We start from the raw sequence: 72,089 nt of genomic DNA on the forward strand, positions 1-72,089 counted from the left end.
GGAATTTTTAGCCTTGAAACCAGTTTCGCAAGAAGCATTAAAGAAGCTTCTTGAAAAATAAGACCAGCTTCTCAGCACTTTGCTATGGAGTATGGCATTTACTCATGATCTCATAATTGTCCTCTGCAAGATAAAAATGTATGTTTATTGTCAGATTGCTAATGGATTTTACTTTTTCAATAATAAATTATGTTTCATTTATAGTGGGAAAAAATAAGGTAACATTGTACACAAGTATGGAAAACTATTGTTTGCCCATCATCCAACTTGGTGAAAGAACTCAAAGACATACTTGATTAAACAATAGCTCTCTTTTTAAATTGGAGATCTTCGCAAATCTTATGACCAGAATATAAAGCTATATTTGTAATGCAATTGTGAAAAATATCTAATATTACCTAAGACTGCATTAACAAAGTAGTATTGTTTGTAGAAAGGTAGGCCCTTGTTTTGCTGGTCAGACAACTTCTGGAATGTTGTTTGAATATAATATTTTAAGAGGAATTCTAATCTACTAGTGTATTTCAGGAAAATGATATTTTTTTCATAAGAAGGAAGAACAAATTTACGTCCATGCTCTGTGAGAAACCATTAATCTTAAACTTGATGAATACTTTCTTGACTGGGAAGAGACAAATAGCAAAAACATGTCACATGACAGAACATACATTCTTTTTATACTTATTCTTGTTATAAAAGAAAGAACCAATGAGATGGTGTTTTGGTGCATTTTACCATAAGGAAAAATGTCTACCAAAATTTTCTCTAAAATCGTATTTTGCAAAACAGTTATCTTGTTAAAATTAAACAAAGCATCTACTGTCTTGATTGCAGAATTTCTCAGACTCATAATATAAGCAAAATATATTAAATATGAAATATAAAAAGGATATAGCATTCCTATTTTTAAAAATTTACCTGTCACTAGAACACTTTGTTCACAAATCACTGTAGACTTCTCTTGAAATAAGACAAAGAAAGAGGGAAAGACACAGAATGGTGTCTCTCCTATGTAGGATTTTAACAGGGTGATAGCAAATTTGCAAAGGCAACAGAATCTGAAATCTTGTCTTTAGTAAGAAACTGAACACAGGAAAGGGAGGTAGGTGAAGGATTCTGGGGCAATGGTGAAGGGAAGCAGTCACCTGATTGAGGGATGTTATACTAGAATAGCTCTTGCATGAAACCCTGGTAATAAAACCAGGTGTCCAGAATAAAAATAAATAAGTAAAATTAAACCTTAAATTAAACTTAATAAGAGAAATTCTATTTATTTCCAAGAAATAGCTAAAAAAGGGAACAGAATGTCCTGAAGGATTGCCATCAGGGTCACATCAAGATATTTGAGAAAAGTGAGTGATGTTGTTTTCACATACTGAAAAATACTGGTAATTAAAACTAAATAATACTTGGAAACTAGAGAAACTTTGGTTATTTGTAAGATTTACAATGTGAGACTCACCACAATTCTAAATAATAATAATAACAATGATGATGATAATAAACCCAACACAGTAACAAGAAGTCTCACGATGGAGACGCTACTGGGCTCGCTCGAACAAATCGATGAACAACGGGAGGACAGTAACAGTGACAGTGATGATAATAATACAGTAAAAACAATATAAATGAGGTTCACTAGCACAGTAGTTCTCTTTTTTCCTAGCAAGGCACTGCAATGTGTTTTCCTACAGTTAACGCTATCTGTGATGTAATGTTTTTCAATTTTTCTTTTATCAACACAGAAAGAAACAAAAACTCTTCTTCCTGTAACTCCAAGATTTTAGTAAGACCCTCATAAGAAACCATGCCCTCTATTGCATATCACCGTTTTAAATGCTAAATTTGAGATTATTTTTAAATAAGTGGAAATTTCTCAGGCCAAAGTGAAGGTATGTTATGTTTTAATTATGGAAAAAGCCATACGTGAAAACAATCATCAAAACAGAGGTACTTATTTTGAGGCTGAAGAGAGTAATAAAAAGGAAACTGGATTCATAAAAATACTCTTGTTATTAAATAGTTGTTTCTATTAAGACACGATATAGTTCAAAACAAAGTTGGCTAACAACATTGAAAAGACAAAATTTGAACATTATAAGTAGTGTTTATATAATTATCCAGGGGAGGGTATAATCCAGAGCTGGAATACTGTATGTAGTGCTTAAGAATGTGCAGAGTAGAAAGACAGCACTCTGGATTTTTACAATCTATACCTGTTCTGTTTTTTCAGAACCATGTTAACCAATGTTTACCCTACTTAATTTGGTTTCTGAAAATGTATCAGTGCTAAAAATAAGTGATTTGGGCTTACAGATTCACTACTAAAATCATCAATAAGATATATATTCTCCTGTGTGTTAAAAATGTTATTCTGTGTCCTATTATCAAAGGGATAAAATTTCTGAACAGCTAAAAAGCTTGTACCTGGACCAAATCACAAGAAACATATGAATTCTTTATCTTTGTGAACAGAATATAATCACTATTTTTCTGCTATCTTGCAATTTTCCTCTTAAAATCATAGCTCAAAAGGTGGGATTATCAGATTGAAGGCATTAAAAGGAATTTGCGCCTTACCTGTGTCCATATACAGAGAAACATATCAATTATATGCCTTTGCTTTTCATGGTCATTTGTTGACATAAGACCATTTCAGCAACAGTAAACAAGTTTGCTGAGTTCGCAGAGATATGGGAAGACATAGAATCTCTAGATGGGAATAGATGGGGAGATATAAAGAATAAGAGAGTCCACTCTTTAATGTACTGAAAAACCAAGTCCTAGAACTGCTTTTTTAACTAGAAAAGAGGTGAAGGGGATCAGGTAGACCAGAGCCAGGAATTGGAGTCATGGAAGAGTCCATGAATGGGATCAGGCAGACCAGAGTCAGGAATTGGAGGCATGGAAGAGTCCATGAAGTGATTAGAGCTTCGTCTTCTTAGTTTCCAAGTTGATCATGTTGCCTTGGATATGAGAATTCTGATTATCTGCTGCTTCCTGAATATCCTTTGACTTCACAGGAACGTAGTAGTATCCCATGATGGAGAAGATCAGGCAGACCACCAGCAGGAGGCAGGAAAACAAAATGAATTCTGCCCACTGTAGGAACAAATACACAAAAAATATAGAAAACCTGAAATTAAAAGGATCTTCATAAGATGAGTACTGGGAGGAGACAATCTCAAGGTTGTTGATTAGAAAAGTTTGGTTAGAAAATTGTATCTCCTGTATTATTGTTCACAGTGCCCAGCATTGCCATGTATATGTATTTTTAGTGGTAAAGTCTGTACACATCTAACACATGTCACATTATGGAGCTGAGTGGTAGGCTTAGAGCTAGGGGGAGCAGAAGAGGTAGTTGGAAGGGAAATCCTAGGTAGACACTATCCATACTTTCCTCAGATCCATACCTGCACCAGGCCACTGAACTGTGCCACAACAAGAACGATGATATTCCCAACTGCAACCGTCAATAACCAGGCTGCCTGGAGAACAGACTTCATGCTAGTAGGAGCCTAGAGAGCACATATGTTTGTGAGTAAAAAAAATGCCCTGCAACATCCATACGAACCAAGTATCCATTCAGAAAACTTTTTCCATAAATTAAGCTTACAGATTCTAACTTGCCCTGCTAAACTTAGCTATGGCATTGACTAAGGTTTAACAGAAATAATAAAATGGAAATCTTAATCATACGCTTTCATTTAGTGTATCATACAATCCCCATTATAATCCTAAGAGATAAGTTCTATTATTGTCCTTATTTTTTTGTATATATAGCATTAAAGAGATAATTACTTTTTGCTTAGTATTTTGCAAGATTGCAACACTTCAAGAGGAATGATTTGATCTTCCAGGTCTGAGGACCATGATGGGTACTCTTAGTAAGGAAAGAAGAAACGGGCTTGTCAGTGATCTGAGCAAATATTTCTGAACTTAAAAATCATAGCCATTTCCTCTTTGTTTTCTATTCATCTTTTTGGATTTTCAGAGTTGGTAATTTTTACACAACTTTTCAGAGTTGGTAATTTTTACACAACTCTTAATCTTGATCTGTTCTTAGATCCCAAACAGATGCACAAGCATGATCAAATGCTGCACAGCCAGGATCCTGGGTATTAAGATAACTCTTTATTCAGAGTCACATAGAAGGAACCCAAGGCCAAAAATATGGTAGTATTGGCTCTGATCACATATCTGCTTAAGACAGTGCCAGAATTAAAACTCTCTGTCCTCTTTGAGTAGTACCTTCACCTTCTTTTTTACTTGCATAAACATACCTGAGAATAAGAAAATTCAAGTCCTGTGACTGAGAACATGACTTCTGCAGCTGTAACCAAGGCATATTGTGGTAGTTGCCATATGATAGACATCTTTTTGGCTGGAATCACTTCCATCTTCCAGGTCTGAGGACCATGATGGGTACTCTTAGTAAGGAAAGAAGAAACGGGCTTGTCAGTGATCTGAGCAAATATTTCTGAACTTAAAAATCATAGCCATTTCCTCTTTGTTTTCTATTCATCTTTTTGGATTTTCAGAGTTGGTAATTTTTACACAACTTAAGTATTTTGAAATTACTTTTGATAACATTGTACTCACTAGCTAAGTTTCTGTCAAATACCATTGTTGACAGAATCCTAAAATGCCAGAAAAGATTAATACTATGGTTTATATTAGCACCATTTAAAACCACTGGGTATTTTGATCCCACATAAAATAGCATCTGAATTATATAATCAGTTTTCAATAACGGTCACTGCCCTCCCGTTGTTCATTGATTTTCTCAAGCGGGCCCAGTAACGTCTCCATCGGAGACTTTGTTGTTACTGTGTTTGGCATATCGAATACATCACGGGTAGCTTGCCAGACTCTGCCGTGCGGGCGAGATACTCTTGGTAGCTTGCTGGGCTCTCTGAGGGGGGCGGAGGAATCGAACTCAGGTCGGCCATGTTAGCTGCATGCAAGGTAAACACCCTACCGCTGTGCTATCGCTCCAGCCCTTTTTCAATAATATTATTCATAAAAATTTGAGTTCTTATAAACTTTCTATGTATACATATAAAAACTAAAAACATTTTCCATTTAAATTTTTACTTTACTAATATTACTTTGAACAAAAATAATTTTTGTAGATCTTTAAAGATTTTGTTGATTAATTTTTAAAATTCTGTAACAAACAATACCTGATATTCTTAATTCTAATTATTGCCACAGTTTTTAAAGATAATTTTAAAATAAATTATTGTTGATTTGCCATTGATTATAGCTTTTCCCCATGGTATGTCTATATTAAACATATCACCAAAGCTTTAGGCCAACTTTTATTATCAAATTGATTTGTCTACCCTTTCTACTATTCCCTTCTCCTTTCCATCTAATATCCACTGCATTTTTCATAGTCTCAAAGATTTTTTATCATGCCTTTTACTAGAGGACCCACACCCAGTGGTGCTCAAGGTGATGCGAGCCTATTACTCAGTCCTGGAGGGCAGTGACCAGGCCATGCAGTGCTGGCTACTGAACATGGGGTCTAGCACATGCCCTGCGTGTGCTTTACTATTTATGTTGTCTCTCTTGCCCTGTTTTCATATTTTGTTTTTTTTGAGGACCATACACAGGAGTACTCAAGGGAATACTCTCAGTTTGTTGCTCAGCATTGTTCCTGGTGGTTCCTGTGGGGTTGTACAGTGTCAGAAATCATACCCAGGCATACTGCATGAGCACTAATCTTTGAGCTATACCCCTACCTGGTTTCAATTTTTACTTATTTTGCTTTGCATAATCACTTCAAGTTTCCTTCATCATGATACAAATGCCTTCATGGCAAGGCAGTTCCTTCCTTCCTTCCTTCCTTCCTTCCTTCCTTCCTTCAAGGGGCGGGGGACTGAGGATGTGACTCAGCAGTAGAGCATTTGTCTTGCATATGTAAGGTCCTGCTTCAATCACCAGCACCACAAAACAACATTCATTTTCATTGTTTTTAATAGTTGCATGTCATTCTCATGAGTCCATATATTACATCTTTTTTTTTATCCAATCATCCACCAACAAGGTTGTTTCCATGACTTGACCATAAACGAGTTCGAAAATATACCTCAATAGAATCAGGAAGATAGAAGTAGTATCAACAATCTTTTCAGACCACAATGCGCTCAAGATAGAAGCGAATCACACAAAGATATCGAGAAACAAATCAAACACCTGGAAATTAAACAATTCGATGTTTAACAACGAGTGGGTCAGGAAGGAAGTCAAAGACGAAATTAAAAGATACCTGGAAACAAATGAGAATGAAGACACGAGCTACCAGAACCTATGAGATGCAGCTAAAGCCGTGCTAAGAGGAAAATCTATAGCGTTGCAAGCATTCCTAAGGAAAGAAGAAAGGCCTACATAGATACCCTAACCACACAGTTCAAGATTTTAGAAAAAGACCAACAATAGGAACCCAAAATTGGCCGAAGGAAAGAAATAATAAAACTTGGAGCAGAAATTAATAACATGGAAACCAAAGAAATAATCCGAAAGGTCAATGAAACAAAGAGCTGGTTCTTTGAGAAAATAAATAAGATTGATAAACCACTAGCAAGACTCACAAAGAAAGAGAGAGAACCTTAATAAACTGAATCAGAAATGAAAAAGGGGACATTACAACAGAAACCACTGAAATCCAAAGATCATCAGAGACTACTTTGAGAGTCTGTGTGCCACGAAACAAGAGAACCTAGAAGAAATGGATAAATTCCTGGATTCCTATAATCTCCCAAGACTGAACCAGGAAGACTTGGGTTACCTGAATAGACCCATTCATATCAAGGAAATTGAAGCAGTAATCAAAAGTCTTCCCCAAAACAAAAGCCCAGGCCCAGACGGGTCCACTAGTAAATTTTTCCAAACATCCAAAGAAGACATTTTGCCAGTTCTGCTCAAGCTTTTCCAGGAAATTGAAAAAACAGGAATCCTCCCAAACAGCTTCTATGAGGCACATATCTCCCTAATACCTAAATCAAACAAAGACACCACCAACAAAGAAAACTATAGGCCAATATCCCTGATGAACACAGATGCAAAGATACTTAACAAAATATTAGCAAATAGAATCCAACAACTCACCAAAAAGATCATACACCACGACCAAGAGGGATTCATCCCGGGGATGCAAGGATGGTTTAACATTCGGAAATCAATCAACATAATGCATCATATCAACAAAAGTAAAGATAAAAACCATATGATCATATCAGTAGATGCAGAGAAAGCTTTTGACAAGACATAGCACTCGTTTATGTTGAAAACTCTCACCAAAATGGGTTTTGAAGGAACTTTCCTCAAGATAGTGAAAGTTATCTACAACAAACCCAGGGCAAGCATTATCCTCAATGGGGAAAAAGTAAGGGCTTCTCCTCTAAGATCAGGGACAAGATAAGGATGCCCACTATCACCACTTCTATTTAACATAGTACTGGAAGCACTTGCAATAGCGATTAGGCAAGAAAAAAAGACATTAAAGGTATCCAGATAGGAAAGGAAGAAATCAAGCTCTCACTGTTCGCAGATGATATGATACACTATCTCGAGAATTCTAAGTCCTCTACCAAGAAACTCCTAGAAACAATAGCCTTGTACAGTAAAGTCACAGGCTATAAAATCAACGCCCAAAAATCCATGGCCTTCCTATATGCAAATAATGAGAGAGAGGAAAGTGACATGAAAAAAACAATCCCGTTCACAATTGTACCCCAGAAAATCAAATACCTCAGAATCAGAAAATCAAATACCTCGGATCTTTTAACTAAAGAGGTAAAGGATCTCTACAATGAAAACTACAAAAAGCTACTCCATGAAATAAAAGAGGACACGAGGAAATGGAAACACATCCCCTGCTCATGGATAGGAAGAATCAACATCGTCAAAATGGCAATACTTCCAAAATCATTATACAGATTCAATGCGATCCCTATAAGGATACCTATGAAATTCATCAAAGAAATAGATAAAGCACTCCTGAAATTCATATGGAACAACAAACGCCCACGAATAGCTAAAGCAATTCTTGGGAAAAAGACATGGGGAGGCATTACCCTCCCCAACCTCAAACTCTACTACAAAGCGGTAATAATTAAAACAGCATGGTACTGGAACAAAATCAGGGCCGCAGACAAATGGAACAGGTTGGAATATTCGTACATACAACCCCAAATGTATGAACATCTAATCTTTGATAAGGGAGCAATAAATGTGAAGTGGAACAAGGAAAGCCTCTTCAACAAATAGTGCTGGAATAACTGGACAACCACATGCAGAAAAATGGGCTTAGACCTAGACTTAACACCATGCACAAAAGTGAGAACAAAATGGATTAAAGATCTCAACAACAGGCCAAAGTCCATAAGATACATCAAAGACAAGGTCGGCAAAAACCTCCAGATACTGAGGTTAATGGTATCTTCAAAGATGTCATGCCACTGGCCGGGCAAGTGAAAACAGAGATAGATGAATGGGACTATCTTAAACTAAGAAACTTCTGCACCTCAAAACAAACAGTAACCAAAATACAAAGACAGTCTACAGAATGGGAAAGAATATTCAACACATCCAAAAAGGGGTTGATATCAAGGATATACAAAGTACTGGTTGAACTCCACAAGAAGAAAACGTCCAACCCCATAAAAAAATGGGGCTATGCAGGTATGAGCCGGCAGTGACGGGGCAACTGCAGTCTCATGGGAAGAGGGGCGGTACCTGCTCATCCTTCACACCCTACCGAGGTCACGAGTTGTCCCCCACAAGCGGCTCTCCGGCACGGCCATGACTCCAGAGGCAAAAGGACTTAATCCAGAGCCCTGCAGCTTGAGGCAGAAAAGTGAATGGACCATGTGTTAAACTATGGCACCATGACTCCCCGGGAGGGAAAGGGTGTTGCTCTCCCTTCCACCTTTTCTCCCCCCTGCTCCCTGGCAGCAAGGTGGCCACTGCCTCAGAGCTTATAGGAAATCTAGGTATAAGCTGCAGTGACAGGGCAACTGCAGTCTCATGGGAAGAGGGGTGGGTACTGGCTAGTCTTTCACGCCCTACCGAGGTCCTGAGTTGCCCCCCATGAGCGACTCTCTGGCACAGCCATAACACCAGACACACAGAAACCAATCTCTAAATTATCTGGCTCTTTGCAGAAATCCAAAATTGCGTGGCAACAATAGCAGCTGTGCAACATTATATGGTTCTCATAACCAGCTATAGAATATAGAAAACAGAGTATTTCACAATGCCTTTTCAGCAATTCTGATTGTTGGGGGGGGATTCTAAATAATAATGGTGCATCTTTTGTCGAAATTATGAATATAATCAATGTAGAGAATAGTTAAGTAGAAATCATCTGCCTCACAGGCATTGAGTGGGGTGGGAGGGGGGTATATTGGAGTTAATAAATAAAACTATGGAAAAAAAAATAAGGTGGAGTTCATGCCCAATTCAATCAGCTAATCAGTGGCTGAATAAATAGCAGTACTCCTACATTTAAAAAAATGGGGCTACGAAATGAACAGAAACTTTCTCAAAGAAGAAATCCAAATGGCTAAAAGGCACATGAGAAAATGCTCTCCATCATTAATCATGAGGGAGATGAAGATCAAAACAACAATGGATATCATTTCACACCACGGAGACTGGCCCGCATCCAAAAGAACAAAAGCAACCAGTGTTGTGGTGAGAAAGGGACCCTCTTTCATTGCTGGTTGGAATGCTGACTGGTTCTGCCCTTTTGGAAAACGGTATGGACGATTCTCAAAAAATTAGAAATTGAGCTCCCGTTTGACCCAGCAATACCACTCGTGGCAATACATCCTGGCGAGGCAAAAAAGTACCGTCGAAATGACATCTGCACTTCTATGTTCATTGCTGCACTATTCACAATAGCCAAAATCTGGAAAAAACCCGAGTGCCCGAGAAGAATCTTTGGTACATCTACACAATGGAGTACTATGCAGCTGTTAGAAAAGATGAAGTCATGAAATTTATATACAAGTGGTACTACATGGAAAGTATCATGATAAGCGAAATGAGTCAGAAAGAAAGGGACAGACATAGAAAGATTGCATCATCTGGGGAATATAAAGTAACAAATGGGAGACTAACACCCAAGAATAGCCAAGATAAGTACCAGGAGTTTCACTCCATGGCTTGGAGGCCAGTCACATATGCTGAGGGATATGGCAGTTCATATAGAGAGGGGAGCACCAAGTAAAGGGTGTTGGGAGGATCCTTCCAGTATGAGAGATGCGTGCTGAAATTAGACTATAGACCAAACATGATAGCCACTCAATGCCTCTTTTGCAAACCACAACACCCCAAAGGAGAGAGAGAACAAAAGGGAATGCCCTGCCACAGGGGTGGGGTGGTATGGAGGGATGGGGGTTGAGAGGAATCCTGGGACCATTGGAGGTGGGGAATGGGCACCGGTGGAGGAATGGGTACTCAATCATTATATAACTGAAACCCAAGCACAAAAATTTGTAAGTCTACAACTGTACCTCATGGTGTTTCACTAATAAAATATTTAAAAAAAAAAACTAATACATTAAGTGCTTGCTTTGCAAGCAACCAACCATAGTCAGTAACCCCAGCAACTCACATGGTAAAAAAAAAAAATGGAAAAATAAAAAAATGGAAAACACAAATAAAAACCAGAGAAACAGTAAAAGGTGTATATGTTGAACTCTGCCATCTTAAAGCTCATGCACTAAATTTCTAATATCTGAAAATGTGAACATGATTAGATCATAAATAGGATTGTGTAGATATAATCCTTCAAATTAAAATGAAAACCCAATTGTGATTTGATGGTACCTTCATATAAAAGAAAATATTGAATACAGATAACATTTAGGTATAAGTCCATGTGAATATTAGGTAAAGATTGAGGCTGACCAAGTGCCCAAGAATAGACTACTGGTTAAAGAAACTTTGGTACATCTATACAATGGAATACTATGTAGCTGTTAGCAGTGATGAAGTCATAAAATTTTCTTAAACGTGGATGGACATGAAGAGTATCATACTAAGTGAAGTGAGTCAGAAAGAGAGGGACAGACATAGAAGGACTGCATTCATTTGTGGAATATAAAATAACAATACAAGATGGACACCCAAGGAGAGTAGACACAAGGGCCAGGAATATTGCCCCATAGTTGGAATCCTGCCTCATAAGCTGAGGGAGTAAGCAGCTGGAATAAAGAAGGGATCACTAAGTCAATGATGGTTGGAGGAATCATTCAGGATGGAGATGTGTGCTGAAAATAGATAAAGAAGCAAACATGATAACTTCTCAGTATTTGTATTGCAGATCATAATGCCCCAAAGTAGACAGAGAGTATGGTGGAAATTTCTGCCACAAAGGCAGGGAGAGGGTTGGAAAGGGGGTGTATACTGGGACATTGGTGGTGGAGAATGTGCACTGGTGGAGGGATGTGTGTTTGATCATTGCATGACTGAAACTCAGACATGAAAGCTTGTAACTGTATCTCACAGTGATTCAATAATACAAAATAAAATAATAAAAAATACTTTATAAAAAGATTGAGGTTGATTGGGTTAAGGTTAGGACCAGGGTCCATAATCTTCTACATAGCAAGGAACACAAATATTACCAGAAAATTACTAGGAAGGCACAGAAAACTCTTCCTCATAATCCTTCTAAGCAACCAACCCTACCAATATTTTAATCACTTGCTTCTGAACTTTGTGACTGAGAAAATAAGTTTCTGTTCTTTAAGTGATTCAGCCTGTGCTATGTTGTCACACCACTCCTGAAAACGTATACACTAGACTGGTTTAGTATCTGAAAACCAACAATGTACTATAACATATTAATAGGATAAAGGACACAACCATAACAATAGTCAGAAAAAGCAATTGAAAAAGTTTAATACCAACAAATGACTTTATAAAAAAAACCCTTAGCTAATATAGTGAAAAAGACAGAATGGTTTCTCCAAGATGATGTCTATTCTCATTATGTCTATGCAACACCATATTGCTGGCTCTAATGGGGGGTGGGGAGACAACTGTATTACAAAGAAAGACTACAATCAAAGAAATAACTCAAATGATAGAGCACATTTCTAGCATGTGCAAAGCCCTACATTAGATCTCTGGCACCACCTGGTCATCAGAGCACCACTTGGTGGATCCCAAGTACCACCAAGAATTTCTCTGATCCACCAATGCTGGTAGGTGTGGAGAAGAGAAGGAGGAAAGGAAAGGAAGGGTGGAGGGGAGAGGAGATGAGAGAAGGCAAGGGAAATGGATGGGCGTGGACCAGAGAAGTAAAATTACCTCTATGTATATATGATTTTATATGTAGAAAATCCTAATTTTATTAGTAGTATTCAAATCCTAATGTTATTAATAGTATCCAAAGTAATAAAGTAATGAAGATAAATTTAATGAAATAACTTAAAAACCTTTACTCCGATACAGCCGAAGAGAAGGGCCACATGGAGGGCGGGATCCACAGCTCCCGGAGGAAAAAAAAAACAGGTTCCAAAAAGAGCCGAGATCATCGGGAAGTCCCAGATGGGGTAGGTACCGCATCCCGCCTCCCCCAGATGGAACCCCGGTGACCAGAAGCCTCTACAAGCACAGCTCGAGTATGCGGGAACTAGCACTTTTCCTCAAAACCGCGCGGCCGCTTCTCTCTATATACAAAGTGATCAATGGGAAGTAAACCACCCAACGTTTCTCCCTGAAAATCAGAGTTAAGTTTGGAGCACGGCCACAGCCCCAGAAACACAAGGACTTAATGCAGAACCCAGCAGCTTGGAGCAGAAAAGTGAAAGGACTATGCGTTAATCCAGGCCATCAAGTCTGCCCGGAGGGGAAAGGGTGTTGCCCCATTCGCCCTCTCTTCTCTGGAAAGAAGGATGGCAGCCGCATGGGAGCCTTGTGGACAGCAGGCATGAGCCGGGGGTGTGGGGGCGACTAAAACCTCATGGGAAGGGGGGCGTTCTGGTCCGTCCTTCACGCCCTACTGAGGCCACCGGTTGCCCCCCACGAGCGGCTCTCCAGCACGGCCACAGCCCCAGAAGCACAAGGACTTAATGCAGAACCCAGCAGCTTGGAGCAGAAAAGTGAAAGGACTATGCGTTAATCCAGGCCATCATGTCTGCCCGGAGGGGAAAGGGTGTTGCCCCATTCGCCCTTTCCTCTCTGGAAAGAAAGATGGCGGCTGCATGGGAGCCTTGTGGACAGCAGGCATGAGCCAGGGGTGTGGGGGCGACTAAAACCTCATGGGAAGGGGGGCGTTTCGGTCCATCCTTCACGCCCTACCAAGGCCACCAGTTGCCCCCCACGAACGGCTCTCCAGCACGGCCATGACTCCAGAGCACAGAAACCAATTTCTTAACTATCTGACATTCAGTAGAAATACTTCCAGGGTCAATAAGTAAAATAGCAGAAATCCAAAACCAACATTTAATTCTTGAACCCAGCTGTAGAAAGCAAATCACTTCACAATGCTTTTTCAGCATGTCTGATTGGGGGGGGGGGGGTAAACTCTAAATAATAGTGGTGAATCTTTTAATGAAACAATGAATCTAATCAAAGCAGATAGAGTGTTAACTAGAATTCATCTGCCTCACAGGGACTGGGAGGGGTTGGGGGTGGGGTTTTATTGGGGTTCTTCATGGTAAAAAATAAGTATTGGTAAAGGGAAATGTGTTTGATATTTGCATGACTGAGACCTAAACCTGAAAGCTTTGTAACCTTTCCCACAGTGATTCAATAAATAAATAAATAAATAAATAAATAAAAACCTTTACTCCAACAATCTATAAAACACGTTGGAAAAATATTTAGGCCTTTAAGAAGACCCTGCGCAGGATGAAGAGAGCGGCTTGGAATGCCTTCAAGAGCATTGAAGAAATAACTAAAAGAACAAAGAACCTCCAGCTACGAGCACATCTCTTTGATTCCACTGTTCTTCCTGCATTAACATATGCCTCAGAGACCTGAACCCTACGAAAACAGGATGAGAACGCTATTCGGGTCTCTCAAAGAGGGATCGAAAGAGCTATGCTTGGAATATCACGATTCACTCAAATGAGAGATAGAATCCGGAGTTCTGATCTTCGTCAACACTCAAGAATCAGGGATGCTGTCTCATTTGCCAAGACATCAAAAATCAGATGGGCTGGACACGTAATGAGGTTTACAGACAACCACTGGACTAGAGCCATTATTGATTGGATTCCTTGGGACATCAAAAGATCATGTGGATGCCCACCTACAAGATGGTCAGACTTCTTCGTCAAGACCCTGAATGATCGGTTTGAGGCTCTGCATGTTCCTAGAACGAACAGATACCATTGGGCTACACTAGCACGCAACCGGGATAAATGGAGACGTTACTGGCACCCGCTCGAGTAAATCGATGAATAACGGGGATTAAGTGATTAAGTGATTTAAGAAGACCCATATGAGTAGAAAGACATTCTATGTTTACTTCGTATTGTTAATATAGCAATAACACTCAAAATACCCTATTGATTTAGTGTAATTCCTATCAATATTCCAACTTATTTCTGTTCCTACAGTGATACAAAAATTAATATAAAATTCAGGAATACCAGAATAGCCAAATCATTCTTGAAAAGGAAGACCTAATTGAAGGATTAATATTTCCTAATTTTTAAATTTACTTCAAAGTTACAGTAATTGAGGTAATATGGTGTCAGCATAAGAGCAGACATGTAAACCAGTGGAATAGAATTGAAAATTCAGAAACAAGACATCACTCACGTTTATGGCCAATTGACTTTTGTAAAAGTGACAAGAACATACTCATGTTCTTGAACATATGAACCCAGGGCTGGAGGCTGGGGAAGGTGCACTGTGGACATATATGTGTTTTTGTTGACCGATCTCTTTTTACTTCTCTTGAGCAAATTATTAATTACCTCAGAGTATAATTGATGGATCACATGACAGCTACATATGTTGGCACTGGTGCTGCAATTTGTGATTCTTAACCTCTTGTGAAATCATTAATAGTTTTCTGCTTTATCTGGCTACCAAAATCAAGCATAATTTGAAATTTTTACAATGACCATTTCTGTCATTGCTTTTGCTGTCAATTAGAATCTAATGCTTGAGTTATTTCCAAGTATGAAGCTCTGATAAGCTGACATTTTTGTTTTGCTAGGAGATCAGATTTTAGGAAGGTAAGAAACTCTTATATGGAGTAAATTAATGTTATGAATTATCTTTGTTTTCTTGAGGCCTTATAGCTATTTATAGACATAAATAAATCATGTCTCCCATGCCCCAGGACCGCCAATTTAATTTACAGAAGGCATAAAATCACCTTCTTTTGACTTCATATCCTATTTCTTTTAATAATCTTGATGGAGATCTTAGTAGGCACTCATATCACTGCAGACCAAATTATACCAGAAATTAGTATACGATTCTAAGTACAGTCTTTCCAGGGAAAATATAGCTGTAATTATATGTATATCTGTATATATATATAGACATAGATATGCATAGACAGACAAAGATATGCATTTATTGAAGTCCAGAAGCTACTTACATTAGTAATAATAAACAGATATGCTGTGCCAAAGTCTATTAGACCCAAATCCAATGAAAATTCCTTATCTTCTGTTCTACAGTGTACTACAGGGGATCTGAAATAGGAAAAGTTTAATTCAGAACAAATACCACAACTTAGAATAGTGCCCCTATCTCCAAGATAAAAGTTTATGTCTTCTCTATTCATGCTAGGTCTAAACTTGTAGCTACTATATTTTCAGAAGAGAAGAATTCTGGAGGTTCAGCACAGGTTTTCCTGCTACTAATGTGAGCTCTTCATTGCTTGTTGGCTTTTTAAAACTTTTAATTTACACAAGGCACAAAATCACCTTCTTTTGACTTCATATCCTGTCCTCTCATCTAAGTCTTATAGATCTTTCTCTTCTAAGCTTTATGAATTTGTGCAACAGTGCAAATGGTGACCCTAGAAAGAAAGTATGAAATAGAAGAAGTATAAAATACGAGGCACCAGAGGGTAGGACTGAGACCTAATAGAAAAATTTTCTAACTTCTGAGAAATGGCCTCATTAACTGCACATTTGGGAATTACAGCATTTGTAATCACAGTATGTTTGTACTTAAAAAAAAATAGAGAGAGTCTGAGGGAAGGACACAAGAGTCAGAAAAGATCAGAAGTCTGTGTGTAGTCTAAATTAGTTGGGACATACCTATTCCATCCACGTACATGCAAAGAAAGAACTTAAAATATCGTTTGACTCAAAAAAGAAAGTGCCCACAAGAATAATGCTCTTACTCTCCTCCCTTCATGTATCTGTAAGCAGATACACCATAGTCTTCGCCAACATGAAGGGAAGTATCTGCATCCAGGGAGATGTTGACTTCTTTATGCAACGTGTTTAAAAACCTAAGGGCAAAGACATTATTACAAATGAGACACACTCTTCCAAAAGATTACATCTTATAAAAGGTTAAGGGTTTTTATCTGTTTTGTTTTACCACTATATCCCAGTTTCCCAATGATTACTGGCACATGAAAGGTACGTGATGAATGTTTTAAACTGAATGACCTCACATGTAAGTATTAATCAATGGTCTTAGCTCTCAAAACTTCCTCCTTTCTGTGGTATTAGTTTTCTATCAGTTCTACTTTTATCTCACCCATTGCTGTGATGGACATATCATCTTTGTAATCCTAGATTACTAAGGCAGTCTGACTTACCTCACTAATACACTTTAGCTGTACCCACTTCTTTTCTTTCTAAGATTCTACTAATAAAACTAGTATTTATATATACAGTATTTACATAAAACTGATAAAACTGAGTATCTCCTTATGAATGAAGTCTGATCTGATTTAGGCAAAAATCAGACCCCTAGCCCTAACAAGTTATCATTGTTCAGGGTCTGTAAATTGTTCTGGAATCACCTTTATAAGTCTGAACCTGGGCACCTTTTGTCTTCCTTACACTCCTATAGGAATTTTTGGCACAGCCCAGCAAGCTACCGAGAGTATCTTGCCCGCACAGCAAAGACTGGCAAGCTACCCATGACATATTTGATATGCCAAAAACAGTAACAAGTCCAACAATTTGTTGTGAGATGTTACTGGTGCCCGCTCAAGCAAATCGATGAACAACAGGAGGACAGTGCTGCTACAGTGCTACTATTTTGATAGGATTTTTTGGCACATTACTATTTTGATACGTTTTTCCTTAGTCGGTGATCCATTTCTGTTGTAATTCTTATTAATTTATGAACTTTAAATCACTGTTGTCTGACCTAGAAATTGCCCCAGTTTACCTCTTCTGGAGGTTACTACTGCTCTCTGACCTAGGAAAATCCTATCTTCAGGACTGTATTACTTATTTTGAGCTATTTACTTGTTCTAAGGCATATTAAAAAGAAAATTAATATCACTATTACTTCAGTAAAATTCACCCTTTTCAATAACTGTCCTAGTTCCAGATTGTCTGACAAGACCTTCCAACTTATCTGGGTTCAAAGCAAGATTTTTAACTCCAAATGTGTCACTTGTACTATGCCATGATTACTCTAAAGCTTATAATAAGATTTGTATTCTAAAACATTGACAGTAAAATATATTCATTTACCAACAATAATGAGAAAATCTGCTCATTTCTAGATTTCCCACTGGTTATAGAGATAAAATTACTCTTGATAATAAGTAGATAACCAGAAGAAATATGTGAGTCAGAGCAGAGGGGCACACACATAAACACTGGGTTATTTTTTAATGCTACAAGGGAGAAAATCCTATCTGACTTTCAGTATTCTGGAAAATATCTTCTGATAACTATGTCACTGACATTCTAGGAGAGAAAGTCCAAGTATAAAATAAGAACATGGAGCCTCTTCATCTGAAGCTCCACTGATAAAGAAGAGACGCAAGATTCAAAAAATGGCCTAAGATCTCTTTGACATCCAAACCTCACAGCTGTTATCCCATTCATTGTTTCATTTTCTGCATTCTTCACCTATAATAAAAAATAAAAATCAGTTACAACTCACAACAAGAATCCAATACTCAGAAAATTTGGTCATCAGGAATATCCTTCCTGAGAGAAGCTAGTCATTATACTCAAATACATTACAACAGTTTGAAAACTATAAGTTTCTACAACTTACCATCATGCTAGAAATATTTTTCCCATCTTCTCGAATAATCAGACTGTACCAGTTTTTCTCTTCCACAGGATGCTCAGTATACACAGACAAATTATGGTACTTCAGATGGAAGTGGAAAGCCTGGTGTTTTTTTTCTAGGTGGAGTTTGGAATAGTGTGGCATTTTCTGTGGAAATAATTCGTCATACTCACTTTCTACCCCACCTTGAACAACATAACTTCATATTATTCATAATGGGAAGAAAGCAAAAACATTCCTGCTGAGTCAGGCACAAGATAAGGATGTCCATGGTCTACACTCTAATTAAACACTGTGCTGGAAGTCCTAGGCACAACAATCAGGCAAGAAAAGAAAATCAAAGGGATCCAAACTGGAAAGGAGATGTCACATTGTCCCTATTTACAGATGGCATGATGATATACATTGAATACCTTAAATAGTCCACGCAAAATCTTCTAGAAATAATAAATCAATACAGCAAAGTGGCCAGCTACAAAGTCAAATACACAAAAATCAATTGCATTCCCCACATGCAAATAATGAGTCTGACTAGAAAGAGATCAAAAAGTCTATCCCATTAAAATAGTGTCAACAGGTCTGTTCCCACTTGGCATACCTCCCCACCCAAACTCGGGACCCTGAAAGCCAGTCGTGGCTCGGAACCCGGCCTGGGGTACCTGCCTCCACTTCCACAGCCAGCGCCAGCCCAACTAGTCGCCGCCCCTCCCCAACAGGTTGTGGACTGACTGGGGGAGTGGCCTCCTCAAAAGTGGCCTGGGCTTCTCCCAGGCCCGCAGCCTCTCACGCAGGTGCAGTTACATTTCCCACTCCCACCACGCTTGACTTTCATCCCAGCCTTTATCACCTAATTCTGTGAAAAAATTCCTGGCCACCTCAACTACAATTAATCACTGGCCTACTCCAATTTTAACAAGAGACCAGTACGCAAGAACCTGTACAAGCCCAATATTAAAGAGCACCTCCTCCAAAGCTTCACTAGATGCCCATCATAACGCAAAGAATAATGCCTGAGAGGAAGGTCAGACTCTAGAAAGGGAGAAGGGTGACTACCATCAACCGACCCTATCCAGAATCCTTTCCCATGATAAGAGGGAACAGTTCTGGTGAATTCCAGGGTTTTACCACTAGACAACCATTAAAATAGTGATCATAAAAGACACAGAATAGCCAATACCATACCGAAAAATAATAAACTGGGAGGTATCTCACGATCTAACTTGAAGCCATACTATAAAGTCATAGTAATCAAAATAGTGTAGTACTAGAACAAAAAAAGGACTGTGACTAATGGGTTCAAATATAATATACAAGGAATACAAACCCCCATAATTAGCTAATTTTGACAAAGCTAACTTTTCATCAACTAATTTTTGGCACAGATGCTGGGAGTATGAAATGGTATAAAGACAGACTCTTCAGCAAATGGTGTTGGGAGAACTGGATAATCACATGCAAAAAAATTAAAACTGAAGCCATATCTCACACTTTGCACAAAAGTCAACTCAAAGTGGATTAAAAACCTTGAGATTAGATCTGAATCTATAAAGTACTTTGAGGAAAATAAAGGCATAATTCTCTAAGACCTAGACCTCAAAGGAGTCTTCAGTGATATGATGCCATTGGCAAAGGCTACAGAATCAAAACTAAACAATGGGACTACATAAAACTAAGTAGTTTCTGTATGACAAAAGAAACACTGTTTGAAAATAAATGACATCTGAGTGGAAGTAAATATCTTCAGTCAACACATCAAAAAACAAGGTTGATTTCCAGGCTATATAAAATACAGTCCAACAACAACAAAAAATCGAAAACCCTCATAAAAATATGGGGGAGAGGAAATGAATAGACACTTCTCTGAGGAAGACCAATGGATAGCCATCAGCACAAGAAAAAATGCTCATTGTCATTTATTTTATTAGAAATATCTAAATCAAAATGATAAAGAAAAACATCTTACACCAGGGAGAATGGCACATATCAAAAATACTGGAAACAATTCTCTTGGTGGGAAAGTGGTAAAAAAGGAGCCATCATCCACTGCTAGTGAGAATGCTATCTGGTTCAGCCCCAGTGGAAAATACTATGAAGGGTTATTAGTAAATTCAGAATTCAGCTCCCATATGATTTATCTATCTATCATCAAGACAGAAAAATATCCATTCAGAAGATCTACATGTCCAATCACAAGTAAGTGGATCATTAAGATGTGATATGTATATATGTATATATATTTTATATATATATACATAAACACTTAGATACTATACAGATGTTAGGAAAGGTGAAATCATGAAATTCATGACAACAGGGATGAAACTGGAAGACACCATGCAGAAGGAAAAACACAGGATGTGATTTATATGTGGCATTTAGAATAATTGGATGAAGGAATGAAATGTTTTAAAGGAGGATGCCCAGATCAACCTTTGCCGCAGAGTACAGGGAGGAGAAGGAAAGAGTTGGGGGAGAGGGAGAAAAGAGAGATGAGGAGCATTAGAGTCAGGGGAATTAGGGATATGTGTAGTTTTAAGGGATGACAGAGCCAAATATCTAAACCACAGAATCAACAATACTGAAATTATGAGACCCAAATAAAATTTATAATGGTGCCTGTCAAGAATGCAGGCTGAAGGTAGGAATATGAGAGGGAACCTGGGAACAATCGTAGAGGGAAGTTGACATTGGTTGGGGAGGTCTGTGCTGCAATATTGTATGTATAAAACACAAACTAAGTAAGTTTGTAAATCACATTACTTTAATAAAAATTTAAAAAATTAAAGTCTTAAGTGCTTTAAGTAAATATTTAAATAAATATAATATTCACATAACAAAACATAATTTATCCATAAAAAATAAGTTTTCCAAATGTTATCCAAGGCAATGCAATAATTTATTAAGAAAAAGTCAGGATCAATAAAGTACATAAAGTTTGAATACCTATCTGAATTTATTTACATAAAAGGTCAACTATGTTTATCTCTGGGTGAGATGGAGTTGTAGTTATTAATTTTAAGTATTTCTATATACTCTTTAATTTTCAACAAAAACATATTGATTTTATTACGAAAATAAATTTAATATTAAAATGTTTCACAAACTCTATATTAATAGTAGTGAAAATAGGTAAGTGAAATGTTTTCAGAACATTGGGACTGGAAGGTAGTTTAAAAGAATATTGAGAGCTTGCACTGTCCCTGAAAGTATGATAAACACTTTATGTATAAAGTTTAACTTAATACAATCCTGCAAGCAAACAACTCCCTCAAAAAAGCTGGGGTGGCCACATTAGTATCCGACAACATTAATTTCAGATTGAAAAAGATTAGAAGGGACAGCGAAGGGCACTTTCTCTTCATCAAGGGAGACATACAACAGGAAGAAATCACACTCTTAAATGTATATGCACCTAACGAGGGAACAGCTAAATACTTGAAACAACTGCTAACAGACTTTAAGGAGGACATTGCTAGCAGCACAATAGTAGCTAGAGACTTCAACATCGTCCTATCACCTCTGGATAGATCAACAAGAACAAAACTCAGCAAGGAAACATTGGCTCTGAAAGAAGAAATAGAAGAGAAAGGACTTATAGACCTATACAGGGCTTTACACCCCAAAAAGAAAGAATACACATTCTTTTCCAGTGTGCATGGAACATTTTCCAAAATAGACCATGTGCTAGGCCACAAAACATACCTCAGTAGAATCAGGAAGATAGAAATACTACCAACAATCTTTTCAGACCACAATGCTTTGAGAATAGAAATGAATCACACACAGACACGGAGAACCAAATCAAACACCTGGAAACTAAACAACTCAATGCTGAGCAACGAATGGATCAGGAAGGAAGTCAAGGACAAAATCAAAAGATACCTGGAAACAAATGAGAATGAAGACACGAGCTACCAGAACTTATGGGATGCAGCGAAAGCCGTATTAAGGGGAAAAATTATAGCTCTGCAAGCATACCTCAAGATGGAAGAAAGGATGCACATAAACAACTTTACTTCATAGCTCAAGATCCTAGAAAAGGATCAACAGAAGGAGTCCAAAGTAGGCAGAAGGAAAGATATCATAAAACTTAGAGCAGAAATCAACGACATGGAAAACAAAGAAACAACCCAAAAGATCAATGAAACTAAGAGTTGGTTCTTCGAGAAAATAAATAAGATAGATAAACCACTATCAACACTCACAAAGAAACAGAGAGAGAGCCCTAATAAACTGAATAAGAAATGAGAATGGGGATATCACAACAGAAACCAAAGAAATTCAAAAGATCATCAGAGGCTACTTTGAAAGTCTGTATGCCACGAAACAAGAGAACCTAGAAGAAATGGATAAATTCCTGAATTCCTATAATCTCCTGAAGCTGAATCGAGAAGTATATAGAGTATATAGAGTATATAGTATATAGAGTACCTGAATAGACCTAATAACATCAAGGAAATTGAAACTGTAATCAAAAGTCTTCCCAAAAACAAAAGCCCAGGTCCAGATGGATTCACTAGTGAATTTTTCCAAACATTTAAAGAAACCTATTACCAGTTATTCTCAAGCTTTTCCAGGAAATTGAAAAAACAGAAATCCTCCCAAACAGTTTCTATGAAGCCCAAATTTCCCTAATACCAAAAGGAAACAAAGACACCACAAAAAAGAAAACTACAGGCCTCTATCCCTGATGAACACAGATGCAAAGATTCTCAACAAAATACTAGCAGATAGAATTCAACTACTCATCAAAAAGATCATACACCATGACCAAGTGGGATTCATCCCGGGGATGCAAGGGTGGTTTAACATTTGGAAATCTATCAACATAATCCATCATATCAACAAAGAAAAAGATAAAAATCATATGATCATATCAATAGATGCAGAGAAAGCATTTGACAAGATCCAGCACCCGTTTATGATGAAAACCCTCGCCAAATTGGGGATAGAGTGGACTTTCCTCAATATAGTTAAAGCCATCTACCACAAGCATTATCCTCAATGGGGAAAAACTAAGAGCCTTCCCCTTAAGATCAGGGATGAGACAAGGATGCCCACTCTCTTCACTACTGTTCAATATATTACTGGAAGTACTTGCAATAGCGATTAGATAAGGAAAAGATATTAAGGGCATCCAAGTAGGAAAGAAAGAAATCAAGTTCTCACTATTCTCAGATGATCTGATGATACTATACTTGGAGAACCCTAAAACCTCTACCAAGAAACTCCTAGAAACAATAGATCTGTATAGTAAAGTTGCATGCTATAAAATCAATTCCCAAAAGTCCATGGCTTTCCTTTATGCAAATAGTAAGAGAGAAGAAAATGACATGAAGAAAACAATCCCGTTCACAACTGTGCCCTAGAAATTCAACTACCTAGGAATTAGCTTAACTAAACAAGTAAAGGACCTGTACAAAGAAAACTACAAAACGCTGCTTCAGGAAATAAAAAAAGGACACAAGGAAATGGAAAAATATCCTCCGTTCATGGATCGGGAATATTAACATTGTCAAAATTGCCATACTTCCCAAAGCACTGTACAAATTCAACGCGATCCCTATTAGGATACCCATGACATTCTTCAAAGAACTGGAGCAAACACTCCTGAAATTTATATGGAACAATAAGCCCCCACGTATAGCTAAAGCAATTCTTGGGAAAAAGAAAATGGGAGGAATCAACTTCCCTAACTTCAAACTCTACTACAAAGCAGTAATAATTAAAACAGCATGGTACTGGAACAAAGGCAGAGCTGTAGACCAATGGAACAGGGTTGAATATACTGACGTCCCCCCCCCCAAGTATAGGAGCATCTAATCTTCGATAAGGGGGCAAGAAAAGTGAAGTGGAGCAGGGAAAGCCTCTTTAACAAATTATGCTGGCAAAACTGGACAGCTACTTGCAAAAAACTGGGCTTAGATCGCTGCCGAACACCATGTACAAAATTAATATCAAAATGGATAAAAGACCTCAATATCAGACCGGAATCCATAAGGTACATTGAAGACAAAGTTGCCAAAACCTTCCATGACATTGAAGCTAATGGTGTCTTCAAAGATGTCACGCCACTGGCTAAGCAAATGGATAGACAAATGGGACTATCTTAAACTAAGAAGCTTCTGCACCTCAAAAGAAACAGTGACCAAAATAAAAAGACAGCCCACAGAATTGGAAAGGATATTCGCCAAATACACATCCGAAAAGGGGCTGATATCAAGGATATACAAAGTACTGGTTGAACTCCACAAGAAGAAAACACCCAACCCTATCAGAAAATGGGGCGACCAAATGAACAGAAACTTCATCAAAAATGAAATTCGAATGGCTAAAAGACACATGAGAAAATGCTTTACATCATTAATCATCAGGGAGACACAGATCAAAACAACAATGAGATATCATTTCACACCACAGAGACTGGCCCATATCCAAAAGAACAAAAGCAACCGGTGCTGGCGCGGATGTGTCGAGAAAGGGACCCTCCTTCACTGCTGGTGGGAATGCCGACTGGTTCAGCCCTTCTGGAAAATAGTATGGACGATTCTCAAAAAACTAGAAATTGAGCTCCCATTTGACCCAGCAATTCCACTCCTGGGAATATACCCCGGAGAGGCAAAAAATATAGTCAAAGTGACATCTGCAGTTGTCTGTTCATTGCAGCACTGTTTACAATAGCTAGAATCTAGAAAAAAACTGAGTGCCCGAGAACAGATGACTGGTTAAAGAAGCTTTGGTACATCTACACAATGAAATACTATGTAGCTGTCAGAAAGGATTAAGACATGAAATTTACATACAAGTGCTACTACATGGAAAGTATCATGCTAAGTGAAACGAGTCAGAAAAAGAGGGATAGACATAGAAAGATTGCATTCATCTGGGTAACATAAAGTAACAAAATAGGAGACTAACACCCAAGAATAGCCAAGATAAGTACCAGGCGGATTACTCCATGGCTTTGAGGTAAACCGCACATGCTAGGGGAAAAGACAGCTCAGATAGAGAAGGGAGCACCAAATAAAGGGTGTTGGGAGGTTTCTCTCAGGATGGGAAGTGCGTGATGAGAGTAGACTATAGTCCGAACAAGATTGCCACTCAATATCTCTTTTGCAAACCACAGCACTCAAAAGGAGAGAGATAACAAAAGGGAATGCCCTGCCACAGTGGTAGAGTGGGATGGGGGATGGGGGGAAGGGGGGTGGGAGGGATACTGGGACTGGTAGTGGTGGAGAATGGGCACTGGTGGAGGGATGGGTATTCGATCATTGTATAACTGAAACCCAAGCACAAAAATTTGTAAGTCTACTACTGTACCTCATGGTATTTCACTAATAAAAATTTAAGGAGAAAAAAAAAAGAAAGTTAAAAGAAAAAGACATTACACTTATTGCTGAAACTGGGTTTTAGTAATGAAATGACCTTTTAAGATTTATAGAGTTGCATGACCAGGAATCGAACTAGAACAGTTTGATTCCACAGAAACATGTTCTCAACCATTATATTACACTACTGCATTGGTGCATAATCTAAATGTGCTTTGAATTTATGTAAGTTCATATCTCACCTGAAAGGATTTGATGGACTCTGACAAAATAGAATTGTTTTTATCTCCCAGAACTGTCACTTTCACTTCATCATCTGCCAGATTCAAGACTTGTAGGAAAACCTCTTGGGGGCCTGCCTGGGGTAAAGCCATTTCCTTCAAACAAAGAATACATGTGAGAATCACCAACAAATAATCTAGTCAATACAGTAAAAACACATATCTCAACCCTATTTCTGACAACCTATCTCATTGATTCAGGATACATTTTTTCACTAAAGAAACTGGTGGAGGGATGGGCACTCGATCATTGTATAACTGAAACCCACGATCACCATCATGATCATCCTGTTGTTCGTCGATTGCCTTGAGCAGGCCCCAGTAATGTCTCCTTTGTCCTAGCCTGAGATTTTTAAAAAGTGCCATATTCAAGGCTCTTTCAGAGCTAGGAGAATGAGACCCATCATTGTTACTGGTATTTGGTATATTGGGTATGCCACGGGGAGTTTACCAGACTCTGCCGTGTGGGCAGGTTACATTCGGTAGCCTGCCAGTTTGTCCAAAGTAAGAATGAAACCCAAGCACAAAAATGTGTAAGTCTACAACTGTACCTCATCACCATGACTCACAAATTTTTGTGCTTGTATTTCATTCGCTAATAAAAATTTTTAAAAAATTGTAAGTCTACAACTGTACCTCATAGTGTCTCACTAATAAATTTTTTTAAAAAAATTTAAAAAAATGTTTGGCTTAGAAGACTGTAAAGACAGTTTGAAGGGGGAAACTAGTTCAATGGAAGAAGCAATAATGTTCATTATTGACTTTGTATTTGACTGTGGTATCATTTATATAATTTCAAAGCAGCAGCTATTTCATCTACCAAGAGGTATTCGTTTAAGTATCTAGTAACATATGTCTGTATCCTCTAACAAATCACTAGAGATCCTTCTCATTAATTACCAGATAACTCTCATCCACTGCTGGTGGGGATATTGTCTAAATAGTATTAATATTTCTCAGAAGAATAAGAATAGAGCTTTCATTCATTCTGGTAATTCTACTTCTTTATATCTACTTCCAAAAAGCATTCATTTAAAAAGACAAAAACATCTTTGTTCACTACAGCACTAACTACAATAACTAAGATATGGAATCAAGCCAGTTATCTAAAGACAGATGAGTAGATAATGAAGGTGTGGTAAATGTACACAACTCCTATACAAGGAATGATAAAATTATGCAATTTACTGCAACTCAGATGGAACTGGAGAATATAATGTTAAATCAAATAAGTAAGAAGTAGGACAAAACTTGAATGTCCTCATTTATCTGTGGTGTATAGAATACTATGACAAAGGAATGGATAGTATCAACTGTGCTCAAACTCTTGGCTCTAGATTATAAAAATGAAAAGCCAATGGAAGGAGGGAAATAGAGAGGTGAAGTAAGAAGAGATAGGTGCAAGGTAACATGGGCAAGGATTTGGAGCTTTTGACACATCAGCGATGTGAAGGTGTAATAACTGTATATAACTAAACCACAGAACAATACTACTGTATTTCAGTATAAGCATGGGATCCAGTAAACACTGTATGCTCAAAAGTAAATCATAATTACTAACTTTAAAAACTGTATATAAAATTGTAGGAAAAAAATCACTAGATATATTTGATGATAGTGTCTGGGATCCCTTGACATTGTACTCTGAAATTTTTAGGCAGGGAGTGAATCTGATTTTGCACTGTGACTCTTCACCTATACCTACTTACAAATACTTGTTAAGCTTTCAAGAAGACAACCATTATGGTAGATCCTAGGGAATTAAACCTGAACAAATCAGAAAATGAACAAGATAAATGATCCTATCCTCATACAATTTAAGATTTTGAAACTTACATTAATTTTTATCTCTACAGCTGCTGCAACTGCAAATGCCAGGCAAGCTAGTATCATACCAACAGCCATTTTCCTAAGTGAACTATGGAAGAAAGAGAGAAAAATGACACTTAGACTTTATACTTAAAAGGACAAAATATCCCCCAGCCTAGCTTTAAAAATCCTTTTAATTTGGACCCAATTTCTTTTGAGACTGTTATAACTTCCTTTCACAGATCCATCTTTCTTCCTTAATTCAAGTCATATTGAATTGTTCTCGAAAATGCACCACATTTTTCCTACATCTACCTTTGGTATTTATTCTTTTTCTATTAATTATGCCATAATAACCAAAATAGCATAATATAAGCATATCCGTTGAACATTTACCATATATAAGATACCATTTATTATTACTTTCAAGTTTTTCTACTACATCTTTGGTAGCAGGAAGGACTCTTTTACTTCTCCTGCATTTCCCTGACACTTTGTTTCCTTTTGTAGGGTACTTAAAACTGCTCATCTTGCATAACAATCGTCCTTACACAGGTTTTAGTTGCTTAACTAAACAGTAACCTCTTTGGAGGAAAGATTTATGTTTAATATCTTCTCAATAAATAAATGAAGGGAAGTCACAGTAAATTACCAGAAGGAAAATGACTAATAAACAGAAATTAAAGGATGCTTGGAAACTTCCCTGGTTAAACCTACAAGGTTCTCGTCCTGGGTGAGTGGCAGGAGCGATAGCACAGCGGTAGGGCGTTTGCCTTGCATGCAGCCAACATGGCCGACCCGAGTTCGATTCCTCTGCCCCTCTCGGAGAGCCCGGCAAGCTACCGAGAGTATCTCGCCCGCACGGCAGAGCCTGGCAAGCTCCCCGTGATGTATTCGATATGCCAGACACAGTAACAACAAAGTCTCCAATGGAGACGTTACTGGGCCTGCTCGAGCAAATCGACGATCAACGGGAGGGCCTTTACCTTTACCTTTACTAGGTTCTCTATTTGTTCCATTGACACAATAAGAGAGTTTAGGGGATTAGTTGTCATTAAAGATGAGAATTTTTTTTGGAGAGACAAATATCAATATGAAAGCTATGTTTGTTTAGATACCTAAACTCCCAATGCCCTGACTTTCCATGTAAATTAAACATATTTCTGTACCATCACATAGTTTATTTATGGTAATGGCTTGTATTCTGTACAAAAAGTATTAACTATATGTAATTCTCATTCTCCAGTATTAAAGACATTTAGGCTTAAACATGCATTTATAGAAGCAAAAAACTGATAAACCAAAATAGACTATCATTAATCAGAAAAGTACTAATTTTGAATCAATCAAACTGGGCAAAGATTCAGTGAGTTTGGAGAAGCAAAGGCATAGTAAGAACTTACGAGAAGTTAATTCCACACTTGGAAATCAGACGGTAGATGACAAGGTCAAACAATGGGATGAAAATAAGAACCAGAAGGGGATTTAAGACCTATAAAATCAAAGTAAAAGATGTTAAAGTGTTCTTCTATCATGAGTGTGAGCAAGCATTATCTGTTCACATTTTCTCTCACATCTAAACACACTTCTGTCATACTAATTACAGAATGAGTCCACATTTGTTGATCCATTAAGTCTAATTTTCTACTACATTTAGTTTCCAATTTCCCAAATAATTAATTTTATTGAAAACCTGTTTTCTGCCAATCTCTGGAAAGAAAGAATTGAAAATTGATGAACTAAGTGCTTAAAAAAAGAAGACCTAGGATCACCAATAAACAAATACTTCTGACTTCAGTGTTCACACCAACAAGGTCTTACTTTTTTTAACGGCATTTTCATTATACTAGCTTGACATGAGGCGATGGGGTGAGGGTGGCGACAAGCATCCAGTATTTATACTTTTCCTATAAGATCAAACTCCTTCTCCTGGAGTTGGGCAGAAACTATCTACTAAACAGAGGATGCGAGAGAGAAGCATATGCTTATGGAGAATATTGTCATAAATTTTAGTCATCTATTGCATAAAAGGAAGAAAAATCCAAATTATGCTAGGTAGATATAAAGTTACTGGTGGAGATAAAGATAAAGAAATGAGTTCCAATGCCTCTAGAGAAGCTTCGTACCTGCATTTGGTCGGGCTGAAGTACAAAAAGACCCTGAAACATAACAAAAATATCTTTAAAAGGTGGGTAAAAAAAAGAACAAAATTTTAAAGAAAAATAAAAGTCTAGATTAACAGTCTTGTTAATTATCATACAAGAAGCAAAAATTAAAACTTTTCAATGCAGGCCTGATAGACAGTACAGCATATGGGATTCTTGCCTTGTACATTGCCAACCAGAGTTCTGTCCCTAGCACCCCATATGGTCCATGCACTCTTAGGAATGATCCCTGAACACAGAGCCAGGAGCAAGTCCCAAGCACTTCCAGGTGTGGTTTAGAAACCAAAGTCAAACAAAAACAAGACTAAAAATTTCATGCTAACTTAAAAAGCCCACAGGTGGTTGCCAAAGGCACTGTGGAGGGACAGAGAAATGGTGAAAAGGGTCAAAGGCACACATACCTAGCTATAATGTGAGTTAAGTCATGGGAATTTAATGAGCAATATGGAGACTGTAGTTTGTAATACCATGTTCCATGTGTGAAACTGTTGAGAGTAGATATAAAACATCTTGCTCACAGGGGAATAAAATGATAGTACAGCAAGTAGGGAGCTTGGCTTGCAGATGCAAAACCTTGGATTCAATTCTCTGCACCGCAAATGGTCCTCCAGACTCTACCAGAAAAGGTCTCTCAGCACAAACCCAGAAGTAAACCCTGAACACTGCCAGGTGTGACCCAAAATTGAAACAAAAATAACCCTTAAATTCTTTGGTTCAGGGCTATTATCTTGTTTATAAGAGTATTTGAGGGTAAAGGGGAAGGATACTTCAGCAAGGGATAACTTGCTAAAGGCAGATGATTCTAGGTATAGAGTTCCCTTTTTCTGAACTGTGCTATGTTTTTCTTAACATGATAAAGAATAGAGTCAGAATATTTTATTTTTTAAATTAATCTCAGTAGCTTCAGTTTAAGAGATAATAATGTACTCAATGTCTGTTATAAAACAAAGAATAACGCCTGACTGAGAAGAACGTCAAACTCAGAAACGTAGAAGGGTGCCTACCATGGACAAAAACTTATCCATAATCCCTTCCCACTATAAGAGAGAATAGTATAAACTGTGCTGGACGAACCGAGGCCCATTGTTTGGCAACAAAACTGAACGGCTCCTGGCAGTCTCTCCTCATTCAACCAGGTACAGCCTGCTCCACGGCTTGAGACTCCCCCAGGGAATGCGCAGCTAGCTTGATCCCCTAGAATTGCCGGTTTTCTCCCTTGGCCTGCTCAGAACGGGAACTGAGGCAACATCATATCCCGCGGCAACAAAGCTGAAGGGATCTGGGAACTCTCTCCTCACTCAACCAGAATAGTAACAGTGAACGTGAAGGACTAAAGCACACTGGTCACAATGGTAAAGCAACGCAAAAGCCCACCAAACTTTCTTATTGAAGAGGCAAGCCCAGAAGACACCAACAGTACTGTAGTATCAGACAACCTCTCTGACAAGGAATTCAGAAGGGAGCTAGTTAGGATGCTTTGGGAACTAAAAGAAACAATGGAAACCAATGCCAATAAAAGACAAGAGGATTTGAAGGCAGAAATGAGAAAAATGCAATCGGAAATGTCGGACCTGAAAACCCTGGTAGGCGAATTGAAAACCTCAGTGGAAGGCCTCAGAAGCAGAGTAACAGCTGCTGAGAACAGAATCAGTGAGCTTGAAGATGAAGTTCAGAGACTCGCCAGAAAAGAGCAGAAAATGGAAAAGAGACTCACAGTTCGGGAACAGATGGCAAGAGAAGATCATGATGAAGCCAAGAGGGGTAACATAAGAATTATTGGAGTCCCAGAGGGACAGGAAGAAAACCCTGATGAAGAAGAAGCTGTCAAAGACATCATTGCTACAACATTTCCAGAGCTGAAGAAAACTTGTGACCACATTCAGGAGGCCCGGAGGGTACCAGCTAGAAGAAATCCGAACAAAAATACCCCAAGACACATCCTGATCAAAATGACCAAAACTTTAGACAGAGACAAAATTCTGAAAGCAGCAAGATCGAAAAAAGAAATCTCTTACAAAGGAGCATCCTTAAAATTCACAGCTGATTTTTCTGATGAAACCCTCAGGGCCCGAAAACAGTGGTGGGACATAGTGAGAAAACTCAATGAAATAAATGCCTCTCCAAAAATACTTTACCCAGCAAGACTCTCATTCATAATAGAAGGAACAACACACAGTTTCACAGACAAACAACAGCTCAGGAACTTCATAGACTCAAGACCATGGTTACAAGTACAACTAAATGGGCTACTTTAAGACAGGACAGGCCCCTCAAATACACCTAATTTCAACAGAACAATGGGACAAAATCCCATAACAGTAATCTCTCTCAATGTCAATGGGCTAAACGCACCAATTAAAAGACACAGAGTGGCTGGATGGATTAGAAAATTGAACCCAACATTCTGCTGCCTGTAAGAAACACACCTTAATAGTCAAAGCAAACACAGACTCAGAGTCAAAGGCTGGAAAACAATCCTACAGGCAAACAGCTCCCATAAAAAAGCTGGGGTAGCCACCTTAATATCAGACCACATCGATTTCAGAGTGAAGAAGGTCATAAGAGACAGTGAAGGCCATTTCTTAGTGATCAAAGGATCTGTACAACAGGAAGAACTTACAATAATAAATGTATATGCACCTAATGAGAGACCAGCAAAGTACTTAAAACAACTACTCATAGATTTGGAAAAAGACATCAATAGCAACACAATACTAGTGGGAGACTTCAACACCACTTTGTCACCTCTGGATAGATCAACCAGACTCAAACTTAGCAAGGACATACTTAATCTGAGGGAAACAATGGAAGAAAGGGACTTAGTAGATATATACAGGACACTTCATCCTCAAAAGGCTGAATACACATTCTTCTCAAGCGTACATGGAACATTCTCCAAGATAGACCACATGCTGAGCAACAAAACATATCTCCATAAAATTAAGAAGATAGAGATTGTATCAACAATCTTCTCAGACCACAATGCGCTTAAATTAGAAGTAAATCACACACAAAAACAGAAAACTAAATCAAACACCTGGAAATTAAACAGTGCTCTATTGAACAACGAGTGGCTTAGAATGGAAATCAAAGAGGAAATCAAAAGATTCCTAGAAACGAATGAAAATGAGGTCATGAGTTACCAAAACTTATGGGACACAGCAAAAGCTGTCTTAAGAGGAAAGTTTATAGCTCTACAAGCATTCCTCAGAAAGGAGGAGCGAGCCCACATAAATAAACTAACCTCACAGCTTAAGAGCTTGGAGAAGGACCAACAAAAGGAGCACAACCCGAACAGGAGGAAGGAAATAATAAAACTCAGAGCAGAGATTAACGAGATGGAAACCCAAAAAAACAATCCGAAAGATCAATGAAACCAAGAGCTGGTTCTTTGAGAAAATTAACAAGATCGATAAGCCTCTAGCAAAACTCACAAAGAAGGGGAGAGAGAAAACCCTAATAAACCGAATCAGAAATGCAAAGGGGGTCAATCACAACAGAAACTACAGAAATTCAAAGGATCCTCAGGGAGTACTTTGAGAAGCTTTATGCCACGGAACATCAAAACCTCGAGGAAATGGATAAATTCCTAGACTCCTACAGACTCCCAAGGCTGAACCAAGAAGACCTGGAATACCTGAACAGACCTATCACCATCAAGGAAATTGAAATGGTAATAAAAAGTCTCCCCAAGCACAAAAGCCCTGGCCCAGATGGATTCACTAGTGAATTCTTCCAAATCTTTAAAGAAGACTTACTCCCAATCCTCTTTAAGCTTTTCCACGAAATTGAAATATCAAAAACACTTCCGAATAGTTTCTACGAAGCAAATATCACACTGATACCAAAAGCAGACAGAGATACCACAAAGAAAGAGAATTACAGGCCGATATCCCTGATGAACACAGATGCAAAGATCCTGAACAAACTACTAGCAAATAGAATCCAACTACTCATCAAAAAGATCATACACCATGACCAAGTAGGATTCATCCCAGGGATGCAAGGATGGTTCAACATTCGGAAATCAATCAACATAATCAACCATATCAACAAAAGAAAAGATAAAAAGCATATGATCATATCAATAGATGCAGAGAAAGCATTTGACAAGGTCCAGCACCCCTTTATGATGAAAACCCTAGCCAAAATGGGTATAGAGGGGACTTTCCTCAACATAGTTAAAGCCATCTACCACAAGCCTACAGCAAGCATCATCCTCAATGGGGAAAAACTGAGAGCCTTCCCTCTAAGATCAGGGACGAGACAGGGATGCCCACTCTCTCCACTGCTGTTCAATATAGTACTGGAAGTACTTGCAATAGCGATTAGGCAAGAAAAAGATATTAAGGGCATTCAGGTAGGAAAGGAAGAAATCAAGCTCTCACTATTCGCAGATGATATGTTACTATACTTAGAGAACCCAATAACCTCCACCAAAAAACTCCTAGAAACAATAGACTCGTATAGTAAAGTTGCAGGCTATAAAATCAATACCCAAAAGTCCATGGCTTTCCTATACGCAAACAGTGAGAGAGAAGAAAGCAACATGAAAAAAACAATCCCGTTCACAATCGTGCCCCAGAAAATCAAGTACCTAGGAATCAGCTTAACTAAGGAAGTAAAGGACCTGTACAAAGAAAACTACAAAATGCTACTTCAGGAAATAAAAGAGGACATGAGGAAATGGAAAGATATCCCCTGCTCATGGGTCGGGAGACTTAACATTGTCAAAATGGCAATACTACTGAAAGCATTGTATAAATTCAATGCAATCCCTATAAGGATACCCATGTCATTCTTCAAAGAAATGGAGCAAACACTCCTGAAATTTATATGGAACAATAAGCCCCCACGAATAGCTAAAGCAATTCTTGGGAAAAAGAAAATGGGAGGAATCAACCTCCCGAACTTCAAACTCTACTACAAAGCAGTAATAATTAAAACAGCGTGGTACTGGAACAAAAGCAGAACTGCAGACCAATGAAACAGGGTTGAATACACTGACATCTCCCCTCAATCATATGATCATCTAATCTTTGATAAAGGTGCAAGAAATGTGAAGTGGAGTAAGGAAAGCCTCTTTAACAAATTGTGCTGGCATCACTGGACGGCTACATGCAAAAAAATGGGCTCAGAACTCTGCCTAACACCATGTACAAAAATAAGATCAAAATGGATTAACGACCTCAACATCAGACCAGACACCATAAAGTACATTGAAGACAAAGTTGGCAAAACCCTCCATGACATTGAGGCTAATGGTACTTTCAAAGATGCCACGCCACTGGCCGAGCAAGTAAAAACAGAGATAGATAAATGGGACTATCTTAAACTAAGAAGCTTCTGCACCTCCAAAGAAACAGTGACCAAAATACAAAGACAGTCTACAGAATGGGAAAGGATATTCACCGAATACACATCTGACAAGGGGTTGATAACAAGGATATACAAAATACTGGTGGAACTCCACAAGAAGAAAACATCCAACCCCATCAAAAAATGGGGCAATGAAATGAACAGAAACTTTCTCAAAGAAGAAATCCGAATGGCAAAAAAGCACATGAGAAAATGCTCTACATCATTAATCATCAGGGAGATGCAGATCAAAACCACAATGAGATACCATCTCACACCTCAGAGACTGGCCCACATTCAAAAGAACAAAAGCAACCAATGCTGGCGTGGATGTGGCGAGAAAGGGACACTCCTTCACTGTTGGTGGGAATGTCGACTAGTTCAGCCCTTTTGGAAAACAGTATGGACGTTTCTCAAAAAATTAGAAATTGAGCTCCCATTTGACCCAGCAATACCACTCCTGGGAATATACCCCAGAGAGGCAAAAATGTGTAGTCGAAGTGACATCTGCACTTGTTTGTTCATTGCAGCACTGTTTACAATAGCCAGAAACTGGAAGAAACCTGAGATGACCCAAGAACAGATGACTGGTTAAAGAAACTTTGGTACATCTACACAATGGAGTACTACGTAGCTCTTAGAAAAGATGAAGTCATGAAATTTACATACAAGTGGTACAATATGGAAAGTATCATGCTAAGCGAAATGAGTCAGAAAGAGAGGGATATACATAGAAAAATTGCATTCATCTGGGGGATATAAAGCAACAAAATATGAGATCAATACCTAAGAATAGCTGAGATCAACACCAGGAGGATTACTCCATAACTTAGAGGCCAGCCGGATATTCTAGGGGAAAGGGCAGTTCAGATAGAGAAGGGAACACCAAATGAAAGGTGTTTGGAGGATCCTCCCAGGAGGGGAAATGCATGTTGAAAGTAGACTATGGACTGAACATGATTGCCACTCAATGCTTCTTTTGCAGACCACAACACCCAAAAGGAGAGAGAGAACAAAGGCGAATGCCCTGCCACAGAGGCAGGGTGGGAGGGGGGCTGGGGGGAAATGGGCACTGGTGGAGGATGGGTATTTGATCATTGTATGACCGAAACTAAGGCACAAAGATTTGTAAATCTACAACTGTACCTCATGGTGCTTCACTAATAAAATAAATAAATAAATTAATTAAAAAAAAGAGATAATAATGTGAGGGACCAGGTACTATGGTTAATCCTCCCACTTACATAGCGTTTCCAAGGTTATTCTCAAAAAGAGTGAAAAATGCAAACATGGTAAAATGAATTACGGACAACTAGAGAAAGGAAAATTTATTTCTGATAGGACCCAAATAGATGGGCTAATAAGCTACTCTAAAACCAATCTCCCAGAAGAGAACAAGGCAGAGTCTCCTGCCCCTGCACCTGACTGTCCTCACCGGGGCCCCTTGGAGGAGGGCAGATTGAGTTTCCCTCTCTGCTCTGAGCAGGGCCCCGACCGCTGAAGACCTCTGGGACCCAGCCAAAGTCATGCTGAGACCACTATCCACACACTTGGAAGAGGAACTGGCAGAAAAAACCCAGGAGTGTGGGACCCGGGGCTGAGATATTCAAGCCTGCTCCATTTGGGACTGGGCCTTCTCCACCCAGCTCTACTACCTTCCAGTAGCTAGACAGTTACACCCACCAACTGTTGTGTAACCCCATCAATAGCCAGGATCCAGAGACTCTAAAATCAAGCTCCCGGAAGCAACCTCTTATTCTTTAGTTGTCACTCTCAGAGAACCCGGCAGGCTACTGAGAGTATCATACCTGCCTATATGCCTGACTAGGAACACCTGTAAAGGTGATTAGAGGCTGGTCCAAAAGCTTCCATCCCTCTCAGAGAGCCCGGCAAGCTACCTAGAGTATCCCGCCCACATGGCAGAGCCTGACAAGCTAACCATGGTGTACTCGATCTGTCAAAAACAGTAACAATGAATGGTCCTCATTCCCCTGATCCTGAAGGAGCCCCCAATATGTCATCGGGCTACACTAGCACATGACAGGGACAAATGGAGACATTGCTGGGCCTGCTCGAGCGAATCGATGAACAATGGGGTGATAGTGATAGTGATAGTGAATAATATACTGTTATTATTTCATCTTGAACTCCCTCCCCACACTGAGCAGAGCCCCGGCAGCTGAAGACCTCTGGAAACAGCCACAGCCATGTTCAAGACCACTGTCTACATGCTCAGATGAGCCACACACATGAAGGAACTGACAGAGAAACCCCAGTGTGCAAGAACTGGGCCTGAGATCTCCAAGCCTGCTCTGATCAGGACTGGGCCTCCTTCACTCAGATCCCCCATCTTCCAGCAGGTAGGCATTATACCCACCAACTGCCCCCAACACCATGTAATCCCATCAATTTCCAAGACCCAAAGACTATAAAACCAAGCTCCCGGAAGCAGATGGCAGCATTCATGGCCACGCAACCTCTTATTGTCTAGTTCTCACTCTTGGAGAACCAGGCAGGCTACCAAGAGTATCCTGCCCACACGGCAGAGTGTGGCAAGCTCTCCGTTGCGTAATCTATATGACAAAATCCAGTAACAATAATGGGTCTCATTCCCCTGACCCTGAAAGAGCCTCCAATGTGGCACTTGCTAAAATCTCAGGGCTAGGGCGAATGGAGATGCTACTGGTGCTCGAGAAAATCAATGAACAACAGGATGACAGTGACAGTGAACTCTTTGAAATGGACACAATAGAAAAATAATATAATAATCTAGGAAGTAAAACAATTTAAAGCAGAAATAAGGGGTGTTGGGAAGATTCACCCAGGATGGGAGATACATGCTGAAAGTAGACTATAGACCAAACATGATTGCCACTCAATTCCTCTTTTGCAAACCACAGCACCCAAAAGGAGAGAGAGAACAAAAGGGAATGCCCTGACACAGAGGCGGGGGGATGGGGGTATGGGGGTATGGGGGGTGGGAGGAGTACTGGGATTAGTGGTGGTGGAGAATGGGCACTGGTGGAGGGATGGGTACTCGATCATTGTATAATTGAAACCCAAGCACAAAAAACTGTAAGTCTACAGCTGTACCTCATGGTGCTTCACTAATAAAAATTTTAAAAAAAATAATAAAGCAGAAATAAAACTGAGATTTCCCAAGAATAGAGAATAAAAAAAATGTTTAAAACTTTCCAAAGCTTTCCAAGATCCACGTATAAAACATTCCACTCCAACATGGGGTAGGGGCTAGGGGAAAGGGGCAGGAGTATTGATGGTCCAGCCTTTCTGGAAAACTATGCACATTCCTCAAAAGTCTAGGAAAATCTTCTGCATGATTCAGCAATCCCACTTCTTGGAATTTATCCCCATAGACCCAAAAATACAATAGAGAAAAGACATCTACACCCTTATGTTCCTTGCAGCACTATCCACAATAACCAAAATCTGGAAACATCCCAAGTGTCTTAGATCAGATGACTGGAGTAGGAAACCATGGTACACACATACAAAGAAATAATGCTCATCCATAAGAAAAGATAAAAATCATGCAGTTTTCTGCTTTGTGGAGGAATCTGGAGAATATCAGGCTCAGCCAGACTGAGAAAGACCAACACAGAAGGATATTTCTCATGTGGGATATAAAGAAACATAACAGTGGAATAAAAGAGCCCAAAGGCAAATGAAACAAAGAGTCTGATACCCAGTCATCAGCAGGAAGCTTGCTACCTAGGAGGCATGGTGGGGAGATAGGACAGAGAAGGGAACACTACAACAAGTGTAAAGTGTTGTGTATGAAATCCTATCAGCAACATACTACAAACCACAATGCCAAAAGCCATTAAAAAAGCACCTTTCATTGGGTGAAGGGTAAGGGTGGCATAAGCATTGGTGGAGGTAAGTGGACACTGGTATATGCCTGAAACCCAATCATGAATAACTTTGTAATTTACAGTGACTAAATAATTAATCAAAAATTTTTCAATTAGACCTGTCCCTGGACTGCCCTGGGCAGACTTTTATGGGAGAAAATAATAATATCCAAGGCCTATACCACTTTGCCAGCTCAAACCATCCTTATATACATTTGAAACTTTCCCATCCTTTGGTTCCTGATTTCTAAAGATACATTTCTGGCTTTTATTTTTAGACTAGCTTTCTTTACTTCATCTATTCAGCACCTTCATGCTAAAGAAAGCTCTTTACAATGTTGTCAGTCTTCAAGTAAAACCTAACAAATATTTTTACTTAATATTAATTAGAAAAAATAATAGGCTTCTATGAAAAATTCCCTTTTACTCACCAAATTTCCATCCATCCTGGTGGCTTGCAAGGTCCATCGTGAGCCCTGAAGCAAACAGGTGCTATTATAAGAAATCCCTTTGTTTCAAGATAGAGAAAGGATTGGAAGAAGGGATAGCTATCAGAGGAACTATTCATACCTGCTGATCCAAAAGGGCCCAGAACATGGGCAATGGTATATAAAGGAATAGTACCCTGGTAAGTGCCTTTACATCCATAATGAGTTGCTTCTGCAAGAAGGGACAAGAAAAAACAAGTTGAATCATCAGACAGGGTTTTCTTCCTCAGATTAGAAGTGCTCCACAGAACATTAACAGAAGATTTTAAATGAAGTAGGAGGTCAAATACAGTAGGAAGAAATTAATTTTGATATAAAAAATGTCTTATAAGCATAAGTTCTGAAGTTCCAACTTACTGGGTGTTTCTCAGCTGCCCAGTCCAGCCAGTGCTGTCGTTTTGGAATGTTCTTAGAACGGTTCTTAAAACGGTTGGAAATAGCAAACTAAGGCAGAGCATAGCACAGATATCAGAAAAGATGCAAAAAAGAAACCATTTCAACAAATTACTCATTCCATTAAGTAACATACTACCACCCTTTGATTTCATCATTGAATTTCAGAAATTTCAGTTTATAAGTTTATCATGATTTTGTGTTGACAACATATATAACTATTTTTTCAGAAGATTTTTAAACGAAGTTAAAATAATTATTTAACTTAACATTTAATTAGAGATAAGGAATGAACAACCAATTTAAGTTAGCCAAAAAGCATAGAGGTAGAACAGAGATTACTGAAGAAAAGATATTATATCTATATTAGAAACTTTATATGCTCATCTTAGCATCCTGTTCCCTTTGAAATAGTTGGGTAAACAACTAATGAACTTACCCAAATACATTTTATAACTTGAGCCACAATATTTCCTTCAGGAGGTGGTTTTTTGTACAGTTTGTTTCCCATTGCGAACACAACTGTAATTGAGACACAAATAAGATTCTTAGTGTTTCATTTAGCACATTCAATTTATCAATGCTAAGGACAGATTGGTAATGTATAAGCCACTGATAAGTCTCAGAAAGGGATGGAATTGACAAATGCTGAACTTTGGAGTTTTAAGCTTGACTTTGGAGTTATTAATTTGACTCTGGTGTCACAAAAACAATGAGATTCAAGAGAGGAATAGAATGGTCATATATCATGAGAGATCATTGTTGAAATTTTCTGTAATCAAAGAAATGGAAATCATCTTTGAATTAGCACTTTCACCGTCTCCATATCTGATCATTTGATGTATATCCGACTTTCACTGATCTTCCTTTTTTTAGTGTGTGTTTCAACTGCTCTAAATTTTCGTTATTACTGTTAGGAGTTCTTGTCTGAGACCTCACAACACTTCTGTTTATTCATTTTGTTTTGCTTTTGCTTCCGGGAAGGGAGAGGGGGGAGTCTCCCAAGTGGTGCTAAGGAGCAGGAGCGGGGGTTGGGAGGAGGCCCTGTAGATTCTGGGCAAATGTACCAGCATTTCAGTACCAAGACATGAGATGTACAACTCAGGACGTGTGATGCCAAGGATACACAGTCCCAATCACCACTCCAACAGTATTGGGGGTCTCAAAGACTTCAGCCAGTGATGCTCAGAGAAAACCATATGGTGCCAGAAATAAAACCTCTGTGCAATACATTCTAAGTACGCACCCTAATCACTGTACTACCTCCCAGCTGCAATACAGAACTTTTACACTGTATTAACAAAATGTTCACTAAATGTTTTTTTAAGTCTCTCTTCTTCTTCTCTGACACCAAATAGAAAACTTCTTCCTAATAAGTCCAAACTCCTGGCATGAAAGGTCTTCAAGTTCATTATTGATCTGATGGTTATTATCACTAAGTATATATTTAAGGTTTAAATAAAGTGTTAAGAGGTTTACATGTATTAACTAATTTTATCTAATAAAATAAACTTTACTGTCTTCATTTTATACATGAAGAAATTGAAAATTAAATAAGATAAGCAATTTTACAAGATTACATTGCAAGTTTTGCAAGCTTGATAGTGTAAGAAACTGCAATTTCTACCAAAGACTCATAACATTTTTTGGGGAAAAAACCTCTGTATGTTCTTAAATATTATAAAGCATCTCATACACTCATTCTTTCATTAGGCACTGTGCTAGACACTCCCAAGAACAAGTTAACAAGACATAACCCCACACTTCAATGAAACTTACATCAACCTCCTATTTCCTAGCTTATGTTCTATTACTCCATTCTGTCCCATATGATCTAACCAATATTTTATCATTCTTACAAAATTACATTTTGTAGAAATTTTCTATTTCTATTCCTAAATTTATTTTCCCCTTTAATTCACATCTTTAGTCTTTCACTACATAGACACAACTAACCATAGGTGAATTTTATTGTCTTGCTTCTCATTTCATTTTCAAATAACCGGCAATTAAAATTTTTAAATCTCAAACAAGTGGGAAGAATTCTTTCTGCACTTTCTAGATACTTTCCTCCTAAATGGGTTTTCCAGTTCCAGCAAGACGCTCCTCTAGTTCAGCTACCAAAGATCCCAGTGCCTGGGAACACTTTTCAATATCCTTGCATATTAGGTTGCTTAAATCTCTTTAACTTTTTCTACTTTAACTTTTCAATCCTTTTGGGGTTACCTCCCAAGTGGTGCTCAGATGTCACAAGGACTATACTCCATAGTGCACAAGAGGCTATGGTATTGAGGACTGAACTTCAGACTTCATTCATGATAGGCAGTTGTCCTATACTTTTATGCTATTTCCCTGACCCTGTTACCTATAGCACTGTATCACTGTCCTCCCGTTGTTCATCGATTTGCTCGAGCAGGTACCAGTAATGTCTCCATTGTGAGACTTGTTACTGTTTTTGCCATATCCAATACACCACGGGGAGCTTGCCAGACTCTGCCATGTGGCCGGGATACTCTTGGTAGCTTGCTGGGCTCTCCGAGAAGGATGGGGAAATTGAACCCAGGTCGGCTGCATACAAGGCAAATGCCCTACCTGCTGTGCTATCGCTCCAGCCCACCCTGCTACCTATACTTTTTATTTTCCTTTCATTCTCTATCATTCATAATTTATATCTATAACTCTCTAAAATTCACTTCATCATCTTTTCTTTGTGATCCTTTCACTTATCCTACTATTCTTACAAATAGTACCCTGTACCTACCAAAGACTTCACACTGCTGCTAGAAAAATCAATTCAGAAAAAGAATTCTAATCCTGGGGGATAACTGGGTAGTTCAAAAGTCCAGAAAAGTCTTTAGATGGGATATAGACTTCCAAAAATTAAGTTGATTCTCAGAGGAGGCTGAAAATCTCAGGAATTCTCTTATCAATAATTCTATTATCATTAAAGGACAGATGACTAATCAACTCAATGAGCCTACACTTAAATTTCAGAATTCCTTAGTGAAGAAAGTAAGTAGTGACCAGAGTCTCTACTTTCTCCTGTCTCTAGTAGACAGTGTTAGAAAGATAACAGAAAACATAAAATGGAAACTACCTGTTTCCTGTTACCAATTTTATTAATTCCAGCATTTATAATCAGTCCTCTGTTCAAAATCCTTTTGTAGCTCCTCACTGTCTACATAATAAAGTCTTAATTTTTTAATGACTGAAAGGGCCTATATTGTCTGCTTTCTATCAAATTATGCTTATTTTACCCAGACAATGGAAACAAAGAACATGTAAACTAGTACTCAGTAGGAAACATGCCACTTGAGGGGGCCCTCCCATTGTTCATCGATTTGCTTGACCAGGCCCAGTAATGTCTCCATTGGAGATTTTGTTGTTACTGTGTTTGGCATATCAAATACGTCACGAGTGGCTTGCCAGGCTCTGCCGTGTGGGCGAGATACTCTCGGTAGCTTGCCGGGCTCTCCGAGAGGGGCGGAGGAATCGAACTCGGGTCGGCCATGTTGGCCACGTGTAAGGCCGCATGTAAGGCAAACGCCAACATGGCCGACCCGAGTTCGATTCCTCCACCCCTCTCGGAGAGCCCGGCAAGCTACCGAGAGTATCTCGCCCGCACAGCAGAGCCTGGCAAGCCACCCGTGACGTATTAGATATGCCAAACACAGTAACAACAAGTCTCATGATGGAGACGTTACTGGGCCCGCTCAAGCAAATTGATGAACTTGAGGGGGCTGGAATAAAAATAGGACGGGGAGAGAACAATGTTTATAATGTTGGGAGGTATTCAGCTGGGAGGAGGAGAAAAAGTGGACAGTGGTGAAGAGATCAGTTTTGAAATACAGTATGTGTGAAAACCAATAATGAATAACTTTGCAATTTCACCATAACTAAAAATAAAACATCAAAAAACAAAACAAAACACTTCTTCTTATCTTTCTCATTTATTCTCTGGACCATCTGAATTCCTTTAATATCTTCAAATATGTCACAATATTACCACCTAGTCTTTAAGATATGGGTTCTGAATCATTTTCAATTTTAATTTTTTAAGCTTTTGTGATTCTTGATATCTCATCTGAAGGTATGATTTCTCTTTTTTTCTTTTTCTTTTTGGGTCACACCTGGCGATGCGCAGGGGCTACTCCTGGCTCTGCATTCAGGAATTACTCCTGGAAGTGCTCAGGGATGCCAGAGATCAAACCCAGGTCGGCTGCATGCAAGTGAACGCCCTACCTGTTATACTATTGCTCCAGCCCTGAAGATATAATTTCTTTAAGAAAATCTATTGTAATCCTCAAAGTCTTAGATTCTCTTATGTGTTCATATAATGGCATAATTCATGCTATTTACTTGTACATTTTATTTACCTCTCTGTCTCCTTCATAATGAATTAGCTTTTGAAAGCATAACTCTAGTCTAATTTACTTATGTGACCACAGTACTTATTTAGAATATGAAACATAGTATGTTATTAATTTAATGCCTGATAACTTTAGTTAATAAAAATAAATTAATATAATTAAATTACAGTGAAAGCCCAGAGAATTGCATAATATACTAATAGCTATAAAACTAAAGCTCCTCACTAGCACTTGATAAATATTTCATAATTTATAAAAATACACTTAGAGAATTTTTATTTTTATAATTACTCTAATATGTAAATATTATTACTGTGCATTAACCCGAAGAAGAGAACATAGTACTTATTGATCAGTAAATCAGGAAATTTGGGAAGGAAAGATTGGCTTTGAGAGAGAAGGAAACAGGAAATGTATTATCACCGTTGTCTTGAGTAACACGTAAGTTTCCTTGGAATTGAAATTGGAATTTGATTATTACTAGTAACATGCCTTTCACCCCATTGATTGAAAATAAACAAACTGAATGGTGAATCTCAGGGCTCTGTTCCTTCTTGGAGTTCTTTATGTGTTCAGACTGGACGTCTTCCAAGTGGTGTTTCCCAAATGCTCAGAGAGAACAGGTTTCCAGGTCAGTGATTAGAAACAATCATGTCTGTTTTTCTTTAAACCCTGTAAGCTAAGTAACACTCTCACTGCTTACTCCCCCATCCCTTTCATTACTGGGTTCTCATTAGAAAAGAGAAAGCCACTTAAACTAAGTTGCATCACTTTCCACCCACTTATTCAACATCTCTTAAATTTGAGATTTTCTCAAAAGTAAAATCTCAAATACATTAGAGAGCAGGTCAGAAATAGCTAAACACTATGTCATTTGTGTTTTTTTTTAATGCAATAGTTAGGAATCTCATTAATTTTTGTTGTTTAATCAGAAAAATTTAATAAACATTGGCTTAAGACATTGCAGGTGATTTTTAAATACAGGCTTATACCTCTGCAAAAGTATATTATACCAAGACCACCATCCAAACTGCATTAACTATCATCAAGATACAAAAGAGCCCCTCTGCTTAGTGCTCTAATTTCCAGAATCATCCTCAAAAATACAATTCATTAAATAAATAACTCTGAGGTTACATAAATTAGATTGAGGAAAACAATGATTTTCTTCTGCTCTACTGCACTTACCAAGAGCTAGCACCATAAGCAATCCTGGAACACCAAAAGCCAATGCATAGCAATCTTCTCCAAAACACTGAACATCTCCTAAAAATTAAAAAAAAAATTGGAAAAAAGATAACAATGAGTCTTGGTACTCTTGGCTCTAATAGTCTCTGTTGATACATCCTATGGTATTCATGAACTCGGAATTTTTTTTATATCAGAGACAAATGATTCTTCCTCACTTAATCCATTGTCCTTCAGTTGGGTGAGAAAATCCATAATTTAAAAAAATTCTTTCAATTTTCAAACCCTTTAAAAGGAGAGGATAGGCAGTAGGAAGCCTGAAAGAGATTTTCAATGATAACAGTAAAACCTTTAACAGAGTTCCCCAGAATAAATTCTAACCTCTTAGCATGGGTGTGATAAAGGTAGAAATCAAACTTCCTGCGTTGATGGCTAGGTAGAAGACTGAGAAGTACTTAGTCCGTTCTTCTGCCTGTAGCAAATGGAAAAAATTAGTTCAAAGCATCTTCTGTTTGCACCCCGGCTTGTATTTATTCAGCTGGAGATATACAAAGATGGTTTCAAGTATTGCCTCCATAGTTTCTAAATATCAGATTAGATTTGGGAGGAATTAGCCCAGTGGTCTTGGGGTCACTTGGGCTACACCCAACATTGTTCAGAAGGTCTTGTGATTCTGGGAACTGAACCAGGGTCCTCAACAATGCCAGAAATTTTTAATCATCTCCCTGACCCCCATACTAAATATTTTAATACATGCATGACACACCTCAGACTTTTATACATCTTTCAAACCCCAGGCAAGTTTCTTTAACATTCTCTTACCTCTTTATCTGAAAAAAAATTCTATATATTATGCCACCATAGTATCCTATATTTAATATAATTTCATAATACTATATATAGTATTAATTTCATTGCACTATGTGTCTGTTTCAGGACATGTGAATTCTTTTGGAATTTCAGAAATCTGAATTACAGAAATTGTATCTTATTTATTTCTGTAATCCCCACGGCTGACTATAGCGTTGGATATACATTACAGACTCAATGAATGCTTATTGACTGAATTAAGTAAATGGCTGATGAGTTAAATAATAGATTTTGTGAAATATGTAGTAGGAACAGAACTAGAATAAAGGACAATAGAATAAATTGTTGATCAAGCAGGGAAGTCTGCCAGAGAGAATAAAACAAGTCCGTGGGCTTAGAAGTGGCTGGTGGAAACTTGGAGGTGGGTTTTCTATTGCTGAAATATCTTTGTGGAACAGTTACTCAATGCAGCCACTTTCAGATAAAGTTGCTGAGGTTTTCTCATTGTGTACTGCTATACTTCCTTCTGGAACCTCAGATCTTTTCCTGAGACATAAGCACAATCTGTCCTTCCCCATTTTCTATTATCATACATTCTGCTTCCTCTTCAGATTCTCGTTATTTCTTCTGCACTCATTCACCACACACTTAATCCATTCATCTACTTTAGCAGTTAATTGCTTATAAACTTCAATTGCTAGTATTTAGTTATTTTGCTAAATTTAGCTAGCATTTTTGATTTATGAACACTTAAAGAACATAAAATATTAACTCAAATGGTCTGAGAAAAACACAGGAGGGCTGGAGAGATAATACAGCTGGTAGGGCATTTGTCTTGCACGCAGCTGACCCGGGTTCGATTCCCAGCATCCCACAGGGTCTCTCCAAGCACCACCAGGAGTAATTCCTGAGTGCAAAAGCCAGCCAGGAGTTAACCCCTGTGCATTGCTGGGTGTGAACCAAAAAGAAAAGAAAAAAAGAAAGAGAAACACAGGAATGCAGGACACACAGAGAAAAAAGAGAGAGAAAAATCAGAATCATGACAAATAGCTATGAGAAGATGCAAGCCAAGCAGCTAAAATTTATGGACACACTAGTCTCTTGGTTGAAACTTTGAGGCTTCCTCAGGAGGGATCAGGCTGAATCCTTAATCTGCCAAAGCTCAGGTAGCCACAAACACACCACACTGCTGCCTCCACACCTCACGGCTGACGCCACATCAAAGCCCCAAGACTTTACTAAGAATCTCTGCCGCAGCTTATCCCAATTTTACTGATCCTGAAGCTTTTGGATCGTGAGGCAGCATATATTCTACAGTACTGAAATCCGGTAGGAGCACACCAAACTAGATGGGAAAGTAATGGGCAGCCAAATTTAACAAACACAACCAATAACACAGAGGGCTCAACTAGCAATAAGCATCTCAGCAAATCCTCAGACAAAGATTTAACAACCCAGTGGTGAGATCTAATAATTTTCACAAATTTTCTTTCATAAAATGTATTTGATAATTATTTTAGCCATTTAGGTTGTTACAAACAATATAAAACCAATTATAGTGTGCCTGCTGAGGGGGCAGGCTTGGTGAGTGGTTGGGAAAATGGAGACAATGTTGGAGTGAAGGTCACGCAGGTCGTGGGATTGATGTTGGAACATTAAAAGCTCATAACAGTTATATTATGAACAACTTTGCAAATGCCATGGTGTTAAAATAACACCCTCACCACCTCCCCCCACCCCCGCTAATTATACTTAAACTACTACAGTCCCCCATAGTTTTTATACCTGTACCCCCCACCCAAGGGGGCGGTATTGCCTGCTTTGGGAAAGACTGATCTAGATAAAATGATCTAGAGAAGCTAATTTTATTTATTCTGAATGATCAATTTCCCCTTGATAAAGAATCTCAAAAGTGAAAAGGTTGTCATTATTTTGACTCTACTTACCACCTCCCATCCTCACTACTAACCACATTGTGTTTTAAATACCTCAAGTGAGAGGAAACCCACTTTTTAAAGTTTTTTTTAAGTTTTTCCTTTCATCATGCCAAAAGCTAATTTCCAATAGCTGCCACTCATTACTTTACTGATTGATATGCATAGAGAGCTAGAACATTCTTTTTAACTTTTTATCTTAATCTGGGTTAAATATTTACATTTTCTTCTCTTCAAAGTGTGACCTTTTTAGCCCATATACAATCCTGGTCACCTGTATTGAACATATTTCAGTTTTACTTCAGTATTTTGACTGAAACCCAGCACTGAACACAATTGCTTGGTTACAATCTTACCAGTGCATTACTTCAATCTTCGTAAAGGATACTAATTTAGTACCTTACTTGGTATCTCTTTGATTGCCTTCTCTACATTTCTGAAACTACAGAAATAACAGGACTCTTACATGTTCTTCTTCAAACTGGTCTCCACCAAAAGCTGCAACACAGGGTTTGATACCGCCTGTCCCCAAAGCTATGAGACTCAGGCCAACCAACGACAGGACTCTGGAATGGAGAGGAGGGAATGCCAGCCATATTGATACTCAACACAAGTGTACAACAGAATATAGAGAAACAGGATAGGGAAGGCATATAAAATGGCAAAGATCTGCACATATTCTATCTTGTGGGCACACTCTCACTTCCCTTACCCTAAAAAAGACTGGGATGTGGGGTGGACAGAGGGTCACTCATAACTTTTATACTCTTGAGCTTCTGATAGAATGTATTACATGGGAAGATTTTTCCCCTCAGCTCCAAAACTAAAGCACTTTAAAAACCTTGTTTAGCCATGGGGACTGTTCAATTTGAAAAAGAGAAAACTTTATGAACTCTTAATCCTATACACTTTCTCTACCAACAAAATAAAAATTAAAGTTCATCATAATTAACAGACACATCACTGATTTTTATAGGATACCAATAAGAAGGATGGAGGATTCTAATATAATTCACAGGGTATTGGTGCATTCTTTCTTTAAACATATTTGATTTTTTTCTTGAAAAATTATAATTTTCTCTATTGGCTAAACTAATATACATTAATTTAGCCAATAGAGAAAATTATCATTTTAATTATATGTATAATGTATAAAATGTATACATTTCATATGTATAATGTATACATATAATGTATAAAATGTATAAAATACAGCTCCTGGAACTGCGCGGCCGCATTTGCGGCCACACAACATCTTATAAGGACATCTTTTTATGACATCTTATTATCTCATTCCTACTTTGGACAAACTTGCAGCCTATCGAATGTAGCTTGCCCACAAGGCAGAGTCTGGCAAACTCCCCGTGGCGTACCCAATATGCCAAATACCAGTAACAATGATGGGTCTCATTCTCCTAAAGAGCCTTGAATATAATCTCAGGGCTAGGATGAAGGAGACGTTACTGGGGCCTGCTCGAGGCAATCGACGAATAACAGGATGATAAATTGAAATGAAAATGAAAATATACATTAATATCTAATGAATCCCTCTTGTTCCAAAAACATCAATACATTATTAAAAAAGAAATGGAGAAATAAAATACATGTAACTATACATAAATTGAAGTGATCCTAACTTTTATATGACCTCTACAATATTTTATGAGGAAAGAACACAGAAGTTTTATAACTGGTAAAGAACAATTAGTAGGTGGTTGAATAAAAGGATCATTAAATTTTAATAATTTTTAAGCATTTGGAGAGTTTTTATGAAGAGGATCCTAACTATGTATTTTATAGTTCCCAAAATAGTAAAAACAAATAAGCTCATATAAAATAAGAAAATTTGAATTCAACAGATTAGGTTAGGAAATAAAGGTGCATTTCTGGTAAGAAAACAGAAAATCATCTATAATAAATGGGTTAGACATTTACCTGTTTAATGGAAGAAAAGTGGTTCAGTTTATTCCATGATTTTACTCACGTGTGTACCATATGTTCTCCAAGTATTGGTATGGCACCGAAGGACTTGATCACATGGCCAAGTACATATACCAAGGAGAGGTAGATTATTGTTCTGTTGAAAAATTTGAATCAATAGATATATAAATATAATCAGACAGACACTAGAGTAAGACAGACTCAGGGTTCATATTGTTCTTACTACCAGGATAGAGTGGAAGATGAAAGGGGTGGAAATGGAAATAATTACCCCAGATAGGTAAATAACAAAAAATAGTAAATAAAATGTGATAACAAGCCAGAAAAAAGAGCAACTCTTAACCCTGTAGTGTTAAAGATAATAATAATTTGAATTCTTCAAATTCTTTACTAATACCTATCTTCTTTCCCCTTCACTCACCCCACACATAAGCAGAGCATTTATGTTCTTACTCACATATATCAAGACTAGGATGAATTCATTTTTACTAATACTGTTTTCAATTAAGAGAAATAAAATAGGATACCCTAATATAAGTACTTTTTTCTCAAGAAATGTCTTTGGCTTTATAAATTGAGAAGATTGAGGAAAGTAGTTCAAGTAACCATGCCAAGGAAAGTGCTAATAAAAAGAACTTTCTCTAGACCCAAGAACTGGTGTAGTAAAGGGGTCTCAAGTCCAGTCTGGTCGCTTGAACATTTGGATTAATTATAATTTCGCCACAGTTTTCTCAAGAAAAATTTATCCAGAGTAAGAAAATAATCAGGGACTTAGCATATAAACTGTCCAATTATAAAAATCATGCATGTGACCAGTTATCTCACTGAGTTATTTTTCTAAAAAAATTAAATTGTAATAAGGAAAAAAGAAGAGTGAAGAATTCTAAGAGGAACATATATAGAGAAATACAAACTAAAATAGGACCTACAATTTTCACTCCCTAAGTGTATTGCCACACTTTCATTGTTCTGCTATAAGGAGAATGTTACTATAAAAATTACATAGTTTAGGACTGGAATGATAGCACAGTGGGTAGGGCGTTTGCCTTGCATGTGGCAGAACCAGGTTCAATTCCCAGCATCCCATATGGTCCCTTGAGCACCACCAGGAGTAAATCCTGAGTGCAGAGCCAGGAGTAACCCATGTGCATAGCAGGGTGTGACCCAAAAATCAGAAAAAAAATTACATAGTTTACATATGTGATTTTTAGGTGTTATAAGCTAACATGCAGTATAAAAAAAAACAGAATAAATTGCAAAGAGAGACAGGGATTACATAAATCACAGAATGCGAATTTATTCTTTAATATCTGATATTCTTATGTTAATTTTCTATGGATGGGACCTTAGAGTATTAATAATACCAAGTAGGGTATAAGAATTTGGTCTACTAATCCAAACCTAATAAATATAAGTGGGTAGGTTCATGTTTCCCAATAGGATTCACAGTTTATTCTAGGGAAAAAGGCTTCACTTTGTTGAAACCAAATAAATAAATAGGAATGAGAAGTACTGAAAAGAAAACCAACATCATAAACCCAAAAGATATGATCTGTCATTAGTCATCAGAGGAAAAAAGAAAAAAAATTTTTGTGGCAGTGATTGAGTATAAGTAGGTAGATATGAAAAATGTTATAGTTATTTCAAGAAAATTAACTTGGCAGTAATATATAGGCTTAATTGTAAGGAAAGAATGTGGAAAGCAATTAAAACACTTGTCCGTTTGTAAGGTGCATTTAGAGACAAAGATGACCAAAACTTAACTAGTGGCAATAATTAACAGACTCAGTATTGAAGAACAAATGTGTGATACTATAAAAACAAAATTGGTAGATCTGGTAACCAGGGGTATATAGAAGATAAGAAAAAGAGCAGGAATGGAGGGTGAGGATAGAGAAGGTGAAACACATAAATGAAAACTGCCAATGTGTAATTACAATACATGCTGGGGACTGAGTCACAGGTTCAGATTACTGAGTTTGAAAATATATCTTCTGCAGACATAATTGACACCACAGGCTTTGCTAAGACAGATGATGAATTAAAAAGGGTAAAAATATTCCCTGCCTATGTTTAGGGAAGAGTGAAGTAAACAAAAGACAAAAAAGAAGTTAAATGCGGAAGAAACAAAAAAAGTAAGAGGAAGAGGACCAAAAAATTACAAAGAAGTTCAATAAGTTGCAGAACTGGATTCATGATAAACAGACTTGAAATATTAAAATTAGTTAAAAGTAAGAATTTTTTAAAAACCACTGTAATTTGTTATCAAAGGTATCATTATTAGTGATATTAGAAATATCTATTGATCAAATATCTATTGAATTAAATTGATCAGAGTAAATTAAATTTAATTAGATTATTTTGCATTGCATTTTATTACTCTCTTAATAAATAATTGATGAGAAAGGAAGGCAACAAAAAAAGATTCTTTTTAAAAGTGAAAAATAATAGGAATTTTTCAAAGAAGTTAGAAGGAGCGTTATTAATAGTTTTGTGTGCTTAAAGCTCTCAGATTTGTGCCTTGGGGTCTGAGCCATAGTTGCCATGCACACGGCCAACCCGGCTTCGATTCCCAGCATCCTCCATGGTTCCCGAGTACTGGCAGAAGTAGTTCCTGAGTGCAGATGCAGAAGTAGCCCTGAGCATTGCTGGACATGGCCCCAAAATACAAAGAGAGAGAGAGAGAGAGAGAGAGAGAGAGAGAGAGTAATTTGTGCCTACTTGTAGATATAGGAAAAGGCTATTTCTGAAGGAGAATTTTAAGGTAAAAGAAGGAATGATGCATAAACAGAGCTAAGGAGTTTGACAGAGCTACGATTATATAAATGATATACAGTAAAAATTCACCAAGTTTCTATTTTGGAATTTGCCTATTTGTATTTCAATAAAATTTTAAAAAATTTTTTTTGGTTTTGGGGCAATACTCGGTGATGCGCAAGGGTTACTCCTGGAAGGGCTCAGGGGACCATATAGGATGCCAGAAGAACTCAGTTAGCTTCGTGCAAGGCAAGTGCCCTGTCCTCTATACTATCACTCTGGCCCACTATGTTTACTATTTTTATAGGGGCCATATTTAGTGGTTCTTGGAATAAAGCAGGAGAGGCTGAAGTCATCTTCTCTTTTCCAAAAATAGTGATATTTTGCACAGGAAAACAGGTCTTGTGATTTGGAGTCTGGTGTTTGAGGTTCATCAGGCCACTCCAGTGGTACTCAGGGGGCTAAATGGTAAGTTACTGGACACAGGGTCTTGCACAAGCCAGAAATTTTTTTTCCATTTGAATCATCTCACTTGCCCTCAAAGAAATCTCTAAAATAAAAAAGTGCCTTAAAAGAATTAAATTGACAGGATAAGTTTAAGTTCTTAAAGTTCATCTAAAATAGGTAGAAATCTATCATACGTTGAAACATGGATGGTAATTCTCTTATTTTATAGGAAATTATTTTAAAATAAACACTATATTATGTATGTTGGCTTTTATTTTAAAGAATAAAGACCAATTCCTGTGCTTTTTATTATGTACATTGTTCCAACCCTTTATCGCAAATGTCTTAGTGACTACTGCATAAGCAGCAAACATATGTCTCTCCCAAGCTAAGAAAATTGTGTTTATAGAATATTTTAAGTGATTGCTAAATACTTTAGAAAAATTTTCTTCAACTGTTTTACACTTGTAGATTAGCACTTGTTCTTCAAAATGGTTCATGGATCAGCGTTATAACCAAGGTGGTTGACAGTGGTTTTCAACTTTTCTACACCTGCAGACCATCAGTGGATGGTTAACTAGCACTTGAAGACTAATGCTTTAGAGCAACATATATACATATATTAATTGTTATACATCACTGTCACTGTCACTGTCCTCCCGTTGTTCATCGATTTGCTCGAGTGGGCCCAGTAACATCTCCATTGTGACAATTGCTACTGTGTTTGGCATATCGACTATGTCACGGGTAGCTTGCCAGGCTTTGCCGTGTGGGTGAGATACTCTTGGTATCTTGCCAGGTTCTCAAGAGGGGAGGAGGAATCGAACTCGGGTCGGCCATGTTGGACGCTTGCAACGCAAATGCCTTACCTGCTGTGCTATCACTCCAGCCCAATTGTTATACATACATATAATAATTTATATATAAATATATATACCAAGTGAAAAATAAATCAATGTTAATGACTGGAGTGATAGCACAGCAGTAAGGTATTTGCCTTGTGCAAAGCCAGCTAGGCCGAGCTGGGTTTGATTCCTCCGCCCCTCTCAGAGAGTCCGGCAAGCTACTGAGAGTATCTCGCCCGCACGGTCAAGTCTGGCAAGGTACCCGTAATATATTCAATATGCCAAACACAGTAACAACGAGTCTCAAAATGGAGACGTTACTGGGCCCGCTCGAGAAAATCGATGAACAACAGGAAGATAGTGCTACAGTGCTAATAGAAGATGATTCCATGGAAGACTAGGTCTACAAGATATTATGCAAAAAGTTTCCATCATCAAGTCTGAGGAATACTAAGTATTGTAACCTTGTCAGAGACTTTTACAATGCATATAAGCTTGTTAAATACTAGAAGAGGTGATACAGTCAGAAAAACCTTTTCATCCTTGTTCAGCCTAGCATCTTCCAAACTTACTTGATCTTGGAAGCTTTACTTTCCTGTGTAATAATCATTATGTCCTATCCAACTGATTTTCAACTGAATCCTCTCTGAAAAAAATACTAATTTTGATAAATCTGTGTATGAGTAGTCCACAGACAATAACTGAGTAATAGATATCCAAGATCCACCTCAAGCCTTTGAGAATAGTCTTGTAGTGGACAACTATAACTAATTATAGTTGGTTGTAGTTGCCCTCAACAACATTATCTCATAAGTATCTGTTGGTGCTATTTTCAAGAACTTAAAATATACCAAACTATTATTAGACCATTAGTTTAGGTCCTAAAAATAATCATTATATTCTTAAGAAGGTAAGTAAAGAAAGAAGTTCAAAAAGAGAAACAGATGGTAAAGAGGTGAGATGAATTCATAAGAAAATACTAAAGGAATTTGGATGACTCAGTTTGGAGACATTATGGAAAAGTTATCAAATAACTATAGTAAGGTATAGTAAGGTAAGTAAATTAAAAACATTCTAGTGGGTAGCATTGTCCTTGATATTAGATAAAAATCATCTGGGGGGCAGGGGGTAGTTTGGGCCTCACAAGTGATGCTCAGCAATTACTCCTGGTTCTTTGCTCAGGGATCACTTTTAGTTGTGCCCACATGAACACTAAGGATCAGATCAGAGTACACTGCCATGCAAAACTATCATCTTACTATCTCTCTGCTGCCTCCAATTAATCTTAAACTATTAAAGTGGAATATTAAAATTGAATTAAAAATATGTCCCCCCCTGATAGAAAGAATGTAAGAGTATTGGAAAACTAATAATGAAGAGAAATACCCTTCATATGTTATCAGTAGTCTTAGTCTTAACGAAATTGATAACTTCAGTGGCTAACACAAGTCTACTTTTGCTTGGAAGAAAGATGCTACAAGAAAGACCCTCACAAATGATCTATGAAACTTCTGAGGCTGCTACTCCTCTCCCCTTTTCCTTACTTGAATTTCCCCAGCCATGAGTCAGCAATGGCAGCTCCCAGGATAGGAGTGAAATAACAAAGGCTGCTGAAAGCATGGTACACTGCTGTGGCGGTGTCTTCATTCCAGTTCAAGAAATACAGGAAATACAGGGTCAACACAGCTAAGGGGAAAAAAGAAGAATACAAAATAAGTTAGATGCATTAAAGTGGCTATGGAAGAGAATTGCACTTAATTTCAAGTCCTTTAAAGTAATTTTGGTCTTCAACATTCCTATCAGTGAGGTGTTGGGGAGCAGAAGCAAAGTCCAAAGGAGCTGCAAGAAGAACTGGTCTATATTTAGTGTACAAATACAGTGCTTCAAGCATCAGTTCTAATGTACCCATAAACATTTGGGTTAATCACAAAGAGAGTACTGTGCTTTCAATATCCCTTCCTTCCTCTATTCAGCAACAATAGAGTTTATAGACCCGATGATAGGTATGAAGAATGAAACTTTAGATAAAGAGTTGCCCCACTTAGATTCTCATAGGCTGAATTATGCTTCTGTTAAACCTTTCTGTTCTTTGACAATAAGGCTTATTATGTGAAATCCCATGAAGAATTTATTGGAAGTCTTGACCAATGAAAAGGAAAAATTTGGATGAAAAAAAGGCGGACAAGGAAAATCACAATACACAGAAAAATCAGGTTGCTAGCAACATGGGGCTAGGGTTAGGAGAAAAGAATAGAACTCTGAATTCAAAATTACATTACCTTTCATGCCATAGTAGGAAAAACGCTCACAAAATTCATTCACCACAATGAAGGCAATGCTCAGTGGGTAATTGGAGCCAAAGATTTTCTATGAAACAAAAAAATCAATGTTTCAAATATTAACTGCTCTTTCTCTATTTAAATCACTTGATTACTCCATACAGCATAAAAATTATGTCACTACAATAGGTAATGTGAGACAATGGCATCCACTTGTCATGAAATAGTTGCTAGCATACTAAGTGCTTGATTGATGACTTATGAGAAACAGAATACATTCTGAGTATCAGTTTTTTCTTCATTAATTAATTATTATTAATTTTGTTTGGGGGCAGTCCCTAAGGAGTACTAAATGAACACAAGGATCCTTTTGGGCTGGTGATGCTAAAGCACACCAGAATTGGGGTCCACAGTGCCACTAGGGCCTCCATCTTCCAGACATGTGTTTCTAGCCCTTTGAGCTATCTCCCTGATGACTCCTTTCTCACCTTAACATGGTGCCACTCAGCTTTCCCATGATCCTAGACACCAATACCTATTCATGTTTCTATAACTACTAACTGAAAGCCTGAGATTCTGGAAAGGAGAATTATACTTTGTTTTTAGGAACTAAAGAGTTCCTAAAAGGCCTGTGGAGCACTTCATATACAAGCAACTACACCTAAATGTCTCTATCTCCTTTGGCTCTACTCCGAAGACTCTTTTCTCCACCTGTCCTGTTGACTGCGCATGGAGGAATCATGATAATATGATGAATGCCATTCAGCAGCTGCTAGAACGAGGCCAAGAATCCAATATAGTTTACTATCTGTAATCCGATTAATCACCTTAACCCAGGCAAGTGCTTAAATCTTGTAAAAATTAAATGGCCTCTTTTCCTACAGAATTCCTATAACATTTTTATGTATTGCACATTAAAACAACGATGCTAGTTTGTGCATTTTATCTGTAAGACTATAAGTAATGTCATTTTAATTTTAAATTCCTACTCATTACAATGATCCAACTAACACTAGAGGGGGTATTATGATATCTATCCTCCAGACTTAAACAAGAAATCTTACCATAAAATTTATATTACCTCTAATTTCACAAGAAATTACCTCTTACCCCTCTTACCTTTGTGAGCAGTCATTTTTTATGGGGGATAAGGGTGATTTGGGGGGAGGGCACAATTCTGATGATGCTCAGGGCTTACTCCTAGCTCTGTGCTCAAGGATTCCTTCTGGTAAAAGTTAAGAGACCACATGTCATTCTAGGGCCATGTGTAGGCTGCATGAAAGGCAAATGCCTTATTTGCTATACTATCTCTCTAGCTCATGTGAATTGAATTGGTTGGAAAAATAAACAACTAAGGTAATAAATGAATGTATTCATTCTTTTATCCATATGAATAGACACTAACAAATCTACTGAATGTTAATGTATGTTACTATAATAACTTGATTGAAAGACAGTGAACTGGCTCCTTATCTTTTAAGATCATTGCTCAAGTATTATTCAACTTGAAGTTTACTTAACCCACGTTCCCCAACTATGTTATACTTTCATGCATCATTTACATATATTATTAACATACCATCCTAGTCATGTCATCACAACTGTTGTTATGCTTCTATTTGCTTATTTCAAAGAAATGAAAATATTATTGGCTTTTTTCCCATACTAAGAACTAAGTAAATATTTTAAATTATTAATACTATATCCTTTCAACTTCCAATATTTTGGTATGAGGATATAATTTGGAAGTATTTTAATAAATTTATAACATAAAACATTACTATTATGTATTTGTTTCTCTGTGATGTCTCCCATTAGAACAAAGACTATAAAACTTTTTTTGATATACAACGTCAGACTGTGCACACAGAAGAAATAAGGACTGAAGTTTTATATTGGTAAATAAAGAACAATCATACACAGTTCTCTAGACAGAAGTGCTTGCCAAGGTCCCCTGGATGTTGGTTTTATTTCGCTCCAGAAAAATTCAGAATACACAATGTAATACATCCCAGATCCCAGCTGAAGATCTCTGACTACCTCTTCCTGCTGTTTTCTCTTTGAAGTAAAGAAAGCTTCTGTTTAGATTTGATTTTCAGGTAAATTTTAATTCCAGTAAGATTAGTTTTATACTCTAGTATTGTTCAGACTGCAGCACCAGAGGCCAAGGGGGAAAAAAGCAAAAGAGCAAGTCTGTTCCTATCAAAGGCAGACATGAATCTGGAGACTCACCGGAGGTTGCTTCTTCGGAAGACTGGACAGCTGAGGTAGTACCTCTTCAGTGGAGACAGGTGAAAAAAGAGTTTCTTTGGACTCGTTTTTCTGGAAGGAATTCATGGCTAGTTCTTTACTCTCTCTCTTCTCAAGCATTTGGCTTTGGTAGGCAGTTGGGAAAGTGCCCAGCTCCCTGTGAAAAGGGGGACTGGGAGGGGAAGAGGGGGTGGCTTCAGCAACTAGATTTAACCCTGTGGGTGTCTGCTTCAGCAAATGCCTGGCTTTCTGCCAGATGAAGCAGAAAGCAGTAGGGAAAGAAGGGCAACGGGTCTCATAAACAAATTTTAAAGAATTATTTGTATAAGAAAGAGCCTGGATAGAAATGTGAACAATTCACCACACGATGTGACAAGATGATGTATAAGAATTGCAAATGGCTATAAAACAATAACACAATGCCTCAAACATAAATGAAAAACTTGAGGGGTGAAAAAAGGGGTGAATAAACTTCTGGTTATAAAATAAAGAAATCAAAGGGACATACTATACATAAGGACAAAAATCACTTCAATATTTGAAAATTGCCTTCATTCTTTGCCTCTAGAGCTGAAAACTTTTTTTTCAAAAAGAAATTGTAACTATGTATCATAACAGATATTAACAAGGCTTATTGTGGTGATAATTTCACAATAAATACAAATGTCTAGTCATTATATTGAAAACTTGAAAACACTATAATGTTATGTGCCAATCAAGCCACAATAAAAACTGATTTTAGGGTAACAACAGCTGCCCTTTATTGTAGCTTATTAGAGATAATATTCATACACAAGAAAATTACGTTTGTATTTTACCTGTATATATTCTGACTTTTATCCCTCTTTTACAGGAAATAGTGTTTCAGGAGGTAAAATAATCTGTCACAGCACCTGTCATGGTAAATGGCAAGATCTGGAATTTTCACTATGGTGTGATAGGCAGAAGAGATCAGGATAAATAAAGCCTATGGTCATTACACAAGCATAGAGTCTACAGAAATGGACATGAAGACATGTAGGAAAATTTAAATTCATTGAAGAGAAGTTATCACAAAACTGAATTTGGAGAGATAGAATGTTGATTTTTGTTTAAGAAAATTAAATTCAACTAGAAATATCCTATTTAGTGTACTAAAGAAGACAAAAATAGGGTTTGGTGATAGATAATTGAAAACATCTCCTTTGTAAATTGTACTCCTTTGTTAATTCCTTTGTTAATCTTTGTTAATTCCATCTCCTTTGTTAATTCCACTCCCCTGTTTCAATATTTTCACTTTAAGACAAGGCCATCATTTCATTGATAAAATATTTGAGTATAAATTATGAATCAGTCACTTTCTGGGTACTATGGCAACTATCATTTTACTTAATTTTCAGTAGAGATACTCCCAAAGGAACCCATTATATAATATTTAGTCTTTATAAGAAGAAGAACAAAAACTGACTTGATTTTGACAAATACATTTTATATAGTATCGTTTTTGTTCAGTAGAGATAAGAACAAAAGCATATGTGAGGGAAGGAGCTATACAGAAAATTAATGAGAAAGTCAAACAATAGAAGGCTGAAATGTGTTATAGTGAGTAAGCACTTGCCTTGGCCGTGTCTGACCCGAGTTCAATCCTGGGCACTTCATATGGCTCCCAGAGCTATCAGGAGTGATTCCTGAGCACTACCTGGATCTGGCCCATTAACCGAAAATGAAAAAAAAGTTTTTTTCCTTTCCACTCAAAGTAATTTATTGACAAATAAGTTGAGGATAAACTACTCCTTCGTCCAACCTTAGACTTTGACCATGACTTCTCGGTTTCTATTACTTGCATTACTCCTCTCTCCCACTAACCTTTACCCAAAGAATCCAAATTTGTTTCTGACTATAGCATTGATAATTAAGCTGTAGTTTTCTAAGAAAATATTTCACTTTCTGACAGTTTTACCCACTATTCAGCTAAAAAATATATGGACAGTCAGAAGTTCTACCAGGGGCTCAAATAATTCCATTTATGTAATTAAAATACATTTATGTCATAAAATACATTTATAGCAGTATCTCTCTCTTCTTTGGCCTTCACCTCTAAAATAGCATTTGATCTGGAAGAGCAGATGAATAATGCCTGCATGAAAAGCCCCAATTCACTGTTTGCTTAGGTGTCCAAAATACTAAACTTTATACATTGTTGGCAATGATTATCTTATATTCAGTCCTTTCTCTAGACAAAATTTTCTTCATTATGACAAAATAAAGCTAGCTTTCAGAGAACCAAATAATATCAAAGATGAAAGAAATATCATTTTGTTATATGTAAATAAATTAGTAAGATTGTTTAGGATGATATATTAAAATGTACACTATAATATACAAGGTCTACTATGGGCAATGTATATAAATTTTTCTTCCAATATTTATTTTGGCATCGTGATTTATAATACTGTTAATAGTAATGTTTAAGGCTTACAATGCTCCAACACCACACCATCTCTTAGAGTGTCATTTCTCCACTGACACCCCCAAGTCCTCACCCATTTTTCCCACCTCCCCACCCCCTGGCAAACTAAGTACTGCAGGTCTAGTCTAGGGGCTATTACCATTTACCATTTTTAATTTTCTTACCTACCATGTTTCTTTAATTTCCACATATGTCCCTTCCCTTTCAACTGATTATGCTCAGCATAATACTCTCTAATTCCATCTATATAGCAATTAGCTTCATGAACTAATCTTTTCTTATAGCTAAGTCGTACTGCATTGTGTGTAATGGTTTTTTATTCACTCATCTGTCTTTGGCCATTTGATTTATTTCCAGACCTTGACCATTGTAAATAGTGCTTCAGTGAACATAGGTATGCAAATGTCTTTTCAATATGTTTCTTTGGGGCTCTTGGCATAGATGCCAAGAAATGGAGTCACTGGATCATATGGAAACTCAATTCTTAATTTTTTGAGAGGAGTCTATACTGTTTTCCATAAAGGTTGAACCAGACAATTTCCCACTGATACTGAATGATATTTCCTTTTCTTCGTTTCCTCCTCCAGCAGTGGGTGTTCCCATTATTTTTCATTGCATTGATCTCACTGGTGTGAAGTGATATATACATATATATGAACATATATATTCATAAAAAAAACTTTAATGTAAGAATCTAAGTCCACTAGTGAAGGGATGGGTGTTAGAACATTGTATGACCGAAACCCAATCACGAACAACATTGTAACTGTGTACCTCGTGGTGATTCAATTAAAAAGAATATTTTTTAAAAGACTCTGTTGTTCAAAGCCCCAAGGGATCCAGCCCCAGCAGTCTAAAACCTCCAGAACCCAACTGCTGCCATGCTCAAGGCCACCCCCCATACGCTTGGGCCAGCCTCACACACAAGTGAAGTTCAACAAAACTTAGGTAATGCGGAACTTTGTGACCTTGTACTCTGGGTTCAATGCGACCAGGAGCGGAGATCCTCTGCCCATTTCCCCCATCTCTGGCGACCCAGGGGTCATGCCTATAAGCCACCTCCTACCGGCGCTAGATAAATTCATCATCAGCCACCATCCAGATCGCATGGCTTTTTCCCCAGAAGAAAGTAACATGATGCCCAGCATAGCCATGCCACCAGACCCCACACCAGGTTGTTTCACTTGGGGGGCACCCTAGAGGATGAGAGCCCTCCCTGCTCCAAGAGACCCAGCCCTTACAGCCGAAAACCTCCAGAATCCAACTGCCACCATGCTTAAGGCCGCTCCCCACAAGCTCAGGCCAAGCCTCAAGCATGAGTAAATGTATTTCTGGCTGGACACATCATAAGACACTCCCTACCCATTCTCCAAGAGTACCACACCACATTTGATGGGGTTCAAATAGTAGGCAACCAATCATAGAGGGAAATATATATATGCATATATACATATTTTCAGATATATATAAGAAAGCTCGCATCAATCAACCTTTAACAACATGATAGTGAATGTCTAAATGGCTCCTGCCAAAATAGAACAGTCTTCACACTGTTTCCCCTATGGATACATTTTAGTAGCATTTTCAGTGGTTTTTCATAACAGACAATAAAAAATATATTATTTCGCTTGTGTTTTGGTACAGGGATTGGGGCTTGGGATGGAAACATCCCAAATATGGTGGTGGGAAGGTATAATGGTGGTGGGATTGGTGTTTGAATATTGTCACTGTCACTGTCCTCCCGTTGTTCATCAATTTGCTTGAGCGGGCCCAGTAACATCTCCATCTTGAGACTTTGTTGTTACTGTGTTTGGCATATCCAATACGTCACGGGGAGCTTGCCAGGCTTTGCCGTGCAGGCAAGATACTCTCTGTAGTTTGCCGGGCTCTTCGAGAGGGGCAGAGGAATCGAACTCGGGTCAGCCATGTTGGCTGCATGCAAGGCAAATGGCAAACGCCCTACCCGCTGTGCTATCACTCCAGCCCGTTTGAATATTAAATGTAATCAAATATTGTGAACTACCTTAGAAAATAAAAAAATTGAAAAAGAAATCTGTTGTTCAAAGTTAAAACAATGAAAAGCACCCTACTTAAGGCTATTTTGCTCTTCTTTTTTTGAAACAGATGGTCAGGTCACCTGCCTCTCCATAGGGAGGAGGGCTCAGATATCAATAAGTAAGAAATTTTCCGTGCCATTTTCTCTGTCATAATTTTACCTCCAAAAGTATTGATTCACGATTTCCCCATAATAATTATCTTATACTTTTAACTGACTGGAGGATAGCACAGAGAGCAGGACGTTTGCCTTACACGCTGCTGACCAGGCCGACCTGGGTTTGATTTCTCTGCCCCTCTTGGAGAGCCTGGCAAGCTACCGAGAGTATCTCACCCTCACAGTAAAGCCTGGCAAGCTACCCGTGACATGTTCGATATGCCAAAACACAGTAACAACAAGTCTCACAATGGAGATGTTACTGGGCCCACTCGAGCAAATCGATGAACAATGGGAGGACAGTGCTACAGTGCTATTTTTAACTGGAAAAAATATAGCTTATACTTTTAACTGAAAACTGAAGAACCTCTTGCCCCCGTGCCAGGCTGTCTTCACTGGGGCCCCTCAGAAGGGGGAGGCTTGAGTTTCCCTCCCCGCCCCAAGCAGAACCCCGGCAGCCAAAAACCTCCAGAACCCAGTCACAGCCACTCTCCACATGCTCGGACAAGCCTCACGCATAAAGGAACTGGCAGAGGAAGCCAGGTATGCAGGACCCAGGGCTGAGATCTCCAAGTCTGCTCAGATCAGGACTGGGCCTCCTCCACCCAGATCCCCCACTTTCCAATAGCTTGGCAGTCACACCCACAAACTGCCCTTGGCACCATGTAATCCCATCAACGGCCAAGATCCAGAGACTATAAAACAAAGCTCCCGCAAGCAGGCGGCCTCAAACCTCTTTATAGTCTAGCTCACTGATGTACCTAAAGCAGCACACATGTGTGTTTGGTTTTAACATACTTGCTTGTATTCTCTTTTATACACTCTCTGTCCCTCTCAGAGAGCCTGTCAAGTTACCGAGTATCCCACCCGCACAGCAGAGCCTGTCAAGCTCCCTGTGTTATATTTGATATGCCAAAAACAGTAACAATAATGGTCTCATTCCCCGAGCTTGAAAGAGCCTCCAATACGGCACCATTGGGAAGGACGAATAAGGAGAGGCTGTTAAAATCTCTTTTAACACTACTTCCACTACCCAGCCGTCGCCACACTCCAGGACGCTTTCCGGAACCGTGCGGCAGCTCCGGCCGAGACCCACGCACAACTGAAGACCCACAGAACAAGGTAAGCGGAACTCTCTGAGACCTTGGACTCCAGGCTCGGCGGACCCAGGGACAGAGCTTCTCTGCTTGCTCCCACCACCACAGGTGACAAAGGGATTCTAATCAGGAGCCCCACCCTACCTTGCCCTGTCTGCTTCCATCAACCACCCAGGGATCGAATTGTGCACAGGAGACCCACCCTACCCAGATAAATACCCCACTGGCAGACTTCCACTCTCGACACTACTTCCACTACCCAGCCGTCGCCACACTCCAGGACGCTTTCCGGAACCGTGCGGCAGCTCCGGCCGAGACCCACGCACAACTGAAGACCCACAGAACAAGGTAAGCGGAACTCTCTGAGACCTTGGACTCCAGGCTCGGCGGACCCAGGGACAGAGCTTCTCTGCTTGCTCCCACCACCACAGGTGACAAAGGGATTCTAATCAGGAGCCCCACCCTACCTTGCCCTGTCTGCTTCCATCAACCACCCAGGGATCGAATTGTGCACAGGAGACCCACCCTACCCAGATAAATACCCCACTGGCAGACTTCCACTCTCGACACTACTTCCACTACCCAGCCGTCGCCACACTCCAGGACGCTTTCCGGAACCGTGCGGCAGCTCCGGCCGAGACCCACGCACAACTGAAGACCCACAGAACAAGGTAAGCGGAACTCTCTGAGACCTTGGACTCCAGGCTCGGCGGACCCAGGGACAGAGCTTCTCTGCTTGCTCCCACCACCACAGGTGACAAAGGGATTCTAATCAGGAGCCCCACCCTACCTTGCCCTGTCTGCTTCCATCAACCACCCAGGGATCGAATTGTGCACAGGAGACCCACCCTACCCAGATAAATACCCCACTGGCAGACTTCCACTCTCGACACTACTTCCACTACCCAGCCGTCGCCACACTCCAGGACGCTTTCCGGAACCGTGCGGCAGCTCCGGCCGAGACCCACGCACAACTGAAGACCCACAGAACAAGGTAAGCGGAACTCTCTGAGACCTTGGACTCCAGGCTCGGCGGACCCAGGGACAGAGCTTCTCTGCTTGCTCCCACCACCACAGGTGACAAAGGGATTCTAATCAGGAGCCCCACCCTACCCTGCCCTGTCTGCTTCCATCAACCACCCAGGGATCGAATTGTGCACAGGAGACCCACCCTACCCAGATAAATACCCCACTGGCAGACTTCCACTCTCGACACTACTTCCACTACCCAGCCGTCGCCACACTCCAGGACGCTTTCCGGAACCGTGCGGCAGCTCCGGCCGAGACCCACGCACAACTGAAGACCCACAGAACAAGGTAAGCGGAACTCTCTGAGACCTTGGACTCCAGGCTCGGCGGACCCAGGGACAGAGCTTCTCTGCTTGCTCCCACCACCACAGGTGACAAAGGGATTCTAATCAGGAGCCCCACCCTACCTTGCCCTGTCTGCTTCCATCAACCACCCAGGGATCGAATTGTGCACAGGAGACCCACCCTACCCAGATAAATACCCCACTGGCAGACTTCCACTCTCGACACTACTTCCACTACCCAGCCGTCGCCACACTCCAGGACGCTTTCCGGAACCGTGCGGCAGCTCCGGCCGAGACCCACGCACAACTGAAGACCCACAGAACAAGGTAAGCGGAACTCTCTGAGACCTTGGACTCCAGGCTCGGCGGACCCAGGGACAGAGCTTCTCTGCTTGCTCCCACCACCACAGGTGACAAAGGGATTCTAATCAGGAGCCCCACCCTACCCTGCCCTGTCTGCTTCCATCAACCACCCAGGGATCGAATTGTGCACAGGAGACCCACCCTACCCAGATAAATACCCCACTGGCAGACTTCCACTCTCGACACTACTTCCACTACCCAGCCGTCGCCACACTCCAGGACGCTTTCCGGAACCGCGCGGCCGCAAGCGGCCGCGCGACACATCATAAGACACTAGATACCCGTCTTCTGAATTGTCGTACCATATTTGATAGGGTTCAAATATGGTAACACCTACAAGGGTGATTAGAGGTCACCCCAAAAGCCTCTATACCTCTCGGAAAGACTGGCAAGCTACCGAGAGTGTTCCGCCCGCACGGAAGAGCCTGGCAAGCTATCCGCTGTGTATTCGATATGCCAAAACCAGTAACTACAACTGGTCTCATTCACCTGACCCTGAAGGCTTCACCGACATGGCAGCACTGAGAAGGATGAGAAAGGAGAGGCCGACAAAATCTCAAGGCCGACCTAGGCTGCCACAACGAAGGAAGACAAAAATGATCGTCTGTACTTTCAATGCACGTACGCTAGCATCAGATGCATCCATCGAGGACCTGATGGTACAAGCGCGAATGATCAAGTACGACATCATTGGTCTGACCGAGACAAGAAGACACGAATCTCACCATGCTGTTTTCGACACTGGAGAAGAATTGTTCCTCGGAACATGCGATAAAAGAGGTGTTGGAGGCGTCGGTGTCCTTATCAACACAAACTTGGCCAAGAGCATTGATTCATTCGAATGCCTAACAACCCGAATTGGACGTTTACATTTGAATAGATGTGGCTCACTGCCTGCAGTTTCTATCTTCGTTGTCTACGCACCAACATCTCATTATGATGAAAGAGAAATCGAGAAGTTCTACATGGAGCTAGAGAAATTCTATAAAGAAGACCACACCTTCTACAAGATCATTGTGGGTGATTTTAATGCCAAGATAGGACCGAGAAGATCAGCTGAAGAACTTCACATCGGAACCCATGGCCTAGAATGGAACGAACAGGGTGAGAGACTGTCTGAGTTCATCATGTCGACCAAGACCATTCATGGTAACTCACAGTTCCAGAAGGCAGAATCTAAACGATGGACATGGGAGTCTCCCGGTGGACGATTCCACAATGAAATAGACCACATCATATTCAATCGACGGTTTTGCCTGACTGATGTCGCTGTTGTCCCAAAATTTCGAACGGGATCGGACCACCGTCTCCTTCGTGCAAAATTCTACTTCACAGAGCGGGGAGAAAGGGCTGCAAAGTTCAAAAAGAGAACTCCCAGAACGACCACCAACTGGGAACTCTTTGGTACTATTGCGGCAACATGGGAAGATGCCATTGTTGACAACATTGACGAGGAATACGATCGACTGGTTCAGCACCTCCATGAATGTGCGAGGAACGCCAAGAGAGAGATAGCCACAAAAAGTCGCCTATCTTCGAAAACTCTTGAGCTAATTCGCCAGCGTGGTTTGGCGCATGCCTCAGGCAACCGCAAGCTAACGTCCGAGCTTGCAAAGCAGTGCAGAGATGCGATCAAGGAAGACCTCAAAGAGAGAAGAGCAGAAGTACTGGTAGATGCGGCAGAAGCCGGGAAAAGTATTCGTAACGCCCGCCTGTCCTTCGCCAACTATAAGACCAAGATGACTGCCCTCCGACGTCCTGATGGATCCATCACATCCTCCAGAACGGCAATGGAGAAGATTATCCATGACTTCTACTCAAATCTCTTCGATAGCCATGTCCACTTGCCGACATACCAAATTCCACAGGATGGGTATGTCGTTCCCAACGTTCTCCCTTCCGAAATCCGACACGCCATTTCGTCAGTAAAGAAGCAAACAGCACCCGGCCCAGACAAGGTCAGACCTGAACACCTGAAGAACCTGCCGTCAGTACTCATCAATACACTGGCTCGGCTCTTCACTCGCTACCTGTCTGAATGCAAGGTTCCATCTCAATGGAAAACCAGCAGGACCGTACTACTGTTCAAGAAGGGAGACATCCATGACATTGGCAACTATCGCCCAATCTGCCTATTGTCTGTCATCTACAAGTTGTTCACTCGAGTCATCCTGAATAGGATTGGCAGAACACTAGATGAAGGACAACCATGTGAGCAAGCAGGGTTCCGCAAAGGATTCAGCACCATCGACCATATCCACACGATAACCAAACTCATTGAGGTTTCTCGGGAGTTCAAGATGCCGCTCTGCTTAACGTTCATTGATTTAAAGAAGGCCTTTGATTCTGTTGAGACGGAAGCGGTCATTGAAGCCCTAGCCAATCAGGGCATACAAGCCCAATACATCAGGATCCTCCGTGAGCTGTATTGCGGATTCACTACCAGGATCTCACCATTCTACAAAGAAGTGATCGTTGATGTCAAGAGAGGGGTGCGGCAGGGTGATACCATTTCACCAAAACTCTTCAGTGCCACCCTCGAGAACATCATGCGACGACTGGAATGGGAAGGAATGGGAGTGAAGATAGATGGTCGGCAACTACACCACCTCCGCTTTGCTGATGACATTGTTTTAATAACACCAAACATCAGCCAAGCGGCACAAATGCTGGCCGACTTTGACCGTGAGTGTGGAAAGGTAGGACTACAGCTGAATCTTACGAAGACAATGTTTATGAGAAATAGCCTTGTTCCTGACGCCCCATTCGCTCTCAATGGAACGACCATCTCCGAATGCAACAGCTATGTGTACCTAGGTCGAGAGGTCAACATGACAAATGACCTGGCACCCGAGCTGCGCAGGAGGAAGAGAGCGGCTTGGAACGCCTTCAAGAACGTCGAAGAAATAGCTAAGAGGACGAAGAACCTCCGGCTCCGGGCACATCTCTTTGATTCCACTGTTCTTCCTGCATTAACATATGCCTCAGAGACCTGGGCCCTACGCAAACAAGATGAGAACGCCATTCAGGTCTCCCAAAGAAGAATAGAAAGAGCTATGCTTGGAATATCACGTTTCACTCAAATGAGAGAACGAATCCGGAGTTCTGACATCCGTCGACGATCAAGGATCAGGGACGCTGTCTCATTTGCCAAGGTGTCGAAAATCAGATGGGCTGGTCACGTAATGAGATTTAAAGACGACCGTTGGACTAGAGCTGTTACTGATTGGATTCCACGGGATGTCAAGAGACCGCGTGGCCGCCCACCTACCAGATGGTCAGACTTCTTTGTCAAGGTCATGAACGATCGGTTTGAGGCCCTCCATGTTCCCGGAGCGAAGAGATGCCATTGGGCTACACTAGCACGCGACAGGGACAAATGGAGACGTTACTGGCGCCCGCTCGAGCAAATCGACGACTAACGGGAAGTTAAGTGATTAAGTGATTAAGTGAAGTTAAAATCTCAGGGCTGGGATGAAAGGAGACGTTACTAGCGCCTGCTCGAGCAAATTGGTGAATGAAAGGATGACAGTGATATAGTGATGCTTTTAACAGACAAACTAACAAACAGTTTAAGAGAAAGTAAAAAATAAAAAAACTGTGCCACTGACTATACTCTTGTATATTATGTACATATATTTATGAATGTATATAATCACTAACAACAAGTCTCACAATAGACACTTACTGGTGCCCTCTTGAGAAAATTGATGAACAATAGGAGAACAGTGCTACAGTGCTACAGATATATAATCACATACATACAATTTTTATAGACTTTTCACTTGAAAAATCTCATTCAGTAACTATAACTGGGAATTCAAGAATTGTTTTTCACATGTACCATTGGTGATTGTTGTGAAAAGAATTTGGGGAGCAATGATCTGAAATTCTTTTCCTATTCTAGCATGAAAAATATACAGAGATCAGTGTAAGAACTAAATTTTATCCTTCTGAGACCTTACCCTATTATTTTTGCTCAGTTGAAATTATACATAATAAGTAAACTAAGAAGCTTCTGCACCTCAAAAGAAACAGTGACCAAAATACAAAGACAGCCTACAGAATGGGAAAGAATATTCACCAAATACACATCCGACAAGGGGTTGATATCAAGGATATACAAGGTACTGGTTAAACTCCACAAGAAGAAATCACCCAACCCCATCAAAAAATGGGGCGAGGAAATGAACAGAAACTTTCGTAAAGAAGAAATCCGAATGGCAAAAAGGCACATGAGAAAATGCTCTACATCACTAATCATCAGAGAGATGCAGATCAAAACAACAATGAGATATCATTTCACACCACAGAGACTGGCCCACATCCACAAGAACAAAAGCAACAGGTGCTGGCGCGGATGTGGCGAGAAAGGGACCCTCCTTCACTGCTGGTGGGAAGGCAGGCTGGTCCAACCCTTTTGGAAAACAGTATGGACGATTCTCAAAAAATTAGAATTTGATCTCCCATTTGACCCAGCTATAGCACTCCTGGGAATATATCCCAGAGAGGCAAAAAGGTATAGTCGAAGTGACATCTGCAATTGGTTGTTCATTGCAGCACTCTTTACAATAGCCAGAATCTGGAAAAAACCTGAGTGCCCGAGAACAGATGACTGGTTAATGAAACTTTGGTAATTTACACAATGGAGTACTATGTAGCTGTTAGAAAAGATGAAGTTATGAAATTTACATACAAGTGGTACTACATGGAAAGTATCATGTTAAGCGAAATGAGTCAGAAAGAGCGGGATAGACACAGAAAGATTGCATTCATCTGGGGAACATAAAGCAACAAAACGGGAGACTAACACCCAGGAATGGCTCAGATTAGTACCAGGAATTTTGCTCCATGACTTGAAGGCCAGCCATATGTGCTAGGTGAGAAGGAAGTTCAGATAGAGAAGAGAGCACCAAATAAAGGGTGTTGTGAAGACCCTCCCAGGGTGGGAGAGACATGCTAAAAGTAGTCTATAGACCAAACATGATTGCCACTCAATGCCTCTCTGGCAAAACACAGTACCCAAAAGAAGAGAGAGAGAACAAGGGGGAATGCCCTGCCACAGTGGCAGGGTGGGATGGGGGGGGGGGGGGATGGGGGTGGGAGGGATACTAGAACCCGTGGTGGGTGAGGATGGGCACTGGTGGAGGGATGGGTACTTGATCATTGTATAACTGAAACCCAAGCACAAAAATTTATAAGTCTATAAGTGTACTTCATGGTGTTTCACTAATAAAAAAAATGATAAAAAAATAAATAAATGAATTCATTTTCAAAAAAAAAAAAAAGTAAAGGCCCTCCCGTTGTTCGTCAATTTGCTCAAGCGGGCCCAGCAATGTCTCCATTGGAGACTTTGTTGTTGCTGTGTTTGGCATATCGAATATGTCACGGGGAGCTTGCCAGGCTCTGCCGTGCGGGCGAGATACTCTTGGTAGCTTGCCGGGCTCTCCGAGAGGGGCAGAGGAATCGAACTTGGGTCGGCCATGTTGGCTGTGTGCAAGGCAAACGCCCTACTGCTGTGCTATTGCTCCAGCCCCTATATATCAAGACCCAAGTCCTTTATATATAATAGTAAAGAAAACATCGAGAAGAGTAACTGCAAGATTGATATACACAAACTTTTTAGACACAATTAATAATAAAGTACCAAGTTGTATATATAAAGGAGACTGAAGTTCTAAAACAATAGACACTGAATACAGTTGGAGAAGGTATCAATATGAAATTAGAAAAGAACATGTGTTTAACCAGGTGTCTAAATATAACATCAAAACACACAAAAATATGGTAATTAAATATCATAAATAAATAGAAAAAGGGTTTTTTAAAAATACCAGCTATAGTTACCTTAGGAATACAAACAAGGAATGTGGTATGGTCCACTTAACTAGTGCCTTGAAGCCTGAGCATTTCCCAGTTGTGAC

The 72,089-nt window shown here is 39.1% G+C and overlaps 1 protein-coding gene across 1 annotated transcript; it reads right to left on the reverse strand.

Moving 5' to 3' along the window:
- Positions 1-2,893: 2,893 nt before the first annotated feature.
- On the reverse strand, positions 2,894-58,851 carry SLC15A2 (solute carrier family 15 member 2). The gene is made up of 22 exons (XM_056109300.1): positions 58,714-58,851; positions 56,482-56,569; positions 55,747-55,888; positions 50,197-50,289; positions 48,679-48,778; positions 45,850-45,940; positions 45,469-45,546; positions 40,350-40,432; positions 39,875-39,961; positions 39,600-39,689; positions 39,461-39,505; positions 29,761-29,793; positions 29,038-29,126; positions 27,662-27,743; positions 25,787-25,921; positions 18,199-18,363; positions 18,001-18,047; positions 16,346-16,456; positions 15,590-15,686; positions 4,284-4,430; positions 3,414-3,518; positions 2,894-3,102 (listed from the first exon to the last, which is right to left on the reverse strand). Exons 1-22 carry the CDS (start codon positions 58,849-58,851, stop codon positions 2,926-2,928), a joined length of 2,223 nt encoding a protein of 740 aa, XP_055965275.1. The 3' UTR covers positions 2,894-2,925.
- Between the last annotated feature and the right edge of the window lie 13,238 nt (positions 58,852-72,089).

This window comes from Sorex fumeus, unplaced genomic scaffold (genome assembly GCF_029834395.1).
Source record: "Sorex fumeus unplaced genomic scaffold, SorFum_2.1 ptg000265l, whole genome shotgun sequence".
NCBI lineage: Eukaryota > Metazoa > Chordata > Mammalia > Eulipotyphla > Soricidae > Sorex > Sorex fumeus.

Coding starts and splice junctions, on each gene's coding strand:
- SLC15A2 (XM_056109300.1), bottom strand. CDS start 58,851: ATGCTTGAGAAGAGAGAGAGTAAAGAACTAGCCATGAATTCCTTCCAG. Junction 39,506..39,599: donor GGGCCCTTTTGGATCAGCAG/GTATGAATAGTT, acceptor TGTTTGCTTCAG/GGCTCACGATGGACCTTGCA. Junction 18,048..18,198: donor AAAATATTTCTAGCATGATG/GTAAGTTGTAGA, acceptor TTTTTATTATAG/GTGAAGAATGCAGAAAATGA.